At 37.7% G+C, this 72,089-nt stretch overlaps 5 protein-coding genes and 1 pseudogene across 6 annotated transcripts in view; 3 read left to right on the top strand and 3 right to left on the bottom strand.

Annotated features, from left to right (window-relative positions):
• Positions 1 to 4,010, bottom strand: part of LOC128231812 (protein wech-like) — a 10,488-nt gene extending 6,478 nt beyond the window's left edge. Inside the window, exon 1 of the mRNA XM_052945013.1 lies at positions 3,884 to 4,010. The gene's annotated coding sequence lies outside the window, so the exon portion shown is untranslated. The remainder of the gene's footprint in view (positions 1 to 3,883) is intronic.
• Positions 4,011 to 6,877: 2,867 nt separating this feature from the next.
• LOC128231811 (uncharacterized) lies at positions 6,878 to 24,101 on the bottom strand. Of its 2 annotated transcripts, XM_052945012.1 has the most exons (4): positions 23,965 to 24,101; positions 8,981 to 9,965; positions 7,924 to 8,199; positions 6,878 to 7,800 (listed from the first exon to the last, which is right to left on the bottom strand). In XM_052945012.1, exons 2-4 carry the CDS (start codon positions 9,951 to 9,953, stop codon positions 7,346 to 7,348), a joined length of 1,704 nt encoding a protein of 567 aa, XP_052800972.1. In that variant the 5' UTR covers positions 9,954 to 9,965; positions 23,965 to 24,101; the 3' UTR covers positions 6,878 to 7,345. The 2 variants fall into 2 exon arrangements, with proteins under 2 accessions (XP_052800972.1, XP_052800971.1); XM_052945011.1 differs by having other exon boundaries at positions 6,879 to 8,199.
• Positions 24,102 to 27,199: 3,098 nt separating this feature from the next.
• On the bottom strand, positions 27,200 to 43,721 carry LOC128231810 (Na(+)/citrate cotransporter-like). The gene is made up of 14 exons (XM_052945010.1): positions 43,230 to 43,721; positions 37,921 to 38,070; positions 37,271 to 37,386; positions 36,480 to 36,616; positions 35,966 to 36,101; positions 32,936 to 33,085; positions 32,502 to 32,633; positions 30,688 to 30,774; positions 30,334 to 30,438; positions 30,073 to 30,167; positions 29,477 to 29,589; positions 28,765 to 28,926; positions 28,318 to 28,455; positions 27,200 to 27,799 (listed from the first exon to the last, which is right to left on the bottom strand). Exons 1-14 carry the CDS (start codon positions 43,338 to 43,340, stop codon positions 27,665 to 27,667), a joined length of 1,767 nt encoding a protein of 588 aa, XP_052800970.1. The 5' UTR covers positions 43,341 to 43,721; the 3' UTR covers positions 27,200 to 27,664.
• A 3,119-nt stretch (positions 43,722 to 46,840) lies between these two features.
• Positions 46,841 to 49,486, top strand: LOC128232839 (uncharacterized). Its single transcript, XM_052946606.1, has 3 exons — positions 46,841 to 46,874; positions 47,493 to 48,791; positions 49,206 to 49,486. The coding sequence occupies exons 1-3, from the start codon at positions 46,844 to 46,846 to the stop codon at positions 49,394 to 49,396; spliced, it is 1,521 nt and encodes a 506-aa protein (XP_052802566.1). The 5' UTR covers positions 46,841 to 46,843; the 3' UTR covers positions 49,397 to 49,486.
• Positions 49,487 to 51,585: 2,099 nt separating this feature from the next.
• Positions 51,586 to 57,812, top strand: LOC128232618 (fatty acid-binding protein, heart-like). The gene is made up of 4 exons (XM_052946281.1): positions 51,586 to 51,835; positions 55,077 to 55,264; positions 55,632 to 55,733; positions 56,912 to 57,812. Exons 1-4 carry the CDS (start codon positions 51,766 to 51,768, stop codon positions 56,960 to 56,962), a joined length of 411 nt encoding a protein of 136 aa, XP_052802241.1. The 5' UTR covers positions 51,586 to 51,765; the 3' UTR covers positions 56,963 to 57,812.
• Positions 57,813 to 66,758: 8,946 nt separating this feature from the next.
• Positions 66,759 to 72,089, top strand: part of LOC128232695 (fatty acid-binding protein, brain-like) — a 16,528-nt pseudogene continuing 11,197 nt past the window's right edge.

Genomic DNA, 72,089 nt, shown 5'->3' with positions numbered 1-72,089 from the left:
TTTCCGTCCGATGACATACTACATATCATTACTTTGAAAGTGCCTAATAATAAAGCTCTCAAAAGCAATATCTTTGAAGAATTTAGACTTTGATCCAAGTTGTTTTATTTCATTTGCAAGGCTGAAAAGAAATCCTTTCAATGACGCTTCACATAGAATGAATTAGTCTTTCATATCAGGTTTCATGATATATTGCCTGAAAATAGAAGATCGTTTCCCATTTAATTGTTATCAAAATTGGAGAAATGCAATCTCACTGTGTATATGAAAACGTCAAGAAATATACAAATAAAAATAACAGAATTACGAAGAAATGCGTGTGTAAAATATCAAAAGAGTAAGTGTTAGGACGGTACTCGAATTTATTAACTTGACGTTTTTTGTTGTTGTTTTTTCATAATATTTGAAGTTTATAACATTTGAATTACAAATATATGCAATAAAAAGGTTGCGTTTGGTTATAAATAAAAACGTTCAGGGGAAAACCATAAGTACAGTATAAAACTGTAAACCGGTGGATGGCGGGACAACACATGTACAGCTGGTGGATGGAGGATTGGGGGACAACACCTCTTCAGCTGGTCGATTGAGGGTTGGCGGACAATACCTGTACAGCTGGTGGATGGAGGGACGGGGGACAACACCTGTACAGCTGGTGAATGGATGATTGGGGGACAACACCTCTTCAGCTGGTAGATTGAGGGTTGGCGGACAATACCTGTACAGCTGGTGGATGGAGGGATGGGGGACAACAGCTGTACAGCTGGTGAATGGATGATTGGGGGACAAAACCTCTACAGCTGATGGATGGAGTGTTGGCTGACAGCGCCTGTACAGCTGGTGGATGGAGGGTTAGGGACAACATCTGTACAGATGGTAGATTGAGGTTTAGGGGTACAACGCATACATAGCTGGTCTATTGAGAATTGGGAGGAAACACTTCTTCAGCTGGTGAATGAAGGATTGGGGACTACGCCTGTTCAGCTGGTGGATGGAGGGTTGGGGACAACGCCTGTACAGCTGGTGGGTGTAGGAATGGGGGACAATGCCCGTTTAGCTGGTGGATTGATGGTTGGGGGACAACGCCAGTACAGCTGGTGGATGGAGAGTTGTGGGCAACACATAAACAGCTGGTGGATGGATGGTTGGGGGACAAAGCCTGAACAACTGGTGGATAGATTGTTTGGGGCAACACCTGTACAGCTGGTGAATGGAGTGTTTGGGGACAGGGCCTCTGCAGCTGGTGGATTGAGGGTTAGGGGTCAAACGCCTCTCTTGAGTTGGTTGATATAGGGCTGGCAACGCCAGTACTGCTGGCGGACGGATATGGTGGGGCAACGCCTTTACAGCTGGTGGACAAATGGTGGAAACGCCTGTACAGCTTGTGGATGGAGGAGGCGGCAACGCTTATACGATTGGTGGATGGATGGTTGGAGCAACTCCTGTTCAGCTGGTGGATGGACGGCAGGTCCAACATCTGCACAGTTAGTGGATTGATGGGGGCGGGGGCAACGCATGTACAGCTGGTGGATGGAGTTGGGTAACGCCTGAATAACTTTTGGATGGAAAGTGGGGAATGGCTTGCACAGATAGTGCATTGATAGGGGGGCAACATATATACAGCTGGTCGATTAATTTGGATGGGGGATGTTGTTAATTCCTACACAATTGCTTGATAGATAAGGGGCAACGCTTGGTAACTGATGGATGGAGGGGTGCAACGCCTATATAGTTGGTGAATGATCAGGGGGGACCACCTGTAAAATTGGTGGATGGAAGTGGTTGGGCAACGCCTGTACAGTTTATGGATGGAGAGGTGGTAACGCCGTACAGTTTTTGGAGTGAGGAGTGGAAAACACCTGTACAGTTAATTGATGTATAGGAGGGCAACAATTGTATAGATTGTTGACGGAGGTGGACAACGCCGGTACAGCTTGTTGACGGCCAGGGGGACATCTCTTGAGATGGTGGATTGAGGGCTGGCAACGCCTGTACAGCTGGTGGATGGATAGGGTGTGGCAACGCCTTTACAGCTGGTGGATAAATGGGGGCGACGCCTGTAAAGCTTGTGGATGGAGGGAGCGGCAACGCTTATACAATTGGTGGATGGATGGTGGAAGCAACTCCTGTTCAGCGGGTGGATACACGGCAGGTCCAACATATGCACAGTTAGTGGATTGATGGGGGCGGGGGCAACGCATGTACAGCTGGTGGATGAAGTTGGGCAACGCCTGAATACCTTTTGGATGGAATGTGGGGAATGGCTTGCACAGATAGTGCATTGATAGGGGGGCAACACATAAATTATACAGCTGGTTGATTGATTTGGGGGGGGGGGGTTAATCCCTACACAATTGGTTGACAGATAAGGGCCAACGCTTGGCGACTGATGGATGGAGGGTTGCAACGCATATTTTGCTGGTAGATGAGTATTCGGGGGCAACACCTGTACACAGTGTGTGGATGTAGAGGAGGGTAACGCCGCACAGTTTTTGGAGTGAGTATTGGAAAACACCTGTACAGTTGATAGATGTATAGGAGGGCAACGCGTGTATAGCTTGTGGAGGGAGGTTGGGCATAACCTGTATAGTTTGTGGCTGGAGGGGTAAAGCAAGGCTTGAAAATATTGTGGACGGATTAGGGTCATCGACTCTACAGTTGGTGGATGGACGGGGGAGGAAACATCTGTAGAGTTGGTGGATGGAGGGAGGGGGGAGGCCTGTACATCAAGTTGATGGTGGGGGGGGGGGGGGGCGAGCAACGCATTCAATGTTTGTAAATGGTGGGAGTGGATGGAGGGGGGCATAGCCATAACAGCCGGTGGATAGAAGGAGGGGCTAACGCCTGTACAACTGGTGGATGGCTAGGCAGGTAGGTGGACGGAGGTCCACGCCTGAACAGTTGATGGATGAAGGGAGCAAGCCTGTACAGCTGGTGAATGGAGGGATGAAGGGCAACGCATGTACAGCTTGTGGATGGAGGTGGACAACGCCTGTACAGCTTCTTGACCGATAGTGGGACATGGCTTGCAAACTTGTCGGGGGGGGGGAGGGGGTAGGCACAGTTGTAAATGGAGGGGTTGAGGTTGAGCATGTACAGTTAATTAATGGTTGAGCGGGAAATGTCTATACAGCTTGTGGGTGGATTGGAGGGGTAACTTCTGTTCAGCTGGTGGATGGACGGCGGGGCCAACGTCTGCACAGTTGGTTTATGGCGGAGGAAATGCCTGTATAGATGGTGGATGGATAGGTAGGGCATAGCCTGTACAACTGGTGGATGGACGGGGAGTGGCGACACATGTACATAGAGGATGTAGAGGGTGGGGGCAGCAACGCCTGTAAACGTTGTGGGTGGAGAGGGACAACGCCTGTTTAATTTGTGGATAGAGGGAGGGGGAGAGGAAACGCATACACATTTTGTGGATGGAGGGTGGGGACGGCAACGCATGTACAGTTGGTGGATGAGAGGCGGCACCGCCTGTACAGTTGGTTGATTGAATTAGGGGGATAGGCAACACATGTACAATGAGTGGATGGAGCTTGCTCAGCTGGTGAATGGAGCGGGAGGGGCAACTATTTACTACGACAGACAGCACCTGTACAGTTGGTGGTTAAGGGTTGGGTCATGTCAACGCCTGAACATTTGTCCTGGATGAACGTGGGATAGGATACATATTAATACCTATTCATTACAGTTGTTGGAACATATGTTCCATATCAATGCTTCTTTGTGGTGTGATTTGTACTGAGCAGACACGTAACGGGGAAGAGAATATCAGATACATGCAATATGTACCAATTATCAATAAGTACCCTGGAACGCCCACTTTTCTGACTAGTGAAACACACAATAGATATTTAAACTAAATATACAGATTACTTACAAGTAATATGTAGCAGCCCGTTTATTGTTTAACGCCCTTTATTGTTTTAGACAGATTCGGGTTAGTGTAGAGTTTGCCGAGAGATTTTCCTTCTTGCCAAACTGTTATGATATAGAAAGTATACCCGTCACATAAATGTACATGTTTTCGAAAAAGAAACTAGAAGCTACATCTCACTATCAAAGGGAGCTTACCGTGTAAGGAAAGTAATGTTCTTGTTTTGTCTTACTTACCCTAATTGATAATTATTGTTCCATAATGTTGATATAGGGATATTCCATATATGTACTTGTATCAATTTACTTACTAAACGGTCTTGTTAATCAGTTCAGCAGATCAGGTTCACAATACAATTGTGCATATTGTTCCTACAAGTGGCAATCCATAGATCTGACTATCTTGATGACGATGCCCCTGCCCACCCCCTCCAACCCCCAACCCTCCGTCTTCCCCCGTCCCTCCATCCCTATCGAAGGTCACAAAACAGACAAATAATAAATAATGTAAATTTGTAAAAGAATTTTTTCATTCGAAAGTTCAATGACAGAAACAGTTACGTCCGTGCTTGGTGTCCACGTACCGCAATGTACATATATGTTGAAATATGATTTCTTAAGCACTGATAATATCAACGGTTTCTGTTTAAACTGTCCACTATTTGATCATTTATTTTGAGTTATAAACTGATGTAACATAGACCTGTGGCCAGTGGCTTTCCGGTAGTTTACGTTATAGTATTACAAAGAAGAACTAACTTTGATTTTGTTAATGTATTACTGTGATTCATACAAGTGTTTCTTAAACCCAATGATTCCACATAGAGCAAAATCCGTTCTAGGTCCTAACGATTGCGTCCGACATTCAAGAAGATGTCAATTTGGATAACAAGGATAGTGGTGCATTTTGGGAGAAGCTAAGACCTGTCTTTAGTGTCGGAAATGAAGTACCAAGATACGTATTCAAGTTTTAAACGTATTAATTTTGTAACGTAAAAACTTACATGTGTCTTGTCAAATAATTCATTAATATAATTGATCCTATGGCATGACTTACATTTCGAGATAAATTAATATAAAACAATATGAACAAGTGAACTAGCAAAACACATTGTACGTAGGTAGTAAATATTATTTTGCCGAACTTACACATACATTACAGCTAGGATATACTTGTTTGTTGTTACATCCAACGACAATAATTTATATGTATGATGAAAGTTGTAATATACTGTTAACGATATTCAGAATCCTTATGATTAAATTTACATAACCGTCAAATAAATCAAGTTGACTTCTATATTCCTTATATGTTCACTTCAAAATTCCTTATATGTTCACTTCCATATGCCTTATATGTTCCCTTTAAAATTCCTCCTATGTTCACTTCAAAAATCCTTTTATGTTCACTTCCATATTCCTTATATGTTCAGTTCAAAATTCCTTATCTGTTCACGTACATATTCCTTATATGTTCACTTCAAAAATGCTTATATGTTCGCTTTAAAATTCCCTATATGTTTACTTCAAAATTCCTTATATGATCACTTCCATATGCCTAATATGTTCATTTCAAAATTCCTTATATGTTAACTTCACAATTCCTTATACAACTATGTTCACTTTAAAATTCCTAATATGTTCACTTTAAAATTCCTTTTATGTTCACATCAAAGTTCCTTATATGTTCTTTTCCATATTCCTTATATGTTCACTTTAATATTCCTTATATGTTCACTTCAAAATTCCTTATATGATCACTTCCATATGCCTCATATGTTCACTACAAAATTCCTATTATGTTCACTTTACAATTCCTTATATGTTCACTTCAAAATTCCTTATATGTTCACATCAAAGTTCCTTATATGTTCTTTTCCATATTCCTTATATGTTCACTTTAATATTCCTTATATGTTCACTTCAAAATTCCTTATATGATCACTTCCATATGCCTCATATGTTCACTACAAAATTCCTTATATGTTCACTTTACAATTCCTTATACAAGTATGTTCACTTTAAAATTCCTAATATGTTCACTTCAAAATTCCTTATATGTTCACATCAAAATTCCTTATACGTTCACTTCCATATTCCTTATATGTTCACTTCAAAATTCCTTATATATTCACTTTAAAATTCCTTAGATGTTCAATATAAAATTCCTGATATGTTCAATTTAAAATTCCTTATATGTAGATCGGAAGCTACGAAAACTGTATTTAATCAATGTTTTTGCAATTTTAGAAAGTTGTGAATTTTAACCACATGTTGTATAATAATAACGTAATGCATACACGTTGTATGTTTAAGAAACGGCTTTGGTTTATGGACGCAACTATTTTACTGATTTTGCATACTGCATTTTACAATTAAGTTTCACTTTGATTTTTTGTTTGCGCTTATAATTGAATAAATAAAAGTCAATTTAATTAATTACTAACGACATATTTATTCCAAATACACCGGATGCAAGCACACCTGCGTTTTTAAATTTCATATGGACGCATTATATACACATCACAATTAATTAATACAATATGTGTTACTAAAAGACTAACAGTTGGTGTAGTACAATATCATTAATCCGTTAACGTTCAATGCAAAATATCCTTCGAATACAACCTAATATTTTGCCAATTAACTAACAGAGAGGCTATCATTAAGTACTAGGCTTACACATTAAAGATTTCCATTTTTTGCAGGTGTTTAAAGTGCCGCCTACTGCCAATCATCCAATACACACTCCCTGTGTCAGATTTTACATTGACATTGTGTCAGCCAACGATGATGCCTTTTAAGACATTAAGATAAACGGAAGTAATATCTTAATGTTTTAGAATGGCTAGCTCACTACGCTCACTCCGCCCATTTTAAATCATTAATATTTTACTTCATGTCTGAGCTAACTATTATGTAAAATCTTATAAAATCAAAGTTAAGCTGAATTCGTTTTCATATATTTAAAAAATATATATATATTTAAAAACAAAATTTATTTCACAAATTGACACATTTTACATACATTCCATTCTTGTATTTTAAGAATTGCGTATTTTCATACACCTCCATGCGCTAACATTTCAACTAATAATACAAACAATATACATGTACTCGTAATATTATTTCTTCTTACAAATTACTTATTTCATGACTTGTCATTTTTCAAAACTGTTTGAATTCTACATGATTTAATCAGAACAGAACAGAACAGAACATAATTTATTACACGTAAACTATACAGTTTTTTGTGCCAATATTTTCATATACATAATAAATACATTACAATTACAATTATAATTTAATCGTGGAGTTTTCCTTTAGAATTTTGTCCCATAAATTGCAAGGTAAAGATGAAATTATGCACATTTACATATGATATAGAATGTATCAGAATATTGTCCGTATAACACATTGCTCTTTCTTTCGAATCACAAGTGTTCACTCAGAATAAAGATTACACTTATACTAAGTCGAATACTTTTACGAAATTTTCCATTTCAGGTCTGTTGCTGGGGCTGCAGGTAACAAACACCCTCTTCTGTTGTGGACAGTAGGCCACACTGTATGGACTCTCTATCCCCTCCTCTTTTCCCAGCATTTGAGTCATATTGCCGGTGGACGTGTCCAGTAACAAGATGTTGTCACTGACCTTACCACATAGAAGCAACTGGTTGTTCCCTACGGGTGATATACCCTGTGAATATGACAGTACCGGGTCCTTAAAGGTCTGGACGACCTTAAGGGCAATGCTCAACTTGGTGATGGTGCTGCTGACCAGGTCGGATATATAAATGGCCGCAGTCTGGCCTTCCCTTGTAACTGTCAGATATGTGGGATACTGAAACATGTTTCCACCGCTGTCTATGTTTACACTCTTCTTCATCTTCCCATGCATGTCCATCAATACAACCTTACCTGGAGAGATAAAGGACACGATCAAGTTGTCATCACAGGAATCTATTCCATAACAGTTAACACCTACTTTAACAATGTCCAGTAGTGAGCATTTTCTCTTAGTTGATACGAACTGAACCATACCCAACCAGGGTAATGTGACGGCTGCCATGTCCCCGGGCAGGAGACATAGGTCCCAGGGCTGACCTGGCAGTTTCACCTCTTGTACAACCATGTTAGTCTTGGTATCAAGGAGCTTCACTGTTTCATTCAAGCGATCAGCCAGTAGGATTCTGTTTTTAGAAAAGAGGACCAAACTGGTTAGCCAGCAGTCCCGGATGTCAGCTGATGTCTTTACTTGGATATCAGGCTGGCTGCTGAACGTGGCTTGGCTTAGGTCTGCACTGCTTTGGAAGAGGGCTGGAAGTAAACATAATCATAAACCAAAAATATGATATATTACCGTTTTGTATCATAACGTTTCATTCATTTTCAAATACTTCTTTAAACTAATAAGTATAAAAATTAATAATAATGAAAATACAATGAAAAGCATGTCAAATATTCTAAAACAAACACCAGTCAGTGATAATCAAGTATCAAAAAACCAGAGTCAGTCAAATAAGATATCAAATTTTAAATTGCAATTATTTTTCTGAAGAATGTACAACAATTAATTGTTGTCGCATGCAACATCATTAATTATTCTGGGCTGTTCCTGTTACAACTCAATTGCTTAATATGACTAGTATAACATACAATGTATGGGGAAAATACCCCAGATATTCATATCAGGTCAATATCTCAGAGACTACATGTGTGATTGACCACACACATTTAATAATTCGTATTTCGTATTTTTGCCGGAAAATGGAGTAAATGTATACAAAATACACCAATTTTCAGTGTATTGAATTACATTTCTATTATAATATATAGGTATTGACAATGTTACAATTATTTAGAGATGATATTCCTTAATAGGACAAGTCAATCCTGTTTTTTCTGATGCAGTATATTCATCAAACTTCAAATTATTGACGATACTGTTTAAGCTTAAATTAGTACATTTTAGGCAAAAAATGGTTTTAAAATACATTTTCTTTAGACACTCATTTCTATATTACTATTAAATGAAGAGTAAATGATTTTTTAACAAACAAAATATACAGTATTATATATGGGGATTCATGATAGTAACCTGTCTGTGATAAAGCGTGGGTATGTTTTTGTTTTTGCTGTTCCGCCTCTTGTTGGCGTTGTTGCTGCCCTAACGTCGAATTTGATTCCTCCTCTTCCAACCTTCCTATCGCTGTTCTAGAAGCTAGCAACTGCTCAATGGCTGTGTCCCTTTGAAAAATGTACCTAGGAACTGCCCTCCTCCTGTTGACGTCTTCTAATGCTGTCTGGAGACCAGCCAGCTCTTTAATAGCTCGCTTTCCTACTATTAACAGCTGGATGCTGTTCGCTTCCTTTGCTTGTAGCTTCGACTTTAGTCTCTCAGTGGCTGCTTTCATGTTCGTGACTTTTGTTTTCAGTTCATTAAGCAGTGTCTTGGATTGTCGTACCTTCTGATCAATTTCTTCAAGTAATTCCTTTTCCCTCTTATCCAGGTACTGGTTAATTTCGTTCCTAAATGTTCGAAGCTCATTGATATGTATGCTTCTTTCTTCATCAACTGATTTCAAGGTCGCCCGGATGAACGATAAATAGTTTTCACTGTCGCTTAGCATCACACCAAGTCCTGTTTTAAGACTGTTGTATTCTGCACCATCATTGTATCGTTTGTCCAATTGAGATATCTTTTCTACTTTACAAGAACGATGGACTTCATTCACAGCCAAACAATCTCCACAAAGAAACTGCTCGTGATGGAGACAGTAGTATTTTAGGAACTCTTTACCATGGAGCTGACATGTTCCTGTAAAATACTCGTCCGCACTCCCGGCGCAGAAGGAAGGAGACATTCTGCTATTCTCCTGGAGGGTGTGGTTCTTAGTCAGCGTCATGTTCGTGTGTACTCGGGCACACGAGGAACACATGAACTCATTGCAGACGGGGCAGAAGGCCTCGGGAGGGAATTTCTTGCCATCTTCAGAACAAGGCTTGCAATAAGTGGTGTCCGGGGCTGATTCATTTGCATTCGCAGCATTTCGGCCAGCAATTGCATCCATCCTTCAGAACGTCTTTGATAATTGAATAAAACTATATTATAGATACAATCAAATAAATAGCTTTTACATGGAGAATAACAGCATGTTTTTCAAAAACGGAACTATGTAGCAGATACTTTACATTTAGTTTTGCCTGCAGAACAGTTTTTCGAAGGGAGGATCATGTCAGCGTAACAATTGGTTTGGTAAGTCATGTTAACATAACAGTATAGTTCATGGAGAGGGGGGACATTTCATTGTAATAGTGCATATGGAGAAGGTAAGGGGTCATGTCAACATAATAGTACAGTTGGAGGAGGGAAGGGGTCATATCTACAAAAAGTACAGTTTGAGGAGGGGGTCGTGCTCACGTAAAGGTACAGTTGGATGAGAGGGTCATGTCCATGTAATAGTACAGCTGGTGGAGAGGGGTGTCATATCCACATTAAAGTACAGTTTGAGGAGGGGAGGGGCAATGTCCACGTAATAGTACAGATGGTGGAGGTAAGGGGTCATGCCCACGTAATAGTGGAATTGGAGGAGGGGAGGGATCATATCCACGTAAAAGTACGGTTTGAGGAGGGGGTCACGTTCACGTAATAGTACAGCTGGTGGAGGGCGATCAGTTCCATGTGTCACATGTTATAGTACAATTAGAGGAGGGGAGGGGTCATGTTAACATGATAGTACATTATGTCGAGGGGAGGGGTCATGTCAACGTAATAGTACATATGGTGGAGGGGGTCATATCAACGTTACAGTATAGTTTGGAGGAGGGGGTCATGTCCACGTTATAGTACAGTTTGGAGAAGGGGGTTATTTTAATGTAGTAGAACAGAAATTTGAAGGGAGGGATCATGTCCAACGAATAGTCAAGTGGAGGAAGAGAGGGGCCAAGTCCACCGAAAAGTACAGTTGGAGGAGGGGAGGGGTCACGTTAATGTAATAGTACAGTTGGTGTAGGGGTGGGGTCAAATCAACGTAATAGTACAGTTGGAGGAGGGGAGGGGACATATCAACGTAAAACAACAGTTGGTGAAGGGGTCAAATCAACGTAATAGTACAGTTCGATGAGGCGAGGGGTAATGTCAACGTAATAGTTTAGTTAGAGAAAGGTAGGGGTCATGTCAATCTAAAAGTTCAGTTGGAGGAGGGGTGGAGTCATATCAACGTAATAGCACAATTGGTGGAGGGATGAGGTCAAGTAAACGAAAAAGTACAGTTGGTGGGGGGGAGGGCTCATGTCAACCTAATAGTACAGTTGGAGAAGTGAAGGGGTCATGTCAACAGAATAGTACAGTTGGTGTAGGGGTGGGGCCAAGTCAACGTCATAGTACAGATAAAGAAGGGGTGGGGTCGTGTCAACAAAGGAACAGTTTGTGTAGGGGTCGGGTCATGTCAACGCAAAAATAAAAATTGGAGGAGGGAAGTGATCATGTCAACGTTATAGTACAATTGAAGTAGAGGAGGTTTCATGTCCACGTAAAAGTATTGTTGGTTTAGGGATCATGTCTACGTAATAGTACAGTTGGAGGAGAGGGTCATATCAACATAATAGAACAGCTAATGGAGGGGTCATGCCTAATTAATAGTACAGTTGGAGGAGCCAGGTTATGTTCATGTTATAGTACAGTTGGTGGAGGGGGTCATGCCCTATTAATAGTACAGTTGAATGAGCTGGACATGTCCATGTAATAGAAATGTTGGTGGAGTGGATCATGCCAAACCAATAGTGCAGTTGGAGGAGCGGGTCGTGTCCACGTAATACTACAGTTGATGGAGGAGTCATGTCCACGTAACAGTACAGTTTGTGGAGGGGGTTATATCAGCTTACCAGGTTTGTTGGTTAAAATGGGTCATGTCAACAGTAAAATTTGTAGAGGGGGTGGTTTCATATCAACGAAACAGTACAGTTGGTGGAATGGGTGTCGTGTCAACCTGACAATACAATTGGAGGGGATCCATGACAACGAACCATTACAGTTGGTTGAGTGGCTCATGTCAACGTATCAGTACATATGGTGGAGGGGGAAATCATGTCAACGTTACACTACAGTTAAATGAGAGGGTCATTTCAACATAAAGGTTCAGTCGGAGGGGGTCAAGTCCACGTAACAATACAATTGATTAAGTAGGTGTCATCTCAACCAAAAAGTGCAGTTGACGGTGTAGTGGTATGTCAACGTACTAGTTAAGTCGGTGGATGGAGTTAATGTCGGTTGAAAGTTATTTTTTCTTTCAACGTAACAGTACGGTTGATGGAGAGTGAGTAATGTCTACGTAATAGTAGAGTTGGTGGATGTGTTCATGTCAACGAATAAATACAGTATTTGGATGGGATCATGTCAATCTATCATTACAGTTGGTGGGTAAGGTCGTGCCAACGGAACAGAACAATTTGTGAATGGGGAATATCATGTCAAAATAACAATAGAGTTGCTGGAGGCGTCATGTCAACGTTACAAAACAGTAGTTGGATGGAATCATGTCAGTATATCAGTACGGTTTTGGATGGGTTCATGCCAACTAACAGTACAATAAGTAAATGGGGAGTGTCATGTCATCGTAACAGTACACCTGATGGAAGGTGTCATGTTATTGTCACACTACACTTGGTAACAGGGAATGGGTTATCTCAACGTAACAATATATTGGATGGAGGGAGGTCATTTAAAGGTTACACAGGTTGAGGGCTGCCATTTCAACTTAACAATATTGTTGGTGAAGCTTGTTATGTGAAACGTAACACTACATGTGGTTGAGGGATGTCGTGTCAGCGTCATAGTACAGATGTTGGAGGGGTCTGGTGTCAGCGTAACAGTACAATTGGTGGAGAGGTGTCATAAAAAACGCAAAATTTCAGTTAGCGGAGGGTGTGACCGTAACAAAACAGTTTATAATGTCATCGTGGCAATACAGATAGTTGAGCGTGTCACCTGCACCTACCACTACAGTTTTTTAAGGGGGTCATCTCGACGTAACAGAACAGTTGGTGGAGAACGTAATTATACAACTGTTTGAGGGCCGGGTTCAATTCAACGAATTAGTACAATTTGAGAAAAGTGGTTGGTTTTGTGTGTGTTGGGGGGGGGGGGGGGTCATGTCAGCCTAGCAGTTCAGATGGTTGAGCATGTCATTTCATCCTAGAGGTACCATTGGTGGAGGTGGTAATGTCAACGCAACATTACAATTTGGGGAGGGAGTTACGTCAACGTAACAGTGCAATTAGTGGAGAGTGGCATGTGATCGTAACAATAAAACAGATGGAGGTTAGGGGTTCAAGACAACGCAGCAATACAATTGGTGAAAAGGGGAGGGGTCATGTCAAAGTTTTAGTACAGTTGCTTGATTGACAGGTACAGGGCAGTTGGAGGAGAGGGTAGGGTCATGTCAACATGGAGTGGAGCGGGATACTTATCAGCGTAACAGTACGATTGGTGGCGGCGAATAGGTTCATGTCAAAGTAACAGTACAATTAAGGAAACGGTAACGGTATGTAAGCGTAACAGTAAAATTCGAGGATACTTAGGGTCTTGTAAGAGTAACAGTACAGTTGATGGGGGAACGACGTTCTTGTAAGCGTAACAGTGCGGTTTATGGAGGGGGAGAGGTTTACGTCAACGAAGCAGTACAATTGGGGGAGGTGGGAAGGTATGTCAGCCTAACAGTTAAATTGATGGAGGGGAGAGGTCATGTCAACGTAACATTTCAATTGTTAGAGGGATGGGGTCACGTCAACGTCACAGTACAATTGGTGGAGGGGCGGTGTCATGTCCAAGTCACAGTACAGTTGGTAGATGTGTGGGATCATGTCAACGTTACACTACAATTGGTTGCGGTTGGGGTCATATCAACGTAACAGTACAGTAGAGGGTGGGGTCAAGTTAACGTAACAGTACAATAGAGGGTGGGGTCAAGTTAACGTAATAGTTAATTGGTGCAGGTGTGGGGGCATCTCAACGTAATAATACAATTGATGGAGGTGTGGGGTCATGTCAACAAAACACTACAATTGGTGTAGGGGTAGGGTTCATGTCAGCGTTACAATACAATTGGTGGATTTGTGGGATCATGTCAACGTAACAATACATTTGTTGGGGATTGGGTCATGTCAACGTAACAGTACAGTTGGTGGAGGGGGGCTAGGTCATGTCAACGTTACAGTACAATTAGTGGAGGTGAAGGGTTCATGTTAACGTAATTGTACAATTGGTGGAGGGGGTGGATTCATGTAAGCGTAGTGGTACAGTTGGTGGAGATGATGGGGTCATGTCAAAGTAACATTTCAATTGGTTGAGGGGGCGTTGTCATGTCTGCGTAACATTACAATTGCTGGAGGGGATGGGTTGATGCCAAGGTAACAGCACAATTGGTTGAGGAGGTGGATTCATGCCAATGTCACAGTACAGTTCATGGAGGTGGTAGGGTTCATGTTGACGTAACAGTACAATAGTACAGTTGGTGTACGGGTTGGTTCATGTCAGCGTGTAGTACAGTTGGTGGAGGGTTGGGTTCATGTCAGCGTAGTCGTACAGTTGGTAAAGGGGTGAGTTCATGTCAGCGTAGTAGTACATTTGGTGGAGGGATGGGTTCATGTCAGCGTGTAGTACAGTTGGTGGGGGTATGGGTTCATGTCAGCGTTGTAGTACAGTTGGTGATGGGTCGGGTTCATGTCAGCGTTGTAGTACAGTTGGTGAAGAGTCGGGTTTATGTCAGCGTAGTAGTACAGTTGGTGAAGGGTCGGGTTCATGTCAGCGTTGCAGTACATTTGGTGGAGGGATGGGTTCATGTCAGCGTTGCAGTACAGTTGGTGAAGGGTCGGGTTCATGTCCGCGTAGTAGTACAGTTGGTGAAGGGTCGGGTTCATGTCAGCGTTGTAGTGCAGTTTGTCGAGGGATTGGTTCATGTCAGCGTTGTAGTACTGTTGGTGAAGGGTCGGGTTCATGTCAACGTAATAATACAGTTGGTGGAGGGATGGGTTCATGTCAGCGTAGTAGTACAGTTGGTAGAGGGGTGGGCTCATGTCATCGTTGTAGTACAGTTGGTGGAGGGGTGGGTTCATGTCAGCGTTATAGTACAGTTGGTTAAGAGGTGGGTTCATGTCAGCGTAGTAGTACAGTTGGTGGAGGTGTGGGTTCATGTCAGCGTAGTAGTACAGGTACTGGAGGGCTCATGTCATCGTTGTAGTACAGTTGGTGGAGGGGTGGGTTCATGTCAGCGTTATAGTACAGTTGGTGGAGAGGTGGGTTCATGTCAGCGTAGTAGTACAGTTGGTGGAGGTGTGGGTTCATGTCAGCGTAGTAGTACAGGTACTGGAGGGATGGGTTCATGTCATAATATAGTACAGTTGGTGGAAAGTCGGGTTAATGTCATGGTAGTAGTACAGTTGGTGGAGGGTGGGTTCATGTCAGCGTTATAGTACAGTTGGTGGAGGTGTGGGTTCATGTCAGCGTAGTAGTACAGTTGGTGGAGGGATGGGTTCATGTCAGCGTTGTAGTACAGTTGGTGGAGGGATGGGTTCATGTCAGCGTTATAGTACAGTTGGTGGATGGTCGGGTTCATGTCAGCGTAGTAGTACAGTTGGTTGAGGGTTGGATTCATGTCAGCGTTGTAGTACAGTTGGTGGAGGGATGGGTTCATGTCAGCGTAGTAATACAGTTGGTGGAGGTATGGGTTCATGTCCGTGTAGTAGTAAAGTTGCTGGAGGGATGGGTTCATGTCAGCGTTATAGTACAGTTGGTGGATGTCAAGGGTTCATGTCAGCGTAGAAGTACAGTTGGTGTATATGTGGGTTCATTTTATCGTAGTAGTACAGTTGCTGGAGGGATGGGTTCATGTCAGCGTTATAGTACAGTTGTTGGAGGTGAGTGAGTTCATATCAGCGTAGTAGTAGAGTTTGTGGAGGGGTGGGTTCATGTCAACGTAATAGTACAGTTGGTGGAGGGATGGGTTCATGTTCGGGTAGTAGGACATGGGTGAAAGGGTGGTTTCAAATCAGCATATTACTACAGTTGGTTGAGGGATTGGTTCATGTCATCGTTGTAGTACAGTTGGTGAAGGGTCGGGTTCATGTCAGCGTTGTAGTACAGTTGATAGAGGGATGGGTTCATGTCAGCGTTGTAGTACATTTGGTGGAGGGGTGGGTTCATGTCCGCGTAGTAGTACAATTGATGGAGGTGTGGGTTCATGTCAACGTAGTAGTACAGTTGCTGGAGAGATGGGTTCATGTCAGCGTAGTACAGTTGGTGGATGGATGGGTTCATGTCAGCGTAGTAGTACAGTTGGTGAAGGGTGGGTTCATGTCAGCGTAGTAGTACAGTTGGTTGATGGGTGGGTTCATGTCAGCGTTGTAGAACAGTTGGTGAGGTGTGAGTTCATGTCAGCGTAGTAGTCCAATTGGTGGAGGGGTGGGTTCATGTCAGCGTTGTAGTACAGTTGGTGAAGGGTCGGGTTATGTCAGCGTAGAAGTACAGCTGGTTAAGGGATGGGTTTGTGTCAGCGTTAAAGTACAATTGATGGAGGGATGGGTTCATGTCAGCGAAGTAGTACAGTTGGTGGAGGGTGGGTTCATGTCAGCGTAGTAGTACAGTTGGTGGAGGGTCGGGTTCATGTCAGCGTAGTGTACATATGGTGAAGGGTGGGTTCATGACGGCGTAGTAGTACTGTTGGTGGAGGGATGGGTTCATAACAGGGTAGTAGTACAGTTTTTTGAGGGGTGAGTTCATCTCAGCGTATTCGTACAGTTGATGGAGGGTCGGGTTCATGTCAGCGTAGAAGTACAATTGTTGAAAGGGTGGGTTCATCACAGCGTTGTAGTACAGTTGGTGGAGGTATGGGTTCATGTCAGCGTAGTATTACAGTTGTTGAAGGGGTGGGTTCATCACAGCGTTGTAGTACAGTTGGTGGAGGTATGGGTTCATGTCAGCGTAGTAGTACAGTTGTTGAAGGGGTGGGTTCATCACAGCGTTGTAGTACAGTTGGTGGAGGGTCGGGTTCATGTTAGCGTTATAGTACAGTTGGTGGAGGTTTGGGTTCATGTCAGCGAAGTAGTACAATTGGTGGAGGGGGCGGGTCCTTGTCAACGTAATAGAACAGTTGGTGGAGGGAGATCTTAATTTCAGCTAAGAAGTTCAGTTGGTGGAATGGTGTGTTCATTTCAGCGTAGTAGTACAGTTGGTGGAGGGTCGGGTTCATGTCAGCGTAGTGTACAGTTGGTGGAAGGATGGGTTCATGTCAGCGTAGTGTACAGATGGTGGAGGGTGGGATCATGTCAGCGTAGTCGTACAGTTGGTGGAGGGTTGGGTTCATGTCAACGTAGAAGTACAGTTGGTGTATATGTGAGTTCATTTTATCGTAGTAGTACAGTTGCTGGAGGGATGGGTTCATGTCAGCGTTATAGTACAGTTGTTGGAGGTGAGTGGGTTCATATCAGCGTAGTAGTAGAGTTTGTGGAGGGGTGGGTTCATGTCAACGTAATAGTACAGTTGGTGGAGGGATGGGCTCATGTCAGCGTAGTAATACAGTTGGTGGAGGTATGGGTTCATGTCCGTGTAGTAGTAAAGTTGCTGGAGGGATGGGTTCATGTCAGCGTTATAGTACAGTTGGTGGATGTCAAGGGTTCATGTCAGCGTAGAAGTACAGTTGGTGTATATGTGGGTTCATTTTATCGTAGTAGTACAGTTGCTGGAGGGATGGGTTCATGTCAGCGTAACATTTCAATTGGTTGAGGGGGCGTTGTCATGTCTGCGTAACATTACAATTGCTGGAGGGGATGGGTTGATGCCAAGGTAACAGCACAATTGGTTGAGGAGGTGGATTCATGCCAATGTCACAGTACAGTTCATGGAGGTGGTAGGGTTCATGTTGACGTAACAGTACAATAGTACAGTTGGTGTACGGGTTGGTTCATGTCAGCGTGTAGTACAGTTGGTGGAGGGTTGGGTTCATGTCAGCGTAGTCGTACAGTTGGTAAAGGGGTGAGTTCATGTCAGCGTAGTAGTACATTTGGTGGAGGGATGGGTTCATGTCAGCGTGTAGTACAGTTGGTGGGGGTATGGGTTCATGTCAGCGTTGTAGTACAGTTGGTGATGGGTCGGGTTCATGTCAGCGTTGTAGTACAGTTGGTGAAGAGTCGGGTTTATGTCAGCGTAGTAGTACAGTTGGTGAAGGGTCGGGTTCATGTCAGCGTTGCAGTACATTTGGTGGAGGGATGGGTTCATGTCAGCGTTGCAGTACAGTTGGTGAAGGGTCGGGTTCATGTCCGCGTAGTAGTACAGTTGGTGAAGGGTCGGGTTCATGTCAGCGTTGTAGTGCAGTTTGTCGAGGGATTGGTTCATGTCAGCGTTGTAGTACTGTTGGTGAAGGGTCGGGTTCATGTCAGCGTTGTAGTACAGTTGGTGGAGGTATGGGTTCATGTCAGCGTAGTAGTACAGTTGGTGGAGGGGTGGGTTCATGTCATCGTTGTAGTACAGTTGGTGGAGGGGTGGGTTCATGTCAGCGTTATAGTACAGTTGGTGAAGAGGTGGGTTCATGTCAGCGTAGTAGTACAGTTGGTGGAGGTGTGGGTTCATGTCAGCGTAGTAGTACAGGTACTGGAGGGCTCATGTCATCGTTGTAGTACAGTTGGTGGAGGGTCGGGTTCATGTCAGCGTTATAGTACAGTTGGTGAAGGGGTGGGTTCATGTCAGCGTTATAGTACAGTTGGTGGAGGTGTGGGTTCATGTCAGCGTAGTAGTACAGGTACTGGAGGGATGGGTACATGTCATAATATAGTACAGTTGGTGGAAAGTCGGGTTAATGTCATGGTAGTAGTACAGTTGGTGGAGGGTGGGTTCATGTCAGCGTTATAGTACAGTTGGTGGAGGTGTGGGTTCATGTCAGCGTAGTAGTACAGTTGCTGGAGGGATGGGTTCATGTCAGCGTTATAGTACAGTTGGTGGAGGGATGGGTTCATGTCAGCGTAATAGTACAGTTGGTGGAGGGATGGGCTCATGTCAGCGTAGTAGTACAGTTGGTGAAGGGTTGGGTTCATGTCAGCGTTATAGTACAGTTGGTGGAGGGATGGGCTCATGTCAGCGTAGTAATACAGTTGGTGGAGGTATGGGTTCATGTCCGTGTAGTAGTAAAGTTGCTGGAGGGATGGGTTCATGTCAGCGTTATAGTACAGTTGGTGGATGTCAAGGGTTCATGTCAGCGTAGAAGTACAGTTGGTGTATATGTGGGTTCATTTTATCGTAGTAGTACAGTTGCTGGAGGGATGGGTTCATGTCAGCGTTATAGTACAGTTGTTGGAGGTGAGTGGGTTCATATCAGCGTAGTAGTAGAGTTTGTGGAGGGGTGGGTTCATGTCAACGTAATAGTACAGTTGGTGGAGGGATGGGTTCATGTTCGGGTAGTAGGACATGGGTGAAAGGGTGGTTTCAAATCAGCATATTACTACAGTTGGTTGAGGGATGGGTTCATGTCAGCGTTGTAGTACAGTTGGTGGAGGTGTGGGTTCATGTCAGCGTAGTAGTACAGTTGATAGAGGGATGGGTTCATGTCAGCGTTGTAGTACATTTGGTGGAGGGGTGGGTTCATGTCAGCGTAATAGTACAGTTGGTGGAGGTATGGGTTCATGTCAACGTAGTAGTACAGTTGCTGGAGGGATGGGTTCATGTCAGCGTAGTACAGTTGGTGGAGGGATGGATACATGTCTGCGTAGTAGTACAGTTGGTGAAGGGTGGGTTCATGTCAGCGTAGTAGTACAGTTGGTTGATGGGTGGGTTCATGTCAGCGTTGTAGAACAGTTGGTGAGGTGTGAGTTCATGTCAGCGTAGTAGTCCAATTGGTGGAGGGGTGGGTTCATGTCAGCGTTGTAGTACAGTTGGTGAAGGGTCGGGTTATGTCAGCGTAGAAGTACAGCTGGTTAAGGGATGGGTTTGTGTCAGCGTTAAAGTACAATTGATGGAGGGATGGGTTCATGTCAGCGAAGTAGTACAGTTGGTGGAGGGTCGGGTTCATGTCAGCGTAGTAGTACAGTTGGTGGAGGGTCGGGTTCATGTCAGCGTAGTGTACATATGGTGAAGGGTGGGTTCATGACGGCGTAGTAGTACTGTTGGTGGAGGGATGGGTTCATATCAGGGTAGTAGTACAGTTTTTTGAGGGGTGAGTTCATCTCAGCGTATTCGTACAGTTGATGGAGGGTCGGGTTCATGTCAGCGTAGAAGTACAATTGTTGAAAGGGTGGGTTCATCACAGCGTTGTAGTACAGTTGGTGGAGGTATGGGTTCATGTCAGCGTAGTATTACAGTTGTTGAAGGGGTGGGTTCATCACAGCGTTGTAGTACAGTTGGTGGAGGTATGGGTTCATGTCAGCGTAGTATTACAGTTGTTGAAGGGGTGGGTTCATCACAGCGTTGTAGTACAGTTGGTGGAGGGTCGGGTTCATGTCAGCGTTATAGTACAGTTGGTGGAGGTTTGGGTTCATGTCAGCGAAGTAGTACAATTGGTGGAGGGGGCGGGTCCTTGTCAACGTAATAGAACAGTTGGTGGAGGGAGATCTTAATTTCAGCTAAGAAGTTCAGTTGGTGGAATGGTGTGTTCATTTCAGCGTAGTAGTACAGTTGGTGGAGGGTCGGGTTCATGTCAGCGTAGTGTACAGTTGGTGGAAGGATGGGTTCATGTCAGCGTAGTGTACAGATGGTGGAGGGTGGGATCATGTCAGCGTAGTCGTACAGTTGGTGGAGGGTTGGGTTCATGTCAACGTAGAAGTACAGTTGGTGTATATGTGGGTTCATTTTATCGTAGTAGTACAGTTGCTGGAGGGATGGGTTCATGTCAGCGTTATAGTACAGTTGTTGGAGGTGAGTGGGTTCATATCAGCGTAGTAGTAGAGTTTGTGGAGGGGTGGGTTCATGTCAACGTAATAGTACAGTTGGTGGAGGGATGGGCTCATGTCAGCGTAGTAATACAGTTGGTGGAGGTATGGGTTCATGTCCGTGTAGTAGTAAAGTTGCTGGAGGGATGGGTTCATGTCAGCGTTATAGTACAGTTGGTGGATGTCAAGGGTTCATGTCAGCGTAGAAGTACAGTTGGTGTATATGTGGGTTCATTTTATCGTAGTAGTACAGTTGCTGGAGGGATGGGTTCATGTCAGCGTTATAGTACAGTTGTTGGAGGTGAGTGGGTTCATATCAGCGTAGTAGTAGAGTTTGTGGAGGGGTGGGTTCATGTCAACGTAATAGTACAGTTGGTGGAGGGATGGGTTCATGTTCGGGTAGTAGGACATGGGTGAAAGGGTGGTTTCAAATCAGCATATTACTACAGTTGTTTGAGGGATTGGTTCATGTCATCGTTGTAGTACAGTTGGTGAAGGGTCGGGTTCATGTCAGCGTTGTAGTACAGTTGGTAGAGGGATGGGTTCATGTCAGCGTTGTAGTACATTTGGTGGAGGGGTGGGTTCATGTCCGCGTAGTAGTACAATTGATGGAGGTGTGGGTTCATGTCAACGTAGTAGTACAGTTGCTGGAGAGATGGGTTCATGTCAGCGTAGTACAGTTGGTGGAGGGATGGATACATGTCTGCGTAGTAGTACAGTTGGTGAAGGGTGGGTTCATGTCAGCGTAGTAGTACAGTTGGTTGATGGGTGGGTTTATGTCAGCGTTGTAGAACAGTTGGTGAGGTGTGAGTTCATGTCAGCGTAGTAGTCCAATTGGTGGAGGGGTGGGTTCATGTCAGCGTTGTAGTACAGTTGGTGAAGGGTCGGGTTATGTCAGCGTAGAAGTACAGCTGGTTAAGGGATGGGTTTGTGTCAGCGTTAAAGTACAATTGATGGAGGGATGGGTTCATGTCAGCGAAGTAGTACAGTTGGTGGAGGGTCGGGTTCATGTCAGCGTAGTAGTACAGTTGGTGGAGGGTCGGGTTCATGTCAGCGTAGTGTACATATGGTGAAGGGTGGGTTCATGACGGCGTAGTAGTACTGTTGGTGGAGGGATGGGTTCATATCAGGGTAGTAGTACAGTTTTTTGAGGGGTGAGTTCATCTCAGCGTATTCGTACAGTTGATGGAGGGTCGGGTTCATGTCAGCGTAGAAGTACAATTGTTGAAAGGGTGGGTTCATCACAGCGTTGTAGTACAGTTGGTGGAGGTATGGGTTCATGTCAGCGTAGTATTACAGTTGTTGAAGGGGTGGGTTCATCACAGCGTTTTAGTACAGTTGGTGGAGGTATGGGTTCATGTCAGCGTAGTATTACAGTTGTTGAAGGGGTGGGTTCATCACAGCGTTGTAGTACAGTTGGTGGAGGGTCGGGTTCATGTTAGCGTTATAGTACAGTTGGTGGAGGTTTGGGTTCATGTCAGCGAAGTTGTACAATTGGTGGAGGGGGCGGGTCCTTGTCAACGTAATAGAACAGTTGGTGGAGGGAGATCTTAATTTCAGCTAAGAAGTTCAGTTGGTGGAATGGTGTGTTCATTTCAGCGTAGTAGTACAGTTGGTGGAGGGTCGGGTTCATGTCAGCGTAGTGTACAGTTGGTGGAAGGATGGGTTCATGTCAGCGTAGTGTACAGATGGTGGAGGGTGGGATCATGTCAGCGTAGTCGTACAGTTGGTGGAGGGTTGGGTTCATGTCAACGTAGTCGTAGAGTTGGTGGAGGGATGGGTTCATGTCAGCGTAGTCGTACAGTTGGTGGAGGGTGGGTTCATGCCAACGTAGTCGTACAGTTGGTAGAGGGATGGGTTCATGTCAGCGTAGTGTAGAGATGGTGGAGGTTGGGTTCATGTCAACGTAGTCGTACAGATGGTGGAGGGTGGGTTCATGTCAACGTAGTCGTACAGATGGTGGAGGGTGGGTTCATGTCAACATAGTCGTTCAGATAGTGGAGGGTGGGTTCATGTCAACGTAATAGTACAGTTGGTGGAGGGATGGGTTTATGTTAGCGTAGTAGTACAGTTGGTGGAAGGGTGGGTTTATGTTATCGTGGTAGTACAGTTGCTGGAGGGCTGGGTTCATGTCAGCGTTTTAGTACAGTTGGTTGAGGGATATGTTCATGTCAGCGAAGTAGTACAGTTGGTGGAAGGGGGCGAGTTCATGTCAACGTTATAGTACAGTTGGTGGAGGGGTGGGTTTATGTCATCATATAAGTACAGTTGGTGGAGGTTGGCGGGCTTGTGTCAGCGTTGTAGTGCAGTTGGTGGAGGGTCGGGTTCATGGCAGCGTAGTAGTACAGTTGGTGGAGGGGTCGGGTTCATGTCATCGTTGTAATACAGTTGGTGGAGGGATGGGTTTATGCCAGCGTAGTAGTACAGTTGGTTGAGGGATGGGTTCATGTCAACGTTGTAATACAGTTGGTGGAGGGATGGGTTTATGCCAGCGTAGTAGTACAGTTGGTTGAGGGATGGGTTCATGTCAGCGTTGTAGTACAGTTGGTGGAGGGGTGGGTTCATGTCAGTGTTATAGTACAGTTGGTGGAGTGGGGGGTGGGGGCGGGTTTCATGTCAACGTAGAAGAAAAGTTGGTAGAGGGTTGAGTTCATGTCAGCATTGTAGTACAGTTGGTGAAGGTGGGCGGGCTTATGTCAGATTTGTAGTACAGTTGGTGGAGGGGTGGGTTTTATGTAAGCGTTGTAGTTCAGTTGGTTGAGGGATGGGTTTATGTCAGCATTGAAGTACAGTTGGTGGAGGGGTGGGTTCATGTCAGTGTAATAGAACAGTTGGTGGAGTGAGGGAGGGGGGGGGGCGTGTTTTATGTCGACGTAGAAGAAAAGTTTGTGGAGGGTTGAGTTCATATCAGCGTAGTAGTACAGTTGTTGGAGGTGGCGGGGTCATGTCAACGTTACATTACAATTGGTTGATGTGGTCGGGTTATGTGAACGTAAGAGTATACTAAGTGGTACACATCTACAATGTAAATGAGTCTTTGTCGTGTTTTAAACTCGGAAGACTCGTTACAATGGATATGGTAAACATAAACAATGGCTTAAATAGGTAATACCGGAACACTTACTATTTTGTGAAATACACACTCGTTGTTTGCAAAATGTAAAGAATACTTACAAGTAATATGAAGCAAACTGAGTGTTGTTTTAAGCCTGTTTCAAATCGATATATTCAGTTTCGTGTATAATATATCCTACACTATGTTGTTTCTGTCTGCCAAATGAAACGCTTTAAACAGAAAGTAGACCATCACATGAATGTACATGTTTTTCTGAAAACGAAACTGTGAACTTCCTGTTATTAATCAAAGGGAACAAACTGTGATTAAGCTTGACTAAATTTATATCGATCCATTTCAGGGGCGTAGCCAATTTGGGTTTACGCAGATCGAAATTAGTCCATCGGCTGACAGTATATTAACCCCTTCACCCGCTACCCTCATTCAGTTTTTTTTTCTAAATCTGAGTTCTTGGTATGACATAATCTTCGACCTGTCAAACTTTCATATTTGAGTACCGTCAGCTAGCGCCTGCAGTTATTATTATGTTGTCCCATTTAACCATAGATTTTGTTTTATAATGTATCATCATCATATTTTTACTAAACTATTTTAAATCTTGTATTACTTTTCTGTACTCATTTAGAACACTGCGGCTATTTTCCATCAGCACATGAGTAGAAGAAGTTTGTAAAATTTTAAATAATAGTATTAATTAATTGAAGTGTTTAAACGTGTATTGTGTAATACTAATACTTAATTGATTGGTATTCAAGATTTTGATAGTGGTATGTTGACAATGGATAGATCTTTCAGATAGTCCTGTTGATTAATTTGATAGATTGACTGATATGTTTCAAAACCTTGCCATTTATTTGACGATTAATTTATTGATGACTTCGTAAAAAAAGGCTTGAATATTAAATTTGATATACTCAAAATTCGATACTATCATGTTTCTTTTAACAAAAAAATGATCGGAGTTTATGTTATGAAATGCGATGTGTCCAAATATTGAAAAAAAACATTGGCTCGATTGTTCAGAACTTTGTTAAAGTTAACAACACGATTAACGACATCGTTGTTAACCTTCAAATCGTTACTGCCCTGGAAGTTTGATGGATACACCTGTGATATGCAGTGTTCTTAACAATGTTTGAGATGACTGATTTAGATTAACTTGTTTTATTTGAATATATTCACACACCATGAAAAAGTTTAAACTTTAACAACGATGTCGTATATCACGTTGTTAACTTTAACTAAGTTTTGAACAATCGGCCCATTATCTTTTGCAACTATCTTTAACCATTTCTTGTCAAAGCTGCCCTCAAAAAAAAATCCAACCAAATTTGTTTAGGACATTTTTATAAATTTATTTAGGTTTACCTAACAAGCTTTCAATGAGTTAAAGATAGGCTTGAATAGTAATTAAAGGGTCTTGTCTTTCTTTACTTCCGTGTCAGTGAGTGTTCCCCACGTGATAAATTACGTCATAATTGTTACGTCGGAAGGCATCATTTTGCTTCGAATGATGACCTAAAACAAAGAATATCTACTTTTTCTACACCATTTTAAATGAAACAAAGACCAGTCCATGCCACTCAAAGCGCCCCGCCTTCGTTTTAATACCTGAGTTTGATTAGGCGATTAGTTTTCTCAAACCTGTTTCCAAAATAATGTTTGGCCGTGCACCACCAGGTGGCAGTTTTTTAAAAGGTTTGTCGAAGTGTTCTAAGAAACTAAAATTAAACTTATTAATAAGTAAATGACCAAGGCGGGGCTATGTTAGCGGCGTAAACTGCGATGTTTTTAATTTAAATACGTGTATAAATGGTGAAGCTATCTTTGTTTGAAGTCTTCATTTGAAGCAAAATAGCGCCTTCCAACGTAGCATTTATGATATATTTTATCACGTTGTATATAAGGCCTATAAAAATACATTTGGTTCGGGTAACCCGACCCTACCTACGGAAAAGGCGCCGACCCTACTATTTTTATAGTCGATTTGAAAAAAAAAATGAAACAAAAATAAAATAAATAAATAAATAAATAAATAAAAAAAAATAAAAAAATAATTGCTTTTCAATCTGTAGTTTAAAACCTTAAATGCAGTATACAGAAGATAACTTTAACACCATTCTCCAATAATGAAAAGGATGTTACCCTAACTAAACTAGTTATTTTTTTAGGCCTAACACTGCCTTTGGTGATCATGTGTTTCACCGGGTGTAACAATCCCATTTTGGCTGTATTCCGTATGCCGAGGGAACGAGGGATTCCATTCATAGAACATATGTGATTCGGTTCCCATTTGTAAAAAGCGAAACATGTATTTTGTCATAAAAAAACTACCATTTTCACAAATGAATCCTCAAAGTTGTACCCTTAAGAACAAGAAAACGGTCTAGAGGTTGAGCACTAGTTAATAATTAAGGTTAAATTGTGTGCCAACTTTTAAGTTGCCCTCATGTCTTCCTTAAGGACCCAACGTAGCCTGGATACCGCACGTATATTCTGTTTATCTTGTCGTTTTTGGAAAATATTAAGAAAAGTAATGAGTATAGATACAGAAAACAAATGATGATTATGGACGTTTGAAAGTTATATTCACTAAGACGATGTCGTGTGTCGGTTGATATACATTTCAAATCCGACATACAACATTCGACTTGAATTGATTTCTACTTCAACCGACCGTAGCCTTAAAGCTGCACTATCACAGATTGAAGGTTTTGACCCCTTTTTTATTTTTTGTCTGAGAACGAGCCAATTTTTGCGAAAAATCCATGGTAACCTGTAATATAAGACTGCTGACAAAAAATAAATCACATATTATTATATTTAAGTTCAAAAAATGAAGTTTATTGCATTTTCTTAAACCATTCGTAACGGTTTAACCCATAAAACATGGATTTCGAACGCTAATATGAAAATCTAGGATCTGATTTTTTGTCAGCAATCTTATATCATTAGCTTGCAAACATTAACGCAAAACTTGGCTCATTCCAAGACAAAAAAATAATAAAAAAAAATGTCAAAACGGTAAATCTGTGCGAGTGCAGCTTTAAATTACGTCGCAAGAACGGCGCGGTGACAAACGAAAAGCTTGTGAGTGTTGAAACTTACTGTTCAAAGCATGGCATTTCAATCAAGCTCTATTTAACTACTTGATAAATTATATAGTTATAAAATAGACACGAGAATGGAAAATCCAACATCGCACACTTCGTTATAGGGGTACTTAAATTGGGTCAATTTGTGAAAAAGGTTTAGAAATCGGTTTAGATTTGGTAGAGTTATTAGGCATAGCTCGTATTTAACTGATGGACAAACTCGTTTTCTTAAGTTTATTTGCAAAAGGTGGTAATTTAATTTCATAAATCATACAATCCATGGATAACGATAAAATGAGTTTTGAAAACAAAGCGTACATTATATATCACTTTCAAAACCAAACAAATGCCATTTTTCAAATCTAGAAAATAAAGAACATAATAAAAATGTGTGTTGAACATATTTTAATTGCACAATCATACTGAGAAGTAATTATTATGTCAATGTAGTTCACACAATAGTCAACTGAGTTGTGTTATACGTCAAAGTGAACAACATATATACAAAATTTTGTGCCATTGGTCACACTCGAACAAACTTAATGCCGTTTAAAATGTATGTTTATGTATATATATATATATATATATGTGTTCAAAAAAGGAACATGCATATAGTCGATGAACTGGAACCATGAATTACCGTTCATCAAAACTAATATACCCACAGGATCACACTCAATCAGTTACATTACGAAGTTTAATGTTATGCCGTGTCATTGTAATGTGAAGCTATTTCCGGCGGAAGTGTGTGAAAGTCAAACAGACTGTTTCCAAGCGTTTCCGTGAATCCGATGAGCACCAACACACAGATAACGTTCAAGACGAAGCCTGCTTTGACCTGAAATTAAGAGTGAAAATTTTCAAGGTATTTTGAAAGCTTTATTACTGGTGGGTGAACATTGAGCAGTCACACTATGTTTCAAACTTCGGTCAACGTTCAGATACGTATAGACACAAACATTCCTGCAACAAAACAAGTAAAATATAAAATATAAACAAGACACTTTTTACATTTTTAAAAGTGAAAGATAACAAAAAATAGGAATATATAAAAACTAGGTGGTTTAAAATCTGAGGATGACATTTTACAATTAAACGAAATAGAACAATAAAGAAAGTACAACAAATATCTTAAAGCTTGTCATCTTAGTAAAGCTTTAAAACTTCAGAGTTAACACTTAATCACGTTAATGATTTTTCCACTGAAAAAGTTTCCATGATCGGACGATAATTCAGCATTTGTAATTTATTTATCAAGTGACGTAAAACACTCATCGCAAATTAAGTTAAAATGACCAAATCTGAGTGGGGCCAAGCCAAAGAAAACGACATTACAGTCATAGCAATCCAACATACCATGTCCGTGACCTTGACATAGCCATACGAGAAGATGACGGCATTAGGAGGCGTGGCCACAGGCAGCATGAAGGCGAATGAGGTAGCTATGGCGGTTGGGTACATAAGGTATATTGGACTCTGCCTCAGGTGTACTGCCTGGAGTACGGGTAAATGTGAACGGTTTATCATATTATATTAAAGGATATTTGTGTTGATAACACATTTGATGATAGGCCAATTTATTGATTATAAACAGTCAGAAACGTTCTTCTTGCATACCGGATTTTTCTATCCGTACCGGAAACACATGTTAGGTATTTATATTGTTAGGTCCTCTAGTGCTATATTTAGGAAGGTTTTCTTTTACCCGTGATTTCGTCCACGTGAAATAGATGCAAGTTATAATTCGGTTATATAATTGTTTGTGAAACATCCAGTATGCATCCATTGTTTAAATGTACATACCAGGTTAGCAAGGATAGGCATCATAAGAGTGCACGTTGCGGTATTTGACGTCACTTCCGTCATGGCGGCGATTATGTAACAGAGCACGAGGTTAAGCACCCAGGGCTCCAGGAAATCGAGAACAGACAGCTTCTCTCCAACCCAGGCGGACAAGCCGGATTCCTGTTAATTATACATGGCATGAATGAGAATTATTTTTATAAATTGGGAAAGTAGATTGAGTTTCTTATAAATTAATCTCGATTCCATGGCTGAGCACAAATACCAAACCACTGATACTAATATATCCCACCACCTTAGATATAGGTGATCACATCATAAGGTCAATTTCTGGTACACATAAGAATGCATGTAGGACGTGTTGTTATGTCTCTTATTTGTTTTATTGACTTTGGGAGGACAATGTAAATATTAAACGGCTGTATGTGTTTAGTGGTGAATTTATACCCGAAAACGTTTGAAAATAATCATATTTTTTTGCATTCCGTGGCCTGAACAAATAATTGATAACAAATATATGAAGAAATAAATGCATTGAACATGCCTATAACTCTCATATGTAGCAATAGCGTTAATGCATAGCACTAGAATAAATAAATAATTTATATCGATGTGCAATCAATAAAGGACATTTAATACTGCGTTTGTTGACAGTTACGTCATGCATTTTTAAAATAATATTGTCATTGCCTTTTAACCGTTTGCATGTTACCTTCGACGCTTTGGCCATAGCAAAGCCTCCGCCAAGCAAAAAGACCACGCCCCATGGTACCTTCTCCACCGCAGCACGCCACGATAACAAGGGTTTCAACGGCTCGCGGGTCCCTGTAGTAGTTTAAGATAGGATGTTTGTATATTAACTGTATTTACACTTTGTGGTGCGACTTATAGCTGAATTAAACTTGTTGGCATGATGTTACGCGAAAGTGTAGTTTTGTATTGTGGGGAAAACCCGAACAGCCGGAGGAAACCCACTTGTCCGGCATGGTAACCACAAACCAGACTCACATGTGCCAAGGCCAGGAATCGACCCCGGGACGTTTTTGTCGAGAGCGAGTGCGTTAACTAGGGATAGGGTGCTTATTGGACAGATTATCTTAATAAACAATGGCATCTTTAGAAATACAAGGATTTTACGTCTTAAGTTCAATAGCTTGATTCTGATAAACATTTATTTATGAAGTGCATGTATAACACCACCAAACCACATTATGGTGTGAATGTACGAGTGAATCACTAGGAGTATTATTCATCACCGTTAATTTTCTACAAACTCATTTCAGTGTATATGTGGAAGTAACTCATTACCATCAATTCTTCTACAAAATGCCTCTGGAACTTTAGAGGGAAATATAAAGAGAAGAGTGGCTATAAACACCGCTGGTACACCGTCCTTCACGTACCTGCAAAGACAACCAATAATCTAGGTTAGTTTGATTCAATGCGGTGGAAAGTCAAATCATGAACACATTAATTGCGTCCTTAAAAATGAACATTTGTTAAGATTTATCTTTGGCAATACAAAACACTCCGAGATCAGTTCCTCGCGAAGATTTCACATTATCTCACCCCTCTTTGAAGAGTTTTCCCCAGCCGTATTCTCCTCCCATATCGCGTGTCACCCATAGGATCGCTAGAATTATAAAATGCCCCAGCACTGCACCCTGGCCAAATCTGAAAATGCAGTTAAAATCCCAATCAGTTCTGCCTTGAGAAAAGGAGCTCTACAACGTCAGGAAAGATATTTTAATTTTGGTTTGTTCGTTTTTGGAAAACATATCCATCATTTTATCCATATAACGCTCAAAATATACTTGATTGCGAAGAATGATTGTATTGCCACAAAAGTCCTAATCATTATCTCGTATATAACTCGCGTTTAGTTACAGTTTTATACATATCCACTTTTAATGTGCTACTCACGTAATTGGACCCAATTTTACGTATTCCCTTTGGATTGCAGCCTTCACCCTAGCTTCTCTTTCCGGATTGCTGGATCCGCAACAATTGCTATGATAAAAATGATGTTTGATTCAGCCTTTATTTAGGTTGAAAGTTTCAAATATGTACTGTCTTACTTTAACTAAATAAAAATGATTATTTTGCATTAACTTCAGATTAACAAAACTTTGATGACAAACACAACTGTTTTGCGAAAAACAATCAATGCTTCGATTATAAAAAAAAAACCATAGCGATTAATACAACCCTCGAGTCGCAGGTCCTCTCTGATACAAGAGGTAATGATATTATAATACAATCAAAACTTCAGCGAAAACCAAGTAGCTTCATTTCAACCAAAATCCTATTTAAAGGTGGCACAAGGGTCAATGTCAAACGCACAATAAACAATGGACATACAACACCAAAGCAACAATCACAGTTCATAACACTAATAAAATATTGTTTTTAGTAAATTTAGGGTAACCGTCTGGGCATGGCAGGTAAAAACTTGGAACGCGCCAGGGTTTCAGCCAGTTTATGAGCGCTAGACCTCACACTTGGCCTAACATTTGTCAACATTGTGTTCATACGGGCACTTATCAAAATAAATCAAAATTATATAAAGAAAACTCTAGGAACAAGCTCAGTAGTCGAAAGAAAATAAACTCTGTTTAGAGGTTCAAGTAAGGGCCCAGACGACAATGAACTGGATACACACACATGTTAACACTGCATACAAAAATAAAAATACCACGAACAGACCAAACATTCATTAAATTAACTTTGCCAATAATTGATTTGAATTCCGCCTAGGAACCAGTTCACTTGAACACGAGTCTACTGGGGACTTGAACTAGATTGAATAGCCTTAACCTCACAATTGTCACAACATTTATTGATAATTTCAAAATTTCAAATCTATGCCACATCACAAACCACAAATGACAACATTAACAATGAAATACTAAGAGAAAAGTGAACATTTTAAATGTTAGGTAATGCGGCGTTCACACAGTGCCGATTATGGCTCCCGTTTGAGATCAGACAGCGCTACGACACGAAAAGCGAAAAAGTCGGATTACTATCCTCAATGATCTGGAATGTCGTATCATTGTCTGAACGCAGTCGTATATGTTCGTAACAGAGTCCTACGGATCGGGAATGGTCCGGAGAGGTCGGCCAAGCACTCCCGACAATTAGGTGCGTCCCGTAACATTCGGGAAACTCAGCCGATTTTGTCTAGTCGGATTACAATCGTGACTATGTTGTGACAGATTCTGCTGTATCGGATCAAAATCGTAACAATGTCCTGTGTTGTCTGGTCAGTGTCCTGTGGAACGGGCATGATCTTGAGAAATTTTGCATTGCTGTTTCTTGCCGATTGAGTCCAGATTGCGTCCAGATCTTGTCGTCAGCGTTGGTTCATTGTCTGGTCACTGTCTGATCTCTGTCGGATCGCATTCGGGACGCTGTCGGGACAGATTCGGTCGTTTTTTACCATGACAAAGATACAAATCGGATCAGAATCGGATTGAGAACGGGATAATCGGGACGAATTCTGCTGGAAACGGCTGGATCGGGGCGCCTCCTGAACAATATCTGATTGTTGTCGTGATTAAATAAATGTTTTTTTTACAAATTTTAATAAAAGTTTGAATTTCCAGCCACGAATCACAGGATCTTGATCAGACTTTTGACAAATTTTAATCGGGAATGGTCCTATCAAGGACGGCAGTAAAAATCCTGAATGTGTGACTTAGGCTTAAGGCAAAATGTTCGAAACCATCACTTACTTGCATCTGAGAAACATGATCTGCAGCCAGATCCAGACAATGATGACCAAGGTAAAGGACAGAGGTACTCCGAACCCCATCCACGAGGCGAAGGTGATTGTGGACTGCGTTATGCCATACTCCTCCAAGACTCTGGAAAGAAGACGTTGATAACAGACGTTACATGTAATCATTGTTTTATAAACGTTATAATAAGCTGATGTTTCTATTATCTTAGTCCGGTTGCTAAAAAGATGATAATAGCCAAAATTGAATCGGAGATTGTGATAAATATGTTGTGTAATTTTTAAAGCTGAATTTTATCGAGGCTGATTCAGCAGCAATTTGTTTGAGGTTTTGTTAAAAAAACACAGAAGAGCATGCATACAACAAACACCAATTGCAATCAATTCAATTTAAAACAAAGATAAGGCATTTAGTGTATGTCTTCTTACATGTCCAGCTGTCCCTTCATGACAAGGTTTGGTCCAGTTCCTGTGAGACTGCCGATGCCACCACAGTTGGCCGCGTACGCGATGCTCAATGTTAGACACTTGCAGAGGCGAGTAAACGACTCATTTGTGTTATTTTCCAATACGTTGTCTCTAAAATACATGAATTTATATTATTTAATGCGTACCAGAAGGAGCAGAACATGCAATATATATATATACAGTAAAACCTGGTTTGACAGCCACCAGTATTAAGTGGTCACCTGTGTTACTTGGCCACTCAAAAATTCTGCCCGACGTAATTTTTACTTAATAAAGCGTATGCATAAAGCTGCGATAAATTTCGCACCTGAAATAAGTGGCCACCTGTCTTAAGCAGCCACTTTGACATTTTCCCAAAGGTGACCACTTAATACAGGTTTGACTCTAGATTTAAAGTACGTACCTTTTGCTTTTATCTGTTAACGTACCAACATCAAATTAATGCTTTTTGCAGCCGTAGGTTTTGATAAATGTTTTGAAAAGTGAACCATTATTTGGGATAAATTGTTGTCAAGTGTACATGTATGTGTTTTGTGAATTGGAATTTCACCACCATTAAATTTATACTACCCTTACTATGTTGACAGATTTGCCTTCTTACATACCATTCCATTAAGACTACCAATGTTGACGAAAGTAGATTGCGACCATTCAAATTTCAAATGTGCATGTATTACCTACAATTGTATTGATAAGTTTATTTTTGAATTTAGAATTTCAACAAACTGGAACCATGTTCAATGTTTACTACACTTGCACCTTGCACGACCACATGTACAGATATCAACTCCGAAAGCCCGTAAAAAAACCAGCAGCTCGGGATTCCATTTGTATTCGTATTTAAAACTCTGGGAATTTGTTTTTAAACGTTTGTATGTGGACGAATAAATTGCAGATATTTTATTTCTCCCACCTCAGATAAGTCGATCCAAAAATTTAACCATGCTAGAAATTCTTATCTTGCCCACGGGTAAAGATAAAACAAGTACCCCTATGGAACTCCTTTTTAATGGCCATCACATTGTAATTACCTCCCTTTTCGTCTCATAGAAACCTTGTCTTGTGGCACTATTTAGAATGCTAATTAATTATTTTTCGCTTCAAATGTCACCATAAAATCGTTTTTACGCACCTTTCAAGAAATAATGCTTTACACTCCTCCGAATTATTTAAAAACCGATTTAACTGTTAACATAATCTGAATCACTGCGCACATATCCATGACAACCACGAATTATCACATAACCATACGCATTTCTTTTCACTACGCACAAAAGAGTTCCAGCAAAAAATATATTTTAACTTAATTTTGTTTTACTGAGGTGGGAGAAAAAGCATCTACCATAGCCGCTCGTGTAAGATAGGTTCATCCCAACCCCCGCGCAAGGTGTTTTGCGGAAACTCGGTAAAACTCGTTTCCGCAAACCCCCTACGCTCGGGTCGGGATGAACCTATCTTACCCTCTCGGCCATGGAAGATACTTATAATCTCTTTCCAAGGAAAGATTGTTTGTGTGAATGCACTCAGTGAAACACAAAATAATAATAAAAAAATAAATAATAAAAGAATAATAAATGATAATTAATATATAATAATAATAATAATAATAATAATAATAATAATAATAATAATAATAATAATAATAATAAATAATCATCATGTTTGTAGAGATATTACTTAAGTAATAATGCATCAAAATAGTGTTTATTGGCATATTTTGAGATATATAAAGACAATCTGCCTTCCTTTTCCATCGTCAACTTCTATTACCAATGTTAACTAACTATTTGAATTAACATATGCTTAACTGCAACGAGAGTAGGCATCGCAAAACGGTTCAAAAATGTCCATGAATGAAAAAAGGTTCTATTTTAATGTTCAAAAATAATTCTTGAACCAAGATACATTCATACATTTTTTAAAACATTTTAGGTCACTTAATGACATGATCTTTTTTTTTATTTTATTTTGAAAAACGGTCGCTTAACAGTCTAGCCCGTTTTAAAATCACACTTTGTTCGAAGTAATACATATATTCCTCCCAGACTCTGGTAAGAAATATTAAATAATGAATACCTTTTTAACATAAAATTTTTGTCTGTACATTTTCTTTAACGAATTTTAGAAAATAAATATTATGACACTCATTTTTTTCTGAAGATAGTGTCAATTCAAATTTATTTATGAGGCAGGGATTCAGATTTTTTACACAGTTATATATAGTTGGTTATAATATGTATAGACTGATTGATATCAAATAAAAATCCGCGCTCTCTCAGAATTAAAAGTAAATGTGTAAGAGAAACTTAACATTATTTTCTCTTGGCCTAAGTAAATAAGTCAGTCAGGTAATTACCATGCAAGCACATGTTTAATAGGGATAAAACATGTATGCTTTATCAATATCTTCTTCTAAATGATTTAAATGGCGAAAAAAGCAAACACTTTAAACTCAATGACATCTGTATTTGATTGAGTTGACGATATATTACACGCTCAAGGTGTTTGTGGAATACTTACAAGAGGATATCATCAACCTGACTTTCTTATCAGGATATCGTGATCGATAATTTTGGAAAGTGAAACAAATCTTTATTTGATTTGTTTATATTTTTTAGTTTTTCATGTTTCATTTGTTTGTTGTTTTTTTCCACGGAAATATATAAGTAAGCAAAACAAGGATGTAATTCAACACTTCTAAAATTAGGCCCAGGTTTTCGAAACATTAGTGCTTCAGAATTGGGTTAGGTTAAGTTCGCTAGTTTTGATTTTCTATAATACGCGTAATATTTTCTTCTGTAATAGTGTAAAGACACTAAATATGAAGTCACTTAAGGATAATCCCAAAAGTACACATTTTTAATATATAAAATCAAATTTAAGCTTTATTTCCGCTAATAGAAAAAGAGATGCTTAACTCTTAGCTTAGGAAGTTTTGGGAAATTGAGAATCAACAAAGCTTCTCTAATCTGATCATGACAGAATACCCACGGGATATCGTCTAGTGTGGTGGCGTCTGTTTTCTTTATTTCTCCGTTTATGTTCTTTGTTTCGCCATTGGTTATGACATCCTCAGGAGGTACTTTCACTGCGACGTCGTCCAGCTCCAAAGCAGAGTTATCGAATGCTAGAACAATACAGCTAAAATTATGGTCAAAATATATTTTCTCTACAATAATATTAAATTATTTTAATTTTCTTATAAATTCATGTGTATTTTTCTCGCGTGTCCTGCATGAACACACGAACAAATGCGATAAGTCCATCATTAATAAATGAACATTGTATATTAATTAAAGACATTGTTTTCCGAACTTTAATCTAGAATCGTGGTGTGTTTCATCTTAAAAATGATTGATTGACCTTATAGCTACCACCAGCAGCGAGTATTTAAACTATTTTACAACAAAACTATTTCATCAAAATTTACAAAAAAACACAGTTTCATAAACGATATTTCATTAAATTATTTCTTGCTGACAGTGTAAAAAATAAAGGTCTTTACTGTTTTTGTATTCGTCCTCTGTGTTCTTCAGTTGCATAAGGATAGCGTTCGCTATTGGCACCATCATTGCAGTTGTAGCTGTGTTACTGATCCACATAGAAAGAAACCATGTGGGCCCCATCAAGCCTAGCATCAACCTGGGATGAAAGAAAAAAGTAGTAAATGGGTCATACAAAACACAGAAACTGTACGCACACATTCAAATATAAACCCTGTTTAGAGACATAATACATGGACTCGAACCACTCTAAACTAGAATCACAAACATACAAACACCACATACACACGGAAAGCATCGCAAACAGACCAACTACACAAGATGCAATTTTGTTCCGCATCTAACATTTCTCTCATTTAAGACTCCGCAAAAATAAATTACGTTGGACCCCCCTGGCGATATTATTTCAATATTTATATTTCAAGTATTGGCGTTACATAATTATGTACCTAAATCTTACAACCTAAGGTTGATTTTTTTCACGATACGAAAAACTTGAATAAATATGAACTTGACTGAAAATGTTAGGAATTGAGTTTAATCATTAGTAATATTAGGTTTCCTCTGCCAAATGTATAAAGTCTGTATGTATTAATAATCATATTATAAGTTTTAATCAAAACAAAATTTGATTATCTTAAGCATTGATTTATTTGAAGTAAGAAAGGTACCCATGTTAATATCCATAAAGGTATAGAAGTGTGCTATTAAAGTAAGACAGGTTCATATTAGCAAGCATAGAGGTCAAATTGCTCTTGTACAAAGCAATTGTGCTCAACTGACTTATACTCACCATTTCGCCTCTGACCCAACCTTGAGGAGGATTTTCAGGGCGATACGTCTGTGGATGTTCCAGTGTTCAATGGCGGCCGCAACGATCAGCCCGCCCACAAACAGCATGTTTGTGTCCTACAAACGTTTGACAAGGCGTAGATCTATATTTCAAATTATTACAATGTTACAAAAAATAAAAATAAATCAAAAATGAAGTTGAAACGTATGTTTGGCCTTTATCCTCGTCCTTTTTAAAACTGTTTGATTGAGATCGATACAGAAAGAAAAGAGATCAGAACGTGGATAAGCAAAAAAAAAGATGTACTGTTGATATAATCATGTATATGTGAGCGTCGGAGTCCTGGCCCCAAACACAAAATACCTGTCATATCCCGATTTCAATCTCGATATTTTGGTCTGTTGCGGTTTGCCACCAAATTTGATAGAGCTAGTTTTATAGAAATGCTAACTTAAATTCTATCTTATTTATTTTACTACGAACTTGTCTAGTAAATAAATAATTGTGTTTCGTTATTATACATGTAAAAGCAGTAATGTTAAATAATTTATAAACAACTGGATCAATATGTGTTATATTATTTTTTATATTTATTGTTCAGCGAGTTCACCTTTTCAAAAAATGTTCAGTATTGTGTTAATAAAACATACATTTATATATTCATGTGACGTGTCTTTGACGGACAGGATGCCAACAATTGGAAAGAGGAACACAGGAATCAGTGACGTTACAGCGATTGGAAGCGCCTCTGTGATCCAGAAGATCGCCATCATACAAACGCAGTACGCACATTTTCCGACCTGAAAAAAGAACATAAGATTTAGTGAAGTAGCAGGAATTTGAAATGCGTATGTTAAAGAGCACCTTCGATATAACGCATTACACATATTTAAAAATATAGCCCTTTGATTGAAGATTAAAACAAAAATATAACATGTATGCTGGCATATAACTGCCGTATGATAACCTGTTCGCGAATTGGTTCATGTAAACCACTTAATTTTCGCGATAATTATCTAGCTAATTAGTTGATATTCGCGAAAAGAAAATCGGTAAAATAAATATCATTTGACTAAAAACAGGCTTAAAAATGCCCAGAACTGCCACATGTTACCTTTTTAGCTGTACTACACTAAAGGTTAACTAATTACGGTTTGCGAATTTCATTTAATAAGTATACAATAACTGGTTAAATAATTAAGATTTGTGTTACTAGACATGAATAAAAAGATTTATACAACTGGTAGTCTACTTCTGATTTGCGAATTTCACGTAGTAAGTGGTAGCACGAATCTTATCTATTTAACCAGTTATTATGTAACTTACTAAGTGGAATTCGCAAACCATAACCCTTATTCAGTGCCATCTAGACTTTGCCTCTACCATCTGGTTTTATTCTGTTCACCAAGACTTGCGTAATAAGCTTCAGGTCACACAAAACAAACTAATGAGATTTGTTTTAAATTTAGAATCTAGGTCCCACATTGGAAAATCTCAGTTTAATTGTCTTAACTGGTTACCTGTGGACAAAAGGGTTGATTTTATAACTCTTTGTCATGTTTTTAAGATTCATTCCAAATTGGCCCCTTCATATCTAAGTGAACATTTTAACCCCGTTAGTGTGGCACACAATTATAAAACTAGATTCAGAATGTCCGCTACATCTCAGGGCACTGATTTTATGGATAGTAGGCGTTTTTCATATCCAAAGGTCAATAGTTTTGGTAAGAAATCCTTTGCTTACCGAGGATGCTCACTATGGAATGATCTCCCTAAGGAAATAAGGTTCAGCAAGTCTTTGAAGTCTTTTAAATCTTCCCTTAAAACATATTTGTTGGACTAGGGCTGTTCATATATCATGTATTTTATATTGTAATAGATAGGTTCATGTCCAAGGTAATCTTACATTTTTAATTTAGCATATCTATTATTCATGGATATTTATGTCTTGTTTTATTGTCCATTGTTGAATACATTCTGTTAATCTAGTATTTGAACAGCACTTCAATTGTGATACACTGTGATATTTCTTATTTTACCTAACATATTATTATTTATATTTAAATATGCAATACAATTAATACATAATCAGTCTTCTACTGTGATATTTTTTATTTTTATTTTTTTTAATTTTTTTTAATTATAATTTCTTAATAGCATGTCTTCCTATGTCAACTAGTTTGTTATATAAGGACCACAATGGAAATAAGGGATTATCAATCCCTTTTTTGTGTTATCCTTAGATATATAATGTAGTTAACATGGATATATTTTATTCCTGATATTATTTATCATGTGTTTAATTCCATGCTATGTACATTTTATGCTGAAATAAATATATCTATCTAAAATCTAGATAACCAGTTACTGCTAGAAGACAGACAGATGTGCGTTTATAGATAAGTGGTAACACGAATCTTATGTTACGTTGTGTTTAGTCAGTTAAATATTGAAACGAGTTCCTCTAGACAATGTCAACCTTAAACGTTTGGAAGGTCAGGGTACATGGTTGTTACTAATATGTACGTTAATTCATGTCCAATATGGTGTACAGTTTTAATATGGCAACAAAAACAACAACACGTTTTGTATGGAGTGGCCTTTGTCACAATTAGCTTGCTCAAGGTCTGAAAACATGTTTATGCATTAGGTTTATCGTCGCATTTTATTTGTACAACACTTGTAATTCATTTCACAGGAGAGTCTACCTTGTTTTTACACAGTGATCATCAACTGTTATTTACTTAAAACAGAAAAACACGAGTTTGGTAGTAAAGAGCAGTGGTGAATGAAGAATGTTAGCTATACAGTTTAGCATGTATGGTAATTTTAACCTCTTTTGCAAAATATGGCCATTTGAAGTGGGTTAAGGTTTGAGTTTAAGATAATCATAATGAACTTTTGGCTATAAAAACAAGATCTAGCTATTAAGTAAATGAAATAAAATCCTGAAACCTCATGCTTAAGTTATTTCTAAAATAGGGAACAGACTATGCGAAATGAAATGAAAAGGGTTCTTAAAGTATGCATGCGAATGTGTTTTATTGACAATCTCTGTACCGGTCAAAATTACCCATAACAAGAACTAGTTTGACGACAAAAGTTGACGGAACACCTCGGCAAACCAACTTCAGATAAATGCCGGTACACAAGTTGAAGTGGTCCGTAAAAATTGAGATAATAGTATTAATTTATTGTAGTTTTAATGAGTATATTGTATTACTAAGTTAAAATTATTTGCCAGTAAAGTATTTAATTGCATAAATAGTTAAGGCTCACAAGGTTTAATTGCTATTTTGAATTCACTACACGATCTATTAGTAGAAAATAATTCTGACATTATACATCCGAGTTTATAATCGACGGAAACTCGGCACCAGCGGATTTAAGAAAAGGGGGGGGGGGGGCGCCCACTCTTTAATCGTCCAAGTTCACTTTTAATATCAATATATGTGAAAAGGGTAATAAAATATGCTCATAATGCACCATTTCCGACTACAAATTGTTAAAGTTTTCTTGATGGAGTACCCCCAAATCCCCATACAAACATTTCATGCCATATACTTTCGATTCTGAGGGAGGGGCGCAAGTCAAAAGGTTGTGCCTCTAAGATACGCCCCCTCTAACGTCAATTTATGGATCCGCGCCTTAATCAAATATGTAAAGCAAATACGGCAGCCTATTTTTAGATCTTTTATGCCACTTTATGGTATGATATGCCAAGGGATTCTTTTTTGATGAAACTGGCCACATTTCACCTTGCTTTTTAAGACCGGAAAGCAGAAAAAAATATAATTCATCTGTTATGCAACATTGTTTATTATGCAACTGAATTTAAATATTTGTTGGGGTATATGTAACCTTGAGATTAAGATATTTTTACAAAATGTAGAGCATCGTGTTATAAATCTCTACATCGGTTGAATTGTAGAACGACATTCTCTTGTCACTAAGACAAACTTACAATACATTGGTTATCTTCTAAAAAACACGCTATGCAAACACTATCACTTGAGGTTTATTTGATTAAGCGCTATGATATTGAAGTCATGAAGTATAGAGTATTTTATTTATTTATTTTTTTAATAAATACGTTAAAGATGCCTTATGCAATATTGTTGTTTTTTTCGTGAATTTTAACAAATATACGGAAAAACCCGAGAGCCTTTAAGTGGAAAAAAAGCAATCCATTTAAACATAAGGAAAAATCATTGACGAACTCTATGAGTATGGGTTTCCTCATGTTTTAAGCTGCGCTCTCAGAGATTGATAGTTTTGCCCTCTTTTTCAGTTTTTTTTTGTCTCAAAATTAGCTAATTCGGGTATCAATGCCTTTCAATAACATAACTCAACAGAACAGATATCAATTGTTTGGAAAACTGCCGAAAATCTCATTTTTTAAAGCGTTAATAACATTTTAAGCCACAAAACATCATTTTTCGAACATAAATATGAAAAACTGCGGTATCATGTTTTAGCTGTCAGCTGCGTCTTGAAAGACTTGTTTCCAGACATTAACGCAAAAATTGGCTCTTTCAATGACAGAGAAACGGTCAAAACGGTCAATATGTGAGAGTGCAGCTTTAAACGGTCAATATGTGAGAGTGCAGCTTTAAACGGACAATATGTAAGAGTGCAGCTTTAAACGGACAATATGTGAGAGTGCAGCTTTAAACGATCAATACGTGAGAGTGCAGCTTTAAAGGTCAATATGTGAGATTGCAGCTTTAAACGGACAAATAATAGCTGTGATATTGAAGTACATATTATAAATTATGGGGCGTTTTATTTATGTTTTAAGATAAAAAAATAAACGTTGAAAAAGCCTATTGCAATTATTTTTAGGATCTTTTTATTCGTGAATTTTAACTACTACGCGAACAAAACGCTTAAGTCTTTTAGCAGAATAAAAGATAACACAAACTATTAAAACTAAGGGGGGGGGGGGAGGGGGAATGGACGTTCTTTAATAAGTATGCGTTTATTCACTTTTAAAGCTGCACCCTCACAGATTGATAGTTTTGACATTTTTAAAAAAAGAAAATCACAATATAACATATCTCAAATGTTCCGAAAATTGGCGAAACTTTCATTTTCCTAAAAACGTTAAAACACTTTAATCCATGAAACATCATTTTTTAAACATAAAGATGTAAAAATGCGATATGATCTTTTGTCACCAGTCGTGCATTACTGGAATCCAGACATTTACGCCCAAATCATATTTTTAACAAAACGGTCAGTCTGTGGGAGTGCAGCTTTAAACAAACGCATACGAGCTGTGATATTAAAGTTATAAAAGAAAAGGTCGTTTTAGGAAAAAAATGGCGTTAAAGAAGCCTAAAGCAACCATTTTGGTTCTTTATTCGTGAATTTTAACAAATATTCGGGCAAAACCCTAAAGCCCTTTAGCATAAAGAAAATGACACAACCCATTAAAACACAGGGGAAAACGTGGACGGTCTGTTTAAAGTGTTTGTTTCTTCACTTTTAGATAGTAAAACACCTATGTGATTATTTCGTATGTACACATAATATAAACGTGCACAACTGTTAATGTTTGACAATCCATATCGTATATAAAGCTTTGTGGTTTGTCAAAACGTTGACAGTTGTTTATGTTTAAATACTTGTACGTATTCACCATTACCATGTCCGTCAGCGAACAACAAATGGAGGTTTTAAGCATGCTTAACGTACAATAAAACCCCGGGCTTGTAAAGTAGTTGAAAGCAGTGTTAATGTAATGCAACGAATTTAACGTCTCGATGTACAAATATAATGGATGATAATTATTAGATGGAAATTCAATCTTCAAACATTGAATAAATGAACATGACATGAATAAATATTGAATGTGGTGAAATTTGAATTGATGAGCAAACTAAGATCATGATGGATGATTATTAAAATGGATGAAAGTCAACTATAGTTTTGTATAACAAAACGTCTACATTACCTCCCCTGCTCCATCTACTAGCAGGAACGGCAACAAAATAATTGGCGTCAACACCACAATTAAAATATCCTTCAAATAGAGAAGATCTCGGAAAAAGTTGCGCACCGTCATCGCTCCGTTTACTGTGTATATCCTTGTATAGCTTTTTAAAGCGTCACTGGATTAAATCGACACGCTCAAATTGACACTTCTGTTGACGAAATAATGTATATTTCTTTCATACCAATTTTGAAATAGTATGCATGAAGAAGCGGGCGATGCACTTTTCCCGATTTCTCAATGTAAATATTTGGGAACAGAATATACGACATAAACGCTCCAACAAATTGTCTTTAAATCATCAATTCTTATTCAAACTGCACTTAAGTTATGTCCATGAAGTTTGGTCCGACTGAAAGACTTTGAAACAGAACTCACTTGACCTATATAAGCTGCCGAGTTTTTGCAAATGATTGTTTGACAAACAGTTATAAATTAATGCAAGCCAACTCTTATCAGTTTTAGGATACGTATATAAGTGTCATCAACAGGTTATTCATGGCCATAACAATCTCACTGGGTAGCAAGATCATTGCGCGTTATCTTTACGATCTAAGGACGCGGAGAGCTTACTTATAAAGCCGCCTGTTTACATGCATATCAGACAAATAAAGTTGCAAAGTATTACTCCAAAGTTATCAGGCCCCTATCCAAACCCTTTCTTGATTAAAAGGTGATGGTGTAACTTTGGAAGAACTCGTTTACACGTTAAATATTCTAAGTGTTATTTACAACGTTATACCTTTTTGAGCGGAGTGTACTGTTCATTTATTAAATTTAATATAGTCAAAAGTGACGCAGCACTATTTGACCCGGTATCGGTCAATGAAGAAAAGGCTGCTCACCCCCGGCCCCATATTTGACAAGGTATCGGATAGTGAAAAAAAAGGATTGGTCAACCCGGCCCCATATTTGACCCGGCATCGGTCAGTGAATAAAGATTTGGTCAACCCGGCCCCATATTTGACCCGGTTTCGGTCAGTGAGTAAAGATTTAGTCATCCCGGGCCCATATTTAATCCGGTATCGGTCAGTGAAGAAAAGGCTGCTCACCCCCGGCCCCATATTTGACAAGGTATCGGTCAGTGAATAAAGAAATGGTCCCCCCCGGCCCCATATTTGACCCAGTATCGGTCAGTAAATAAAGGATTGGCCACCCCCGGCCCCATAGTTGACCCGGCATCGGTCAGTGACTAAAGGATTGGTCATCCCTAGCCCCATATTTGACCCAGTATCTGTCAGTGAATAAAGGATTGGTCAACCCGGCCCCCTATTTGACCCGGCATCGGTTAGTGAATAAAGATTTAGTCATCCCGGCCCTATATTTAACCCGGTATCGGTCAGTGAAGAAAAGGCTGCACACCTCCGGCCCCATATTTGCCAAGGTATCGGTCAGTGAATAAAGAAATGGTCAACCCGGCCCCATATTTGACCCAGTGTCGGTCAGTGAATAAAGGATTGGTAACCCCCGGCCCCATATTTGACCCAGTATCGGACAGTGAATAAAGGATTGGTCAACCCGGCCCCATATTTGACCCGGCATCGGTCATTGAATAAAGATTTGGTTAACCCGGCCCCATATTTGACCCGGTATCGGTCAGTGAGTATAGATTTAGTCATCCCGGCCCCATATTTAATCCGGTATCGGTCAGTGAAGAAAAGGCTGCTCAACCCCGGCCCCATATTTGACAAGGTATCGGTCAGTGAATAAAGAAATGGCCACCCCCGGCCCCATATTTGACCCAGTATCGGTCAGTGAGTAAAGGATTGGTCACCCCCGGCCCCATAGTTGACCCGGCATCGGTCAGTGAATAAAGGATTGGTCAACCCAGCCCCATAGTTGACCCAGTATCGGTCAGTGAATAAAGGATTGGTCACCCCCGGCCCCATATTTGACCCATTATCGGTCAGTGAATAAAGGATTGGTCAACTCGGCCCCATATTTGACCCGGAATCGGTCAGTGAATAAAGATTTAGTCATCCCGGCCCTATATTTAGCCCGGTATCGGTCAGTGAAGAAAAGGCTGCTCGCCCCCGGCCCCATATCTAACCCGGTATCGGTCAATGAATAAAGAAATGGTCACCCCCGGCCCCATATTTGACCCGGTATCGGACAGTGAATAAAGGATTGGTCACCCCGGCCCCATATTTGACCCAGTATCGGTCAGTGAATAAAGGATTGGTCAACCCGGCCCCATATTTGACCCGGCATTGGTCAGTGAGTAAAGATTTAGTCATCCCGGCCCTATATTTAACCCGGTATCGGTCAGTGAAGAAAAGGCTGCTCACCCCGGCCCCATATTAGACAAGATATCGGTCAGTGAATAAAGAAATGGTCACCCCCGGCCCCATATTTGACAAGGTATCGGTCAGTGAATAAAGGATTGGCCACCCCCGGCCCCATATTTGACCCAGTATCGGTCAGTGAATAAAGGATTGGTAACCCCCGGCCCCATATTTGACCCGGTATCGGTCAGTGAATAAAGGATTGGTCATCCCGGCCCCATTTTTGACACGGTATCTGACTGTGAATTAAGGATTGGTCACCCCCGGCCCCATATTTGACCCGGTATCGGACTGTGAACAAAGGATTTGTCACTCCGGCCCCATATTTGACCCGATATTGGTCAGTGAATAAAGGATTGGTCACCCCATAGTCGACATAACGAGTGTTTACTGTATTTTAACAACGTGTATGGGCTGTATATATTCATATATATCAGTATTTATTAGAAGCCCATAACCGATATTAAAATACAGTCAAAACTCGCTATGTCAAAGTCGTTGTGACCTTAGAAAAAAACTTCGAGATAACGAACATTCGATAAAACCGAAATATAAAACATGATTTACTTAATCTGAAATATTCGAAAACAGTTCGGCATAACCAGAATATCGAGATAACAGATTTCGACATATCGAGTTTCGACTGTCAACATCAAACATCTTATGCTCTAGAACTTGTATGTATACATTGGGGATCTAAAGTAACTCTAACATTGTTCGAAAAAACTTGATGATAAAGAAGGTCACTTTTAAACGATTATGTATCAAGGTTGTGACGTTAATGTCTGATATATTACACAAAACTCGATTATTCAACTTGCCCAAAAACCAACTTTGTTCAGCGCTGAACTGAATTTGAAAAATGTATCAAACATGATATTTAGTTCTTTGAATTCTGTTAAGGAAACGTGCATATTTTACACTATTAAGCCTTTATAATCAGATATACGAGTGCCCACCAATTTAATAAAAACAACAACATACATGTATACAACCATAAAAAGCTTCAATTAGGAACAAGCTATTACGACAGTCATTAATAGTATTTTGTGGTCATTTTCATGCGCCTGTACATGGGTCAACTCGTTAATTGAAAAGGTCAGAACTTGCGAACAGGCGCTGTAACGTTTCGTCCATGTAAACAGTTGACAGTTATGAAGTTGTTTTTCTCCGTTTCTGGCATATAAAACATACGCACATCCCCCGCCTCTGATTTGCTTTGATACAGAAAAATAGTCTTACTGTTTAATTATTGTTTGCCATTAAGTTGTTTCGAGGCAGTGTACAAGCATGGAATTAGTTTTGTTTGTTTCCCTTTTTGGTAAGTAAATGATCTTGTGAAATTTGTTTAACTGGTAATACTATATATACTGTCACACATCATCATTCTACATAACAAAATAAACAACGATGTGTTTGTTATAGTAAATACTGTACATAAAATAAACAGATCGTTGATAATTAAATGCGAGCCATCTTTTTTGTTAAATACATACGCAGTGAGTAACTTTATTAATTAAACATCACTGTTCTATTAATAGCTACAAATATTAAGTGTGTTAAGGTAAATTTAGCAATGATGTATAATCACTCTAAGTTACGCTCAATAGTAATAAAATACTTTGATAGTTAATTAATTCTAAGCAAAGGTGATCATCACATAGCTTGGACAATAAAATATGGCCATTCAGTCCTTTGATAGTGTTTAAAAAAAGACATAATATTTCATTTCAATACAATTATAAGAAATTTACTTGAAAAAATATAATTACATATATATTTCTTGTCATATTATTACGTTTTAAACAATATAAAAGGTCTAAATGGCCATATTTTAGTGTCCAAGCTATGTTACGATCACCTCTGATTCTAAGTATTTATCTTAACTTGAGTGTGCCTGTGTATCCTTAAGCTAAGTCTTCCAATTCATCATTTTAAGGTACTGTTTTCTCAGCGACCTCAACATCAAAAAGTACAGGAGTTATCTTGCAAGCAAAGCCAACAGTTACAACAACTTTGCCCGTAAGCAGTAATGTAATAAATGCTACAGAGATTGAAAGTGGACAAAGTTACAGCGGTGAATATAGTGGAAATGAAACTTATGGATCAGTAGACAATATGGTTGATAATATTGCAACGAATATGTCTGAAAAAGATATCCATAACGCCGAGGGTGTTGGTCCAGAATTCAGCCGAAAGAGTGGAAGTGTTGCGATCGGAGAAATAACGATTATGAAAGAAACAAAGATTGCCGGCAAGCCAAAAGCAGATGATTTTGAAAATAAGGTAAATGGAAAGGAAAGGGAAATGGACAGGCAAAGCACTAAGAGAGAATTCGGTCAGGTAAAAAATGCGACGTATGTTCCAAAGTGCAGTGAAGTTGATGATCCTTTTGTACAGTGTGCTATGGACTTTCCTCTAGACGTAATAATTCCTCCCATGAAACCTTTAGAAACTGCAGATGATGCGAACAATTATTCAAGCGTAAAAAATGACACGGACAAGAAACCACAATATATGACCACGACAAAGCAGACACAATACACTTCATCATCTATTAGTGAGCAATCACAGCCCTCCGATAAAGGGACAATCACAGTACCGTTAAGCCAAACTGACATCACTCTGACATCAACCCAATCGTCAGCAGTCGATCCAACTGGCCCTTCATCCTCTTCATCTGATGTTACTACTACATCGGTTTCGCAAGGTGATGCGATGACATCAACAGTCGAGATGCGAACAAATCAAAGTCAAACATCAACCGCTAATGTGCAGTATATTACAACAGTTGCAGCAGCAGCAGCAGCAGCTGAAACAATAGAATCAGCGATAACAACAGCATCACCAACCGCTAGTGACGCACTTCAGACAACGGAGTCGCAGACAACATCACAAAACAACGATCAACAGACGACACATTTACAGACTACAACAATTTTGTCAAATCAAGAAACAAAACAAAAAGACACTCTAGGACAGACAACCGTTCAAACACAGGAACAGGCAACACAGCACGTAAATCAAAACCAGAGCACACCAACAACGCAGACCGTTCAAGCCGTTCAAACACAGGAACTGACAACACAGCAAGTAAATCAAAACCAGAGCACCCCAACAACGCAGACCGTTCAAGCCCAAGGGGAGTTGCAAACATGCCCAGTATTGTCGTGTTCCACAGAGTGTCCACATGGAATCAGACTAGACAGCAACGGCTGTCCTACATGCATGTGCCTTTGTAAGCATACATATTTTTCTATATATTCATAAGTCTTAATATTCAGTCATCGTGAGGAGAACATGCTGTTATACTCGTATTTTATTTTACAATTTAGGTGCTTTTACTTTAAGATTTTACTTTTTAAATACATAAAGTAGGCTTTATTATTAAGAAAAAAATGTTATTCGTTGTTCTCTTCACTGAACTGTGCTACATGTATTGTTTAGGCCTGTTTGGAGGCACAAGGTAAGAACCAGACGACATTAAACAAGAGACTCAATAGCACTAATGTACACACGTATCAAAATAGCTTTATAATCAATCTATCCTATACTAGATTCTTAATGCCGAGAGCTAGGCAAGTTTTAGCTACTGGTGACATATGTTGTTAGGTCTTTAAGTTTGATATGTTGTAACTTTCCTCGATTTCAGTGTCCCCATCCTGCCCACCGGTGTTTCCTTTGTCGCGTTTGATCTGTTTCCTCCAGGCACGCTCCAGTCTGTCATGCGTCTCGGACGCAGACTGCAAGGCCAACCGGATATGTTGCCCAGGCGGGTGCGGGCCAATATGTCGGCGGAAGTCCAATAATCGTAGATCAATGTTGCTTTCAATACTGGACTAGATGTTTACTGTTATGTGTTGTAAATAACCTTTAATTCTAAAATTAGACATGGTGAATTATTTGTTGTTAATTACTATGACATTAATACTAATAAAATCAAATGGTGTATTAACGTTCCGTGTCATACCAAAATTAAACCTTGAATTTATTGAAGCACTTATCCCAAACATTACTTGTTATGAAAGAGAACGCATTAAATACCAGTATTATTTCATCGAAAACTGATAAGAAACCGTACAATTTTGTTAAAGCCAAACATATTCCGATTTTGTCCTGTTTCTCTCGGCCATAATGTGAGGGATAATTGGCTCTCTCTGGAGTATTCTTCCCCTGATCGTGTTTTTCTTTGTGTGATTTATGATCTTAGGACTTTGTGTTGTGACACAAGGCCCTTAATAACCGCACATTTACATTTTTCCTTTTTTTAATGTACGATTTGCATTTAATTCTCTTTCGATACAGTTTGAACGGTGACATAATGGACTTAATTTCTAATGAATAAATAACGTCAGCTTATTTCAGTCTAAAGGTGCCCTGTATTTATACAGCTACTTCGGAAAAGCCATGTGTCACGTACATTTTTTGCATCTCATGTGAAATACAGCATGGTTGGGCAAGGACATTATGAGTAATCTTTGCACTCTTAAATCATTTGAAAGAAATGTTTTGCCAGTGAATGCATTTTGGTTAATTTCTGTTGTTTTTATCACCGTAAACAAACTCACAGCATGTGGCTAGGCTTGTCCATGTACTTTCCAATGAATCATTCATCCGGAACGTTAATTGCGAACGAAAAATCATTATTGATGTTATTTGAACGTGTAAGTTATATTCTGTGTTGAAACTTTATTGAGGCATCCATACAGAAAGAAATAGTTAATTCCAATAAACAAGTCCAATCAAGTTTTAAATAGGTATTTATAATTATATATTGTATATGAGAGATAAAACATAAACCTTTAAAATAAAAATGTCTAAATATATACATATATGTATAATAATAATACGTGAATATGTATACGCTACCTTAAAACTGGTGGCCAAATATTATTTGGCACATTTAAAAGGGTATGCTGCGTGGAAAAAATAAAAATAAAAATAAACCTAACCTGAATAATAGTTTCTGCAATCACTAATCGAGTAATCTTAATCATTATTCAAAACATCTGGCCTTGAAAGATGTTAAAAAGGTTAGTTTTATGTCCGATTGTAGTTGTATTAAAGAACATTAGCACAAAGTGCAAATGATATACTTATAATTCAGTCATTTAGTTTACTTATTAGTCCGGGTCCCCAGGTATCTCGATATATTGGATGCCATAAAAGATGTTTAAATATTGATGATGATGATGATGATGATGATGATGATGATGATGATGATGATTCTTCTTCTTCTTCTTCTTCTTCTTCTTCTTCTTCTTCTTCTTCTTCATCTTCTTCTTCTTCTTCTTCTTCTTCTTCTTCTTCTTCTTCTTCTTATAATTTTTATTATAATTATTATTATTTATTATTATTATTATTAATAATAATAATTATTATTATTATTATTATTATTATTATTATTATTATTATTTTTATAAATTATATTATTATTATTTTTTATCATTATTATTATTAATTATTATTATTACTATTATTATAAGTTTAATTAGTTTTATTATTTTCACTTTTATTATTATTATTATTATTATTATTATTTTTATTATTATTATTATTATTATTATTATTATTATTATTATCATCATTATTATTATTATTATTAGTTTTATTATTTTTATAATTTTAACTTTTATTTTTATTATTATTATTATTATTATTATTATTATTATTATTATTATTATTATTATTATTATTATCATCATCATTATCATCATAATTATAAAATATTAACTCACTTCCTTGTGGATTAATGTTCATGCTGTCAGAATCATGTTTTAGATTCCTCTCATTATCTGCTATTAGTTCAAAAAGAAAAAGGGAAGATATGACCTCTGAAGAGTGCGTTGTTTGTTAATGTTTATGTTACATCTCTCGAACACTAATTAAAAAATTAAGGTACATACTCCTGCCTGTCAACACTGTTAATGGTAAATTCACGAATGATTAATACATATTCCCCGAGTATTGGTCATGACAGCGCTAAGGTATTCCTCAAATACCAGACGCCTCTTCCAGTATAAATATCTGAACATTCGGCTTGTGGAGATAGAGAGGATAGCGTTCTAGACTCTGCCTTGCGCTTTTACCGAATTATTTTCTGGTCTACATTTTGCCGGGAGGTTTTTCTGAAGCACACGTGTTTAAATTATTTTATTACAAAAAGGTGTATGTTTTAGTATTTAAGATTTCTTTTTCATTTATCTAAAAGAATGGTGAGCGTTGTTGGAAAATGGAAGATAGAAAAATCGGAAAACTTTGAAGAATATATGAAGGCAATAGGTAAGTATGATGTTAACGATCTTTTTGACTCGCTACTTGACATTAATGATGCGGTTGTTGTTGTGTTTATTGTCTTGTTCACAAACAGCTTCACTAATGTCATGAGCTTAAAGTAGTCACCGTCAATCTCGGTCAATACCTGACTTTTACTATGAATTTTGAAAAACAAATATGTGCATTACATGTAAATACGTACAGTCAGTATTTTCAGAATTAATCAAATACTTTATTTTTTATAACTAATATAATCTTGTTTTCAAGCTTGCGTATAATGACAAATTTTATATTTTTTTCCAAAATAAAGCAATATATATTTTTTCTTCTTCAGAATGTTTCATATGATTGATATTGGTAGTAAAACACTCTTTTTCTACTCAGCTACTTAGTGAATGTGTGCTAAGTTTTACTCACGAGCCTTCGCTCCACTCATATCGAAATTACTTTAAAAAAGTGAAAAAATATCATGAACCTAGCTAACACGCCTATGTGTAATAAACTGCAGAGCCAATGCCACATTCCTGCCAAACCTCAGAAAGCATATTTGCTGCAATTCTTGAAATACTGACTGCATGCTATTGCTTGGTCATCAAAATGTAAAAGTACCCAGTTTCGATTCAATAACCCATTAGCTTTATATGATATAAAATCATTAATACATGTATGCAACATCGTTTATATATTTCCATTAGGACCCATAATAAATAAAAAATATATGAACAAGTGATTACGCCTAGTGACAGACCATTATACGCGTGTGGGAAGTACATTAGCACAACCGTAAGGGCATTGACAGCTGAAATAATGGTCATAGAAGCTCGCTTGTCATTACTGTAATACTGCTAATTAATATAAATGTTCTTCATAATGATTTGGCTGAGTATGAAGTTTATATTACTGATTCCATTTTAAAGGAGAACAATAAAGGTTGAGGCATGTTTTAACTGCATTTTCGTGTTTAAATCATTTGACATTAATGACATCAAAACGAACAAAAAATGCATAAGATTAAGGAACAGATTAGAATATTAGCGATATGTTGGTGCTTGGAGAAGTGGGGAATTTGTGACCACGTAGCTACTAATTACAAAATCCATTTATAAAGGCTTAAATTATACTATTTGTACCTAATCATATGCTTTATTTTGGTTTTTATCATCTAAGTCAAATGATAAAACATGATAATGCATTAAATTAAAAAAATGCATCGACCTATTTTGTGTCCCTTAAAAATGAATAAAACAAGCTTATACATAAATTGGGAAATGAGCATGTCTGGATGGAATCTGATTGAAGGTCCCATTTTGTTGGTGCTTTCAAAGGTTTAATCTCAGCCTTATCATTTTGACATAGCTTAGTCGTAGACGGCGTGCCAATTTCTTAGTCGCTTAGACCATAACTCGAGAATCGTTAAACACATTTGCCAGAACGCTATTCACCAGAAACAAATTTTGAAAAAAGGCATATGTGCACCACCTTTAATCATTTTGGAAAAATTAAATGTAAAGATTTAAAGAAAAACGGACGAGCATTTCCATTCGCTAGCAGTGTAACATTTCGTGTTCTACCTTCCTACTTCTGCCTGGCGTCTTTATTCGTACGTTCTTCGTATGCTTCCGCTCTTCTTATCTTGTCTTGTCGGTTGATTCGCTCTTGTTCTTTTGCCCATTCCATTTGATTCCTTATCAGTCTTTCATGTTGTCATCACTGTCGGGTTAGATCTTAAACCGTATTGTAATGCGCTTTAAGATGATTAATGAGGTCTAGTGGTATTGGAGATGTCGGTTTCATGGCCCCTCCAAAAGAACTGATGTCTGCCCTGTTTATGGACTCGGAATTGATTTATATCATATCAGCATTCAGTTGTATTCGTGCTCGAGCTAAAATAAATCAGTGTAAACTAAAACTCTTGTTGCGAACTGAATAGGCATTCTTGGCAATAAAAAAATAATAATTTCGATAAGGCATTTCTGGAGTTATCATTTTTTCATCTACTCAATAACCGAAGCTAATTGAAACTGGTTACTAAAACCAAGAATGATACTAATTGCTAATCAAGGAAACGATTCCCTTGGCAACCGAGAAGACGAAGAATTTGAGTTTGGAAACATATTCCCCAGACGCTGAGTTTATATTTCTCAATTAAACTTGATACACCTTAATTGTTTAGCATCATGATCCATTTTTGTGAAACATTTCTGCTTTATTCTTCGCATATATTTTTAGTGGAAGTCCATTTCTTAGGCTTTTCTCTAACAAATACATATTTTTAATCTGTAAACTGTTTGGGAGTGCATTGGAATTTATAAACGTTCAGAGTCGTAAATCGCACCTGCGAAGCAGTTATTTTTGGAGACACTTACATTGTATCGTGAATTCGTTTTAGAGGGACAGTCTAGAGATTTGTTGCAGCATTGAATGATAAACACATATGAGGTGCAAATACGACAAATTATTTCTTCAAGTATCTTAAATAGATTGTTTTTTATATAAACGCAAACAAAATTAATACTTTAGAGTATAATGTATTACAATTGTACAGGAAATAGTCAATAAAGTTTTATTAAACTATTATATTGTCTTCATTAGCGATATTCTGTCCGCAGCTGTCCATTCTTAGACATGTGTGTCAAAATTTGATAACGCACACATGCAATGCATTATCAAAAATATACGGTACATTTCAATATGCTTTAGGTTTTTCACATGAAACGTGAGCGACCCAACACAAAAACGTGATTTCAGGATTTTAATTTGCTGCGTTTCGTTCAGGGTGCATAAGACGGCAGGATTGGCAAGTCGACGCTCAGAACGTGGCATTTTAACGATAAAAACACCATCATACCCAAGTTTTGGTAAACTGATGATCAAATTTCCAAATGTAATTCCTTTTCCACCAGCCCCTCATGTTTCTGATCGAGGATGACCTCCATTTACCACTCAAGCAATATATCAAAAATCATGAAACAATATTCTTCACGTATTATTTCCTTTGCTTTCCGCTTAAGGCGTGTAGGCGACCTTGCGCCAATATTAAAGTATCTGTTGGAGCGATCGTGGAAAACCAACTAGACAAGCATCATATTAACATATAATATTTCAGATGTCCTGTGTTCCCTTTAGGTGAATTAGGCGATAAGCGAGCGCACATCCACACGTATCTGTTGGAGAGATGTGGGATAGCAACTTATTACATATATGGCATTTAATTACAACGGTGTTATTCTCCATGCTTTCTCTTTAGGTGTTAGTGACGATAAACGGGCGGACGCTCACAAGTATCTGTCCGACGGCTCCGGAATGACCCAGGAGTTCACGGCGGACGGTGATACGTGGACGATGACGTCTTCAACCGTAATGGGCGCAAAGTCTCTGACCTTCAAGCTAGGACAGGCCATTGACTCAATCACGCTTGATGGACGAAAAGTGAAAGTATGAACTAACATATTCCTTGTAGTGGTTTGTTTGGCCATGAGGGCAACATAGCAGTGCCACATTTTGTATTAACTAAAGACAACATATGTATTTGTTGTAGGTGTTTAAAAACAAAAACAAAAACAAGATTGATAGCATTTAAAGTATTAAATAAATTAGACTTACCATGGACATTTTAGAGACCTTATAAGTTTTGTTTCTCCATAAATACATAGAAAGAGCAATAATTTATATTTTTAAGCCAAATATCAGATTCAGCACAAAATATTTATATTTTTACAGGTTATTATTGTAGATAACAAACGCCTTTGTTTGTATTTTAGATTACAATCGGGGTGTTTAGCAATTATTTGAAATATTATAGGTTGTGTTTTCTGTTGACGGAGACAAACTGGTAGAGAAGCAGTCCGGAGATGGTTTTGAGTGTCAACACGTGCGCCAGGGGTCTGGGGGCACGCTAACCATGGTATGACGTCACATTTATTTCATTAGCATGTCACAGGAGTTAATATGAATGGAATGCCAAACATTAACTTAATGTTTATTTTGATGTTAAAATCTGGCGTTCATCATCGAATGGAAGCAGAAGTGTTCTTATTGCGATCAATTATCTATTTAGACTGTTCAGAAGGCTCCAATTCCGTATCAACGTTTACTGTTTTTTTATACAAAACTATAAGTTGCAATATTATTCATCGCACCCTCAACATGAGAAGATTATATAGATTAAATTAAAGTGTGTGATAAGTCATTTATAATCTGATTTCAATCAAAAGTCACATTCTCTCTGCATGTCAAACGCTCTTAACATACTCGAAAGCATGCTCAATCAGTACGTTCTTATGTTATAATGATTTACGCTCGAAGTTATCGCTCTCCAGATCGAACGGTACAATACAGCGATAGTAGTGTATGATTCAAAATTTTAGTGTGTTTGTAGACTAGGTTTATATGGTAACGTAGGGGGGGGGGGGTTAAACGCAACTGATTCACAATATGATTTTGTAAAACGTCTTTATTAGTTTGGAGTGACTGTATGACTTTTAAACGATATTCGTGATTTGATATTTAAACACAAGTAGAGGTCAACGTAGATTTTCGTAAACTACTTTGTTAATTTATTATAGTTGATTATAACGCTTAATTATGATCACATATTTTCCATATATATTAGTCACATCGAATAAACTATCTTACCGAATCGTCACTATCTAGCAAGACGTTTGCTACGAGCTGCGGTTTAAAATAAGCTTTATATCTTTAGGGAAGTCGAAGATATGTCGCCATGACGTCGTATTTATGAAGTAAAACTAATGTCATTGCTCGCATGTCAGGGAAGGTTATCCAGAATGCTAAATTCGTCGTCGAGAAACCTTTCGTACGAATCTTGCAACTCAACATTGCATTGCTGTAAACATTTCTTACACCTTATAGCATATCAGTGTAACTGTAATTGTTGCATTTCTCGCCGCCTAATAAACACTGCCTATCGAGTCATTACGATAAAGTATGACACAATTCTGATAACACACTACTGGCTTTTAACTTCAAGAATTATCAAGATGGAAATTCGCCTAATTTTCGGCAGTTAAAAAAATAAAATGAAAAAAAAATGTTTTTGACTTATTTCTGTTTCTCTTTCAGACCCTGACTGGAGGCGGGCAGACTTGTATACGGACATTTGTGAAATCGTGACCAATTAAAGCCATTCCTTATTTAAATAACTTTGACGGCCTGTCGGTATTTAAATACCTTATTAAAACAGTTCTTAGAGAACCAATACCTGATTCAACACAACGTAACAATTATATAAAGCTGCCAAATGCATCACAATGCTTTTGAACCAATATTGAATGTGTCTGGATGATCAAACTACAAAGGCTTTAGATACATTAATGTGCTATTTTTTATACTGTGTTCAGTGCTTTAACTGTTTTTGTTAGCAATGCTTTGTTATGCACTATGTTTTAATGTAATTATTATTGTAAGCTAAACCAATAAAATTACAAAAACATAATATTTAATTTAGTTAAGACTATATTTATCTTACATCAACTGTGAATAATTTGTACCAACTTATGCTAAGCCACTCTCGTTTGAAAGAGAGAGTTGTCTTTTTGTTTATTGGGAATCAGAGAAGCCGGTAAAGAACTTGCTCGGTTTGATGACCACAAGCCAGAATCATTTTAAGACCCGATGGAATAGCTAACAAATTGGACCCACGTGATCAAACATGCGTTTGATGTCATCATACTTTCATGTTTTGTCTATACATTTGTATTCACTAATTACAATGATTTGCAAGGCATGATCGATAACCAGCCATCGTTCACTTTCAGTTTTTACGTAGTCTGTTCTTTTTCTTTGAGCGTTTGGTTTAATAGCTACCTTACTTCTTTGCATTGAGTTTGGCTTTATACCTTGACCATTTGCGTAAACTATCCTGATCGCGCATTTCACTTTGCAGGCATGGCTCTAGAATTGTCCTTGTTTGAAAATATTCATTTTGTTCACTTTTCATTTCAAGTCTTGTTTATGGTCCTTACATTTTAGTTCGACAGAGTGGTATTGACCTTTATAGACTGTGTATCAAACATGTTTGCGCCACCTCGAGGCGCTTCTACAATATAATCGTTTATCATTTTTTATTTGCCAAAGAACAAAAGTAAAATGAACTTAAATGTTTAGTAAAAAATAAAAAAAAAACATACCATTAAACTTTTTGCGCTAACAATGTTGAAATCTGATAGTGCTCTATAGAAAATTAAGAAATAAAAAAAAATGATTTTATCTTTTTACAGAGGTATATTTGCACGCTGATATAAAACAACATGACGGAGAATTTAGGAGAAACATGACTGCTTATTTGAACAAATTAGTTCAGTAATAAACCAGTACCTATAGCCCTCAGAAGAATTATTGGTTGCTAATTTATTTAATTGACAGACATGCAGACAGTGCCTGACTGTGTGAACCTGTAGATTTATGGCATGTATGGAAGTCAAACTAAATCCTCGCATTTGTATGTCGTCTTTTATCGTGACATTTAACTCTTTGTTCATTTATTTCTATCTGGTTTAAAAATAATATAATAATGAAAACTACAGGTACAAATCCAGTCTCCAATCATTTAACGGGGAATACTCTGTTTAGAGGAACAAGGTAAAACTCTAAAAGACACAACGCCACAAAAAAGCAAAGATAGAAGTCGCCTAGGAACGGTCAGAAACACGGGTGTTAACTGGGACTTTAAACCAGTAACCGAGTACTTGATCCCACCCAATAAGTCGTTTTATGCCTTTCATGCCTTCTCTCTATCGTTTCTTGTTATTTTCCCATTCATTTCCATTCCGTCATTTCGACTTGTCCATTCACTATCCAAACTACTGCTTAGAAATTTCACCGGATTGTTATTTTTGCGTGCTGAAAAGGCATTCATGGCAAAACGAGATGTAAGAACAATTCAGATATGCTATTTCAGATGTTACTTTTCATACATCTAATCAATATCCTAACCTAATTGAAGCAGGTTTGCTGAATCCAATGATGACACTAATTGCTAACCTATAAAATATATTCCCTTGGCAGCCGAGAAGAAGAAGAATATGAGTTTGGAAACATATTTCACCGACAATGAGTTTGTATTCCTCAATAGAACTTAATATACCGTATATCGATTAGTATTATGATCCATGCTGTAAAACATTTCTGCTTTATTCTTCGCTTAATTAGTTTATTAGTGGAAACCCGTTTGTTATGCCTCTCAAAAATACTATATTTTGTTCTGGAAACCGTTTTGGAGTGCCTTGCAATTAATAAACGTTCAGGACGAATCGTAAATCGCACGTGTGAAGAGGCCTTTATTTTTCTATTAACCACTTAAAAGAAGCAGTTAAGAAGAACTGATGTTTTGTATTTTTAAATTGTAGCATTGGATGAAAAAATATATAAGATACCTATAGGAACGACAGCGGCTTCTTAAGAACTCCAACGAAATAAATGCTTTTTGAGTATGATGTATTGCCATTCTAGATTTTTGTAGAAAAATAGGCAATGGGAAGCCTAAGAGACTTGAACTAAATGATACACACTGTATTAGCTGAAGGGAACGTTTGTACCTGTAGTAGACGGTAAGAACTCAAAATAAAAATTGATACACGTCATAAAAAATATAACTGAAATTCCATTATTAGCAATGCGAAAAACAACCAACCTTTGAATTACATTTACTCATGTATAATTAAATATTATCATATGTACTGAACAATGCTTCGTCAATTAAAATGATGAGAATCAAAACACAAGCAAACAAACATTAAGCGTTATAAAAACATACTGCACATATGTAGACGTAATATTTCATGTGCGTGCGTATGTTTGTTTGTTGCGGGTATGTTCTTTTTATATCATTATTTCAATAACTTCACGAATAGTATGACGTCACATCTATGTACTAATTCCCTTATTAATGCAATATGTACAATTCTATTTAGTCTGTTTATGGGATGATCTGAAAAATCTGGATGAAAGCGAATAAGTTTAAATGATATAGTTCAATTAATATATTTGTTTTGTTTATTTGATGTTTACTGCAAAGACTAGTTAACCAGCGCTTCAACAATCTTCTTGTTTGTTACGACAACGTAACCTGCACTGTTATTAATACCACCATCAACATCATTCAATATCGTAAGAATCTATAGATTGAATAACAGCCCATGTTAAGTTCTGCTTAATCTTCGTATTTCTATCTAATATTGCATTCTCTCTGCATGTCAAAACGTTCTACATATACAGAAAGACAATTGAAATGGAACGTCAAAGACCTGTAAAACATGGGGAATCAACCTGTGTGAAATCCTATAGTAATGATTTACGGTCGAGTTCATCATTTTACGGAGTGAGCTGTTTATTACAACGATAATGGCTTAAGATATATAACATTGGCAGATTTTTCTCTCCTGGATTTCTCTATGTTTACTGTGCTGTAAATTGTTTGTAGAGTTGGGGTTTTTTTTCTAAATGAAACGCGAGTGTTAGGTAAAACAATTCTACAGGCATTTGGGATATCGTGACCAATTAAAGCCAATCCATTTTTACTTAAGCAAAACGAAACCTGATAAAACTTCACGTCACAATTTTGCTCTTGAACAAAAATCCATATTTACCTGTGTTTATCAAGTCTTTGCAGAATATTTCAATGGATATACATACACTAATGTGCATTTGTTCCACTGTACTTAGTGTTTCAACTGTAGTTAATAGCATTTCTTTGTGATTTATTGCGTTTTAATGTGATTTATTATGTACGATTAATTAATAAATTTACAAAGCATATTCACAGATTTGTTTAATGACCGCATTGAATATCAAACAAAAATGGATTATACGACCACCATTGTGTTTTGTGGCGTCATTCAAGTCATCCACTCACACTGGATAATGCTTTGCAGATAATCATTGCAATTAATAAGTCATAGTGCATTTTCAACATAAGCCCTGGCATATTCAAAATGTGTTCAACTTTACCCTGTCCACTCTTTCATAAACACCTTTTGTTCTCACTGGTTAGCACTGTTTGTGGATGTTTGCAAAAAACAGCCAGATGACAAATTTCGCTCTAAACAATTGACTATTTTTACGTTCTCCACTCTTTATATTCAGTCAATTGCTTTCAATGATTGTTGTTTTTGCCAGAGAAACGTTTTCAGCTTCTCTGATAAAGAGAGAAGCTTTAGTATTTAGTCTTTAAATACCATGGCGCATCAACAACGTCAATTTTTATACTTCTCCTTAAGATTAATACGGAATTCCGAATACCAGACAGTTTTATCTATTAAGAGGGGTATATATGCGAACAGGATGAAAAACAATTAAGAAGAAACGTGACCGCTAATTTTTAACAGCGCTGTTCGTTAACCGCGCCTTCATCTCACGTATTGATTTCTAATAAGTTTAGTTGACCGGCATGAAGACAATGCCTGAATAAACCTTTATATCATGTGTGTAGCCAAGACATTCTTGAAGGTTTTTATCAGACATTTGGCGTAAAACATTTTGAGACAACGTATTAACATGGCGGATGTGTGGCGTTTCACAAAGGCCAATTAGTTCAATTGATTGTAATAATAGTTAGGATTGTAGAAAGTACGCTTTGCATAACTCAAGAAGATAATACTCATGTAGCTTAAGTATTAGAAAAGGTCGGACCAAGATTGAATAAAGTATACATGACTTGACTTTACTGTCAGGTTCTTTCCGTCAAGACTAAAATTGCGTTAATTTTTCAAAATTATTGTTTATTTATCAAATCAAAAATGAAATGTAATTAAAAAACAAGTTGTAGTTTTTCTAGTTATAATAAATGTGATGAAAACAGTCCCATTAAAAAGGTGCTTTTAAATTATGAACCCACCACTTTGAGAGACAGTATTTCTATCATGTTTTTCGATGAAATATGGTGTTTTATCGGTGAAATAACAACAGTGAAATATCACTTTGATATTTTCACTGCAAAATAAGGAGTGAAAATATCAACTTGCAGAACTACTTTTAGATCCCTTGTAGTTACTTCCCCTTGATCAAAACAGAACACTTTACTTAGAACAAGAAAATGTTGGCAAATAAAATATTTAAAATTGAAAGAAATGTTACATAATGTTAAATAAAGATATATTTGGAAATTAACAACTTCCCGTTCATTAGAAAAATTGTTATCCCATTTTTCAAACGTTTTCTTGATCTTGAAGGTGAATATTCGAACATTTGCTTTCATACCAAACAATTACAGACAAAAACAACTGTTCGAGCATAAATAGAATGTTATATCATCGTTCAATTGTATTTTGAACTGTTTGTTGTTGTAATGCGTAATACGAACTTTCCGGAAAACTCACACAACAATTTACAGATTTAATGATATATTTTTTACCCCAACCACGCCTCACAATTTGTCAACAAACTATCGTGGTCCTAATCATTACCTGGAAATCGACAAGTCTTCAAGCAAAACAGACTGGCTCTGACAATAAGATAACTGAATATCTATGTATCATTAAACACACTCTAAAACTAAGAAAAAATGTTTAATATCTAATGATTATCCGCAATTGTTTTGCTAACACATTCGACCTTTCAAATTTCCATTCAATAAATGGCTGCGTAGTAAGTAGAAATTTGATTATGTATTCATGCCCCGCTTAAAATAAAAGTGTTTACGTTATTTTTTGGAACATAGATGCACTAATAAAACTTCATTGATTACCATTCATAAAATCTTTGCACTAAAAAACGAGCGAATAATTAACTGTTAAATAGAATATCAGAGAACTTTTTCTCAACAAACCGGAAATACAAAATTAACAGCTACGTCATCTGCTATAATAAATATAGAATTTGCCTGAGGGGCGTCCCTATGGTTACGGCGTAAAAACACCCTTTTCAGAAAAGTGGGTAATTTAGAAAATAAATTAAAATACTAAAAAACTCCGAAAACAAGCATGAAAGAAACAGAAAATTTATTTCAGTGTAAGATCGTATTATATTTCACTCGCGATCATTGAAAAATATTTTTAAAAATTGTTTTTCTATGACACTCGTCAGTCTCTGATCAGGTTTTATTTGGAGTTACTATTCATACTTCTAATTAATGATCTAAGCTATGTCTAGTCCAAATAATTGTACGTTGACGGATTTTTTTTACGATTTTTGATATGGCAAATCCTTCACGTACAAATTGTTTTGTACGAAAAGTGGGTAGTTATTCCGATCGGGATTCCGGGTTAAAGCATATTGCGTCTATAAATTGTGATAAAAACAAGAAATATTACCAGATAATGCTATTTTATATTAGTTCCGTACACAAAAAATAAATATCCAACGAATAATTATGGGTTTGACGGGTTTTCTTCATTTCATTCTGTCAAAACATAACGATATATACATGAAGGACACATGCAAGGCTTCAGGGTACAATTTTAAAACAATCGGAACATTTCGGCCATGGCCGAGTTGTAACGATTGTATTTACGAGGTCTATCTCGAAGCTTGTCGGAGGTGGCCGAGTTATTACGATTGGGTCGAGTTGTTCCGCTTGGCATAATTGTTGTCTGTGTCAGTCAACTTTCGTTTTATTGGAAAGGTAAAAAATGTGTTTTAATGCATCAAATGCTTGTTTTGTGCAATATAACTTTTCACTTACATGGTAAAATATGAATATAAACCTTTATGATCAATTTCAACCATAAAATACTTCGCTTAATACAATTTCAATATTTTTTCAAAACACCCCCGGTTTTTGCACAAATCCGTTTAGACGTTAGGGATAGGAAGAATTACGTATAACACGTCTATTATTTTAGACTAAATCACGGTCCTAAAAGCATGATGACACTTATTGCTTCACAATGAAACATATTCCGCACAAGAAGAAGAATGTAAGCTTGGATACATATTCCACCATCCACCGATCGTGAGTTTGTATTTCTCAATAAAACTGAATACACTGTTAATCGTTTAGTATGATAATCCATGTTGTGAAACATTTATGCTTTATTTTTCGGCTTAATCAGTTTATTTGTGTAAGACCACTGTTTGCGGATCGAATAAAGTCTGCTTTTTTTTATTTTATCAACAATTTTAGAGTACATTGCAATTAATATACGATCAGGACGAATTGTATCGCCGATCAGATATTTAAGACGATTAGCACTTGACCAGCCGTAACGGAAAAACCAAGGTGTTCTAGGTGGACGGCGTTACGTGGACAATGTCGTCGTCAACAGTAATGGGCGCCAAGTCGCGGACGTTCATTATCGGAGAGACAATTGGCTTTGTCACGCCTAATGGCCGGAACTACCTTGAAGCAATTCGTGGATTGCATGTTAATTTAAGAATTCATTTTAGCTAAGGGTAGTCTTACAAAACTAATATAATTTGTATATACGGAAGGCAAGATTTGTAATTGTTGTACGTTTTGAAAACAATAATAAAATATATACAACAATATTAAACTAAAAAGATCATTATTGTCGTGTTCCACAGAGTGTCCACCTGGAGGCAGGTTAAACAGCAATGCTTGTCCTACATGCATGTGCCTTTGAAAGCATGCATAAATTTCTATAATCAGTGTTCGGTCGTCGCTAAGAAAACATGAAATGCTCGTATTATATTTCACAATTGATTTTAGTAGTAAGCATATACTTGAACTCGGCTTCTTAACTTTCTTAACTGGTTTTACTTTCTGGATAAATAACGCAGACACTTAACTTTTAGGATAATATGTAATACGTTCGTACAAACACCACAAACAGCACACACGAATAAAAACATTTTTATCATTAAATAATACCAATTAATAATAGGATCACCGCCTTGGAACGAAACACGAGTTCACTACGGTTTTAACTGGTTTATGTGCAGCATAACGTCACACTTGCGCATGGTTGACATTCATCCCAATACCACCCTCTTAATGCTGGATGCTAGACAAGGGAGCTAGCCGTAAACATATTTGCCATTTCCTTTGGTATATGTAGTCAGGGTTTGAACCCAGATGATGCCATCATCTATTTTGTTACTTTCCTCGATTTCAGTGTCTCCATTCTGTCTTACGGTGTTTCCTTTGATGCGTCTTATATGTGTCATCCAAGCCAGCTCCAGTCAGTGATGCGTCTCGGACGCAGACTGCAAGGCCATTCGGATATGTTGCAACGGCACGTGTTGGCCAATATGTCGGCGGAAGTCCATAAATCGCAGATCCATGTTGCTTTCAATACTGGATTAGATGTTTACTGTTTTGTGTTATGAATAAACATGAATTCTATATAAGGCATATTTAACTATTTGTTGTTATAACTATGGTATTAATACTAATAAAAACAAATAATGAATTATCGTTCCATATAATACCAACATTCCAACTCGAATTTAGAAGAGCATTCGTCCGTAGCATTATTTGTTATGAAAGACAACGCATTGGCTACAGTTATCTATTTGATCAAAAACTGGAAAGAAACAGTTCAAGTTTTTAAGCCCAAAAATGATTCCGAATATGTCATGCTTAGCTCGATCATAATGTTAGCGATAATGGCGTCTTTGTAGACTATTTCTCCCCTTTTCGTGGTATTCTGTGTGTCATATATTCGAAATTTGACACAAGGCCCGTTAATAACTGCACATTTCCATTTTTTCGCCTTTTTTATGAAAGATTTGCATTTATTTCTCTTTCCATGTAGTTTGAACTGTTGAACATAATGGAATTAATTTCTAATAAATAAAATAATAATAGTCAGCTTATTTCAGTCTTAAAGTAGTTCCCTATATTCATACAGCTACTTCAGAAACACCAGGTGCCATGTATATGTTTTGCATCGCATGTGGAATACAGCATGGTTGGGCAAGGACAGTATGAGCAATCTTTGCACTCCTAAATCATCTGCAAGAAATATTTTTTCAAGGAATGCATTTTGGTTCTTTTTTATCAACGTGGCACAAAACAAAATCACTTCACGTGGTTGACATTTGGCGGCTAGGCTTGCTCATGTACTTTACACTGAACGATACCGTCTAGTTGTTAAATACATTTTTATATTAAGTTAACGTGTTATGAAAAAGAAATAATTTATTCCAATAACCTAGTCTCTCTCTCTATATATATATATACGCACGCTTGTTTAAATAAGTGGCCAGAATTTTAGGCACTTTAACAAGGGTGTGATGTGAAGAAAATATAGAATACATTTAAAACCTCGCTATTTCGAAGTCGTTTGGACCTCGGAAAGTACTTTGAGATAACGACAATTCGATATAACCAAAATACAAAACATGTTTTTCTTCATCACATAACCAAAACATCGAGATTACTTAGTTCAACATAGCGAAAATAATAATAATTATGATATTTATAATAGTAAATAACAATGATAATAGGAATAATTATAAAAATATATATATATATAATTATAATTATAATATTAATAATATTGAAAATGATAATAATTTGAAGTTTGCATTTCCTTGTGAATGTATTTTCTTGCTCTTAGAATCATTTTCTAGATTTCATTCCGGCTTTGCTATTGGTTAAGAAAAAGGGAAGATGTGTCTAAATCATCTGAAGAGTACATCGATATTTAATGTTTATGTTACATCTCACGAAGACTAATTAAAAAAATAAAGGTACATACTCCTGCCTGTCAACACTGTTAATGGTAAATTCGCGAATGATTAATACATATTCTACGTATTGGTCATGACAGCGCTAAGGTATTCCTCAAATACCAGACGCTTCTTCCAGTATAAATATCTAAACATTTGGCTTGTGGAGATAGAGAGGACAGCGTTCTAGACTCCGCCTTGCGCGTTTAACGAATTACTGCCTGGTCTTTATTTTGCCAGATCATTGTTCTGAAACAGACGTGCATCGATTACTAAAAGGTGTATGATTTTAAGGTTGAGTATTTAAGATTTTTTTTTTCATTTATTTAAAAAATAAATGGCTAGTGTTGTTGGAAAATGGAAGATAGAAAATTCGGAAAACTTTGAAGAATATATTATGAAAGCAATTGGTAAGATGACGTTAACGATCTTTTTTACGCACTACATGACATTAATGATGCGGTTGTTATTGTGTTTATTGCCTTGTTCACAAATAGCTTCATTAATGTCATGGTATACAGTTGTCACAGTAAATCTCGGTCAATCCCTGACTTATATTATGAATTTTGTAGAACAAATAAATGCATTACATGTGAATAGGAACAGTCAATATTTTCAGAATTCATCAAATTATTTCTTTCTGTAACCAATATAATCTTTGTTTTCACATTTGCTAGCGATCAAAACATACAATTACTTCTTATAATGAAAAATAAAATATTATATTTTTTCACAAAATAAAACAATATATTGATTCTTCTTCAGAATGTTTCATAGGATTGATATTGGTAGTAAAACACTCTTCTTTCTACTCAGCTACTTTGTGAATGTGTGAAAAAATGTACTCACGAGCCTTCGCTTCACTCATATCGAAATTGCTTTATAAATATTCAGGATTTCCACGATAATTCTGCATTAATGTTGTTTAAGTCGATATATCATGAACCTAGCTAACACGCCTATGTGTAATAAACTGCACAGCTAATGCCAGATTCCAGCCATACCTAAGAAAACATGTTTAATGCAATTCTTGAATTACTGACTGCGTGCTATTGCTTGGTCATCAAAATGTGAGCGTATCCAGTTTCGATTACATAACCTAATAACATAACATGATATCAAATCAATTATACATGTATGCAACATCGTTTATATATTTCCATTAGGACCCATAATAAATAAAAGAGATATGAATATGTAATGACCAAGTGACTACGCTTAGTGACAGACCATTATACGCGTGTGGGAAGTACATAAGCTTAACCGTACGGGCATTGACAGCTGAAATAACATGATGATTTGGCTGAGTATGAAGTTATTGTTGCTGATTTCATTTAAGGGTGCACAATATCGGTCGATGCATTGTTCATTAATAAGTTTATATCCAAACAAAATGTTGTCAGCCTCGCCTTAGTCTTTGACAAAAACAAACAAAAAATGCTTTAGATACAGATTCAAATAATAACGATATTTTGGTGTTTTTTAACTGGGGAATGTGTGGCCAAGTAGTAACTTAGAAAATATCATTTATTAAGGCTAAAACTTTATTGTCTGTACTTGAATCTTATGCTTTATTTTATCATTATATTGAGTAAAACTTGATAATTCATAAACAATAAAAGAAACTATTGCATCAACCTATTTTGTGCCCCTTTAAAAATGTATAAAACAAGCTTATAGATAAGCAGGGAGAGGTGCATGTCCGGATGGAATGCGATTGTAGCCTCCGTTTTGTTGTTGTTTTCAAAGGTATTATCTCAGCCTTTTCAGTGTGGCATTACTTCAGTAGACGTAGTGGGCGCGTCAATGTCCTATTCCTGTAGACCCATAACTCGAGAATTGTTAAACACATTTCACCAGAAAGATATTCACATGTAAAAAGGCATATGCGCAACAGCTTCAATCAATCTGGAGAAATTAAATGTAAAGATTTAAAGAAAATGGACGAGCATTGTCATTCGCTAGATGCGCTGTTGTCGATTCCGTACCGATGCATCATATATGACCCTATTGTTAGTGAGTTTATACCACGTGATAACTTACGACATAAATGCTACGTCGGGAGGCATCATATTGCTTCGAAAGAAGACTTAAAAAACAATAACTTTTTTTCTGCACCATTTTAAATGAAATAAAAAGCGGTTCATGCTGTTTAAAAATCCGCCTTTGTTGTTTTATTTCCTGAGTTTGGTTAGGTTATAAGATTTCCTAAAATTATTTTGCAATCCTGTTTCTAAATAATGTTTTATAGGTGTGCATCAAGCGGCAGTTCGTGAAAAGGTTTGTCGAAGTGTTTTTAGAAACTAAACTCTCAATCAAACTCCGGTAAACGACCGAAGGCGGGGGTAAGCGGCGTAGACCGCTTTTAAGATGGTGAAGGAATAGTAAAGACATTTTTGTTTAAAGTCTTCATACGAAGCAAAGTGTTACATTCCGACGACGCTTGTATGCCGCAATTTATCACGTGGTATACACACACTCTTTAGTAGCACATTCCGTATATTACATTTCTTCCATGTCCTTATGATTTCGTTCTTCTTATCTTGTTTCAAATTCATTTGTTTCTCTCTTGTTATTTTGTCCATTCCATTTGATTCCTTATCAGTCTTTCATGTTGCCATCAATGTCGGGTTAGATTTTAAACCGGATTGTTAATGCGCTTTAAGATGATAAGAGGGGTCTAGTGGTATTAAGGTTGTCTGTTTTATAGCCTCTCTCCAAAAGGACGCCAGTACTGGTGTCTGCCCTGTATATGGACTCGGAATTGATTTATGTCTGCATTTTACAAAAATATAAACTAAAAGCCTGGTTGCAAACTGAATAGGTATTTCTGAATTCCTCATTTTTACTAATGGTTTCAGTCCTGTAAATGGACACCGAATTAGTTCATATTCAGTATTCAAGCTAAAATAATAAATCAGTATGAATTAACAACTTTATAGCCATTCTTAGCAATATTAGAATACTTTTGAAAAGGCTTTTCTGGAGTTATCATTTTTACATCTACCCAATAACCGAAGCTAATTGAAACTGGTTACTAAAACCAAGGATGCTACTAATTGCTAATCAAGGAAACCATTCCCTTGGCAATTAGTGACTCGATATTTTCACACAACAAGTAGAGGTCAACGTAGATTTTCGTAAAAAGCTTTGATCATTATTTTCCATGTTTCTTAGTCACATCGAATTAATTATTCTACGAATTGTCACTATCTAGCACGACGTTTGCTACGAGCTGTGGCAGGTTCAAAAGACACTTCACATCTTGGTGGAAGTTGACGATATTTCGCCATGACGTCGTATTCATAAAGTCAAACTAAAGTCATTGCTCGCATATTATCATCGAAGGTTTTTAAGAATGTTCAATTCGCCGTCAAAAAACCTTTCTTACGAATCTCGCAACTCATTTTTGTATTGCTGTAAATATTTCTTACACGTTAAATCTTATCAATGTAGCTTTATTTATTGCATTTCGTGCCGCTTATCGAGTCGTTATGACAAAGTATGACACAATGCTGATAACACATTCCTTGTTTTGATAAAGTTTGATACTCCACGACATTTGTTTGAGTATATTCATTATATTTGTACCATGGTTGAAAGATTTTCGAGTCAAGTACCATAAGTATCCTAGCAACGAGTAAAATATTAACTTTGGGTGTTCACGAGGTTATACTATTCACATTAAAACAAATAGTGTGTGCATTTTTAATTGTCAGTTTCAGAAAAGATAAAAGTGCGCCATTTCGATAACGACGGCGTTCAAATTATGCGGAAGACTTGTGCATGTTAAAGTTTGATTTGGATGACAGAGCAATTCCACAATTTCGAGCATTAATAAGCCCGGTCGGAAATTCGCCCATTTTCGACCGATAAAAAGACAAATTGATTAAATGGTTTTCTGATTAATTTCTGTTTCTCTTTCAGACCCTGACTGGAGGCGGACAGACATGTATACGGACATTTGTGAAATCGTGACCAATTAAAGCCATTCCTTGTCTAAATTATTTTGACGGCCTACTAGTGTTTTAAATACCTTATTAAAACAGTTCTAGCAAAACACAATACCTGATACAACTTAACGTTATACATGTATATAAATGGCTGCCATATGCAAAGCAATGCTTTGAACCAATTTTGAATGTGTCTAGTTAATCAAACTACAAAGGCTTTTTATAAATTAATGTGCAATTTTTTATAATGTGTTCCGTGTTTTAACTATATATGTTAGCAATGCTTTGTTATGCACTATGTTTTAATGTAATTTATATTGTGAGTTTATCCAATAAAATTACAAAAGAATAACATTTTATTTAGTTTATACTATATTTATCTTACAACAACTGGGAAGAATTTATATCAATTTATGCTAAGCCACTCTCGTTTGAAAGAGAGAGTTGTCTTTTTTGTGTATTGGGAATCAGAGAACCCGGAAAAAATTAATTTGCTCGGCTTCTTGACCAGAGTCATTTGAAGACCCGATGGAATAGCTAACAAATTGGACCCACGTGATCAAACATGTGTTTGATGTCATCACACTTTCATGTTTTGTCTATACATCTGTATTCACTAATTACAATGATTTGCAAGACATGATCGATAACCAGCCATCGTTCACTTTCAATTTTAACGTAGTCTGCTCTTTTTCTTTGAGCGTTTTGTTTAATAGTTACCTTACTTCTTTGCATTGAGTTTGGCTTTAAACCTTGACCATTTACGTAAAATATCCTGATCGCGCATTTCACTTTGAAGGTATGGCTCTAAAAATGTCCTTGTTTGGAAATATTCATGTTGCTCACTTTTTATTTCCAGTCTTAGCACACTGTTCTACCTATTTTATGGTCCTTAAATTTTTCTAGTTCGACAGAGTGGTATCGACCTTTATAGAATATATATCAAACATGTTTGCGCCACCTCGAGGCGCTTCTACAATATATTTGTTTACCATTATTTTATTTGCCAAAGAACAAAAGTAAGATAAATTTAAATGTTTAGTAAAAACCATAAAATTTCTTGCGCTACACTGATGAAATCTAAAAGTTCTCTATAGATAATTAAGAAATAAAACAATGATTATATCTTTTTATATAGGTATATTTGCACGCTGATGTAAAACAACATGACGAATAACAATTTAGGAGAAACATTTGTACAAGTTAATTCATTACCAAACCAGTACCTATAGCCTTCGTAAGAATTATTAGTTGCTAATTTATTTATTTGACAGTGCCTGACTTCTTGTACCTGTAGATTTATGGCATATATGTAAGCAAAACTAAATCCGCGCATTTTTCTGACGTCTTTTATCGTGTCATTTAGCTCTTTTTTATTTATTCTAATCTGGTTTAATAATAATACACTGAAAACTACAGGTACAAATCCAGTCACCAATTATTTAACGGGGAATACTCGGTTTGGAAGAACAAGGTAAAATTCTAGAAGACACAACGCCACAAAAAAGCAAAGACAGAAGTTGCCTTGGAACGGTCAGAAAAGCGGGTGTAAACTAGGACTTTAAACCAGTAACCGAATACTCGATCCCACCCAATAAGTCATGTTATGCCTTTCATGCCTTCTCTCTATCGTTCTTGTTATTTTCCCATTCATTTCCATTCCGTCATCGTCCACTATCCATACGGCTGGTTAGAAATTTCACCGGATTGTTATT

Source organism: Mya arenaria, chromosome 4, assembly GCF_026914265.1.
Source record: "Mya arenaria isolate MELC-2E11 chromosome 4, ASM2691426v1".
NCBI classification, from domain to species: Eukaryota; Metazoa; Mollusca; class Bivalvia; order Myida; family Myidae; genus Mya; species Mya arenaria.
This window is presented reverse-complemented; position numbering and strand designations above follow the sequence as displayed.

Bases quoted from the DNA above. Each gene is read 5' to 3' on its own strand.
- LOC128231811 (XM_052945011.1), bottom strand. From the start codon at position 9,953: ATGGATGCAATTGCTGGCCGAAATGCTGCGAATGCAAATGAATCAGCC. The intron at 8,200-8,980 runs GTTACTATCATG...GTTTACTTCCAG, and splicing joins CCACGCTTTATCACAGACAG to CCCTCTTCCAAAGCAGTGCA.
- LOC128231810 (XM_052945010.1), bottom strand. From the start codon at position 43,340: ATGACGGTGCGCAACTTTTTCCGAGATCTTCTCTATTTGAAGGATATT. The intron at 33,086-35,965 runs GTGGGTATTCTG...CATGTATTTTAG, and splicing joins ACCACACTAGACGATATCCC to AGACAACGTATTGGAAAATA. The intron at 30,439-30,687 runs GTGAGTAGCACA...CTGCATTTTCAG, and splicing joins GTAAAATTGGGTCCAATTAC to ATTTGGCCAGGGTGCAGTGC.
- LOC128232839 (XM_052946606.1), top strand. From the start codon at position 46,844: ATGGAATTAGTTTTGTTTGTTTCCCTTTTTG. The intron at 46,875-47,492 runs GTAAGTAAATGA...CATCATTTTAAG, and splicing joins TTTGTTTGTTTCCCTTTTTG to GTACTGTTTTCTCAGCGACC. The intron at 48,792-49,205 runs GTAAGCATACAT...CCTCGATTTCAG, and splicing joins TCCTACATGCATGTGCCTTT to TGTCCCCATCCTGCCCACCG.
- LOC128232618 (XM_052946281.1), top strand. From the start codon at position 51,766: ATGGTGAGCGTTGTTGGAAAATGGAAGATAGAAAAATCGGAAAACTTT. The intron at 55,265-55,631 runs GTATGAACTAAC...GAAATATTATAG, and splicing joins TTGATGGACGAAAAGTGAAA to GTTGTGTTTTCTGTTGACGG. The intron at 55,734-56,911 runs GTATGACGTCAC...TTTCTCTTTCAG, and splicing joins CTGGGGGCACGCTAACCATG to ACCCTGACTGGAGGCGGGCA.